We start from the raw sequence: 72,089 nt of genomic DNA, 5'->3' as shown, positions 1-72,089 counted from the left end.
AACAAAGGACAAATCAGCCTTCTAGAACTGGAAAACTTTTAGGAACACAATAACCACTTGTCTAGGTAGCCTCAGTTTCCTTATAAGCCCCTATTCCATAGCCTCTTTGTCCTATAACATTCTTTGCCTTGTAATGGTACTGAATGGTACTGAATTCAGTCTTGGCTTCACATGCATGTTAAACCAAAGAGGAATGCATCACAGTCTCTCATTTTAAATTTTCTCTTCAGAGAAAATGTGATGGTTGCTGAACAACAACAACAAAAAAATAGAAGGACTTTGGACTAGGTAGCCATCTCTCCAGAGAGCAAGAGCTGAGTTGCAAGTTGTGCCTGTATGTAACATGTATGCCTGGTCCTTCTTTGTACTATGGAAAAGCTAGGTTTTTACAAAGAGGTATGGAAGAGACAGACCACTGACTGTGTCTTTATAACTATCCTTAGAAATCTTATATTGAGATAAGAAAGGAAGGCAAGATAGCAAGGAAAGCTATGTTAATTACTAAATAATATGCAATAACATCTTCTGGGGTACAGACATGAATTTAATCGTTGATTTAGGGAAATAAATTCAAACAGAGATGGACAAGTAACAGGGAGAGTATTTTGGGCAGAAGAAATGGTATGAGAATAGTCATACAGATGCTAATACATAAAGAGTCTTAAAGGAATGTATTGGTTCATTTAATTTAAAATATTAAAAAACAGTGTTGAGATCTTGTTCTGTTCTGGGCAATGCAATATATGGATATTACATTTGTTCAAAATATTTACTGAGTATCTACTGGGTTCCAGGCACTATTTTGGAGCTATAAACACTTAAGCAAAGCAAAGTTTTTTCCCCCAGGGAGCTTACATTTTAGTAGATAAAGAGAGAACATGATTTTTTTTTTTCAGGTGATGTTGAGAAGTATTCAGTGATTAATTAAATAAATAATTAACAAAAACATCAAATTTATTCTTCAACCCAGCTTTCTCCATGAAGCTAGAACCTTGATTATATCTGAAAATCTGGGTTTATAACTTCACATTTTCAAAGACTAGAGATGATAATCTCTTCCGAAAATTCCAGCAAGAAAAAAATCTAAAAAAAAACTTAATAACTTTGCTAGGTTCATACCTATTCCTTCTCTCTTTCTCTCTCTCTTTTTTTTTCCCCCTGAGATTTTCTTTATTTATTTGACAGAGAGAAAGGCAGTGACAGAGGGAACACAAGCAGGGGAGTGGGAGAGGGAGAAACAGGCTTCCCGCTGAGCAGGGAGCCCTATGTGGGGCTTGATCCCAGGACGCTGGGATCATGCCCTAAGCCGAAGGCAGATGCCTAATGACTGAGCTACCCAGGTGCCCCTTTCTCTCTTTCTTTTAAACTAAACACTGTAGTCAGGAAAGTAGGGTATTATGATTGTTTACTTCTTTGTAGTGTCTACAGTCACGTGTATGTTTGTCAACTACATATTGTGGCCTGGGAGTTTTTCTGAGCTCATCCTATTTTACTAGGCCCTCCTAACCACTGCTCAGTCCTGGGACCCCAACTCCTCTCCAGCCACATTTTCTTCCTTTATCACTCACTTTGAAGGTTTTAAATAATGTCTTGATGCTGCTGACTCCAAATTTTTTATCTATCCTTTTTTGTGAGCCTTGTATCTCCTTTAACCCTACTGGCTATTTTATGGGCTTCCTAAACTTGAGTCCAGAATTGTACCACTGAGACATCTTCCACACCTGTTACATGATTTTGTCTTCCCATTATAAATAAGCGGTCATACTTTCAATCCTAATAGCTAGACAAAATGAAGGATATATCCTTGATTTCTACTTCACAAGATCTTTCTTCAAGCCACAACTGATCCATTAGCAAGTCTTGTTCACTGTAACTTCAAAATACATCTTGAACTCATCCATTTCCATCCATCTCTAATAGCCCATCCTATTCAAAGCCATAGTCACCCCTCAAATGGAATATTGCTGAATATTCTGTTTCTACTCTTATTCTCCTATACTCCATCGTCTCACTGTAGTCAGAGCAATCATCAGGTTATATCATTTCTCTGCTTTCAACTTGTCATGATGTTCTTGTGACACTTAGAATGAAATCCAAATCCTTTATTCTGGTTTACAAAGCCTGACAGCATTTCTGTTAGGTATACAATGTTGATCAGAAAGGAACATCACTGTATTGGAGAAGGAAAACACATCAACATGAGTTGTTAGAAATAAAGTAAATTAAATAAATAGGTAGATTCATGGAAAACTGTACTCTTCTGCAAAAGACTGTAAAGGAGCTGAAAAATAAGAAGGAATTACATTCTTCTCATCACAGAACGGAGACTGACCAAGTAAATCTGGGTTATTTGCAAATATCGAACTGCTCATGCTCCACTTCACGTTGCCTTGGTGATGGAGCACCTGTGTAATATTTATGCAATAGGTAGATAAGCCACATGTACATTCAAGGTGGATCAAAGCATGGTTTATATAGCTATACTTTAGAGGAAGGTGTGTAGAAGAGTTTACAGAGGTTCTGCCCCAGAAAACAAAACAAAGCAAAACATGAAAGGAAAAATAATGTAATTTATAAGTTAACTGGGACTTTAACAGCACTCCCACTGACCTTAGTCACAATATTATAAATAAAGTAAAATTTTTGAGCATGTCTGTTGCAATTTCACTCCTTTCTGATCTGTTGCTGAATTTAACCTTGGAAGGAGTAAGTAGGGAATCAAGTTTGTTTATGAAATTGTATGCCTTTCAGATTTCATTTCATACCTTTTGAGGGTATCTATATCAATCATTTATTGTTCAAATTAGGGCACTACTGAATGTAAAAAGCGATATACTAAAATTACATGAAGATGACAGGTACAAACTGGGACTTTCTAGGGGAAACCAGAATACCTGTCCGATCCCTTATTCTTTCTCTTTGGTTATCTCATTCAAGCCACACTTAATTTCTTCTGATTCCTCAAACCTATCACATTCCTTCTTATCTTGGGTCATTGCAACAGCATTCCTTTTACTTGGAATACTCTTCCTCCAGATTATTATACAGAAAGAAGTTTTTTGATATTTATGTCTCAGCTTAAAGTCCCCTTTTAAGATGGTCTCCACTGCCAGCCTATCCTAAAGTATATCAAGTCATTCTTCAATACACCGATTTTTCCATTATATGCTTATCATATTTTGATTTTTTCATATTTATTTTATTTTTTGATAAATACATCTCCAAACTATGAACTAAATTCCTTAAGAGCAGTGTCCCAGCTATGAGACCAGTAGGCACTTAGTATTTGTGGAATAAGTGAATAAATAAATGAAATCAAGTAGTGATTTCATGTTGGATCATATTTAAAATGGTAGTTTGTAATTAGTTCATGATTTTTAGATTTAGTACACACACTTGTCATTTCATGACACAAATCTCCATTCCCTTCTTGTTTCTGGATATTGCTGGGATTTTTGTTTGTTTGTTTGTTATTGTTATTTCTGTTTTGCCTGAAATAGTCTTGTGTATTTTTTGTTCAAGAAAGGAACTGTTAAATTTCTTAGTCCTTGTACTTTTAAAAAATTTCCTTTCCAGATGAAATAAAGTTTAGTTGGGTATAAAAAAGAATCACTTGGGGTTGCTCCATTGTCTTCTGGAGTTTAAATTTATGGAGACAAAGGCTTTATTTCTTCAGTGAACCCAGTTTTTCTTCTACAGTGTGTAATTCTCTTCACTGTCACTCCCATTCCTTGGCCTGAATGATTACAGGTGAAATTTTTTATTGTTGATCTTCAAAATATTCTTTAGGCTATTCCTAGGTATTTGTCTTAGTCAGTTTGAGCTCCATTAACATCATACCATATAAGACTGGGTGACTTGTAAACAAAACAATTTTATTTCTCGTAGTTTTGGAAGCTGGGAAGCCTAAGATCAAGGTGCTGGCAAATTCAGTGTCTGGTGAGGGCTTGCTTTCTGGTTCACAGACGGCTACCTTCTTGCTGAGTCCTCACATGGCAGAAGGGAAAGGGAGCTCTCTGGTATCTCTTTTTTAAGGGCGTTAATCCCATTCATGAGGGCTCCATCCTCATAACCTAATCACCTTCAAAAGGCCCCATCTCCAGATACCATCACAGTGGGGAACAGGATTTCAGTATATGCATTGGGGGAAAGAGGCACAGACAGTTAGTCTACAGCAGTGTGGCTTATTTTACATTAATGCCTCAAATGGATACCTATAATTTAGAGATATTCTTTTTCAACTCAGAAAAGTTTCATTCTACTAGAATTTATCACTTAAAAATTAAAAACATCATTTAAAATTTTTGTGACTATCTCATATTTTCTTCTTTTGAAACACAAATTTTTCATCTGTTGAAGTTCTGCTCTGTAACTTCATTGCTACCTGTCTGTTAGAGCCATTTTTGTATTTGCTTATTTAGTATTTTCCCTCCTTATTTTGTGGGAGCCTCATAGATTTGTTATCTACATAATTTTTTTCTTCTGCATGGTTGATTCTGGACCTTACATTTTCTAATGCTCATTTTAATCCTGTGAGTGAATTTTTAGCTTCTTTATATTTCCTTTTTATATCTCTTCTGTTTTATTGCCTTCTGTGTTTAAAGTAGCTCCTTTACTTTCAACCACATCATATTATCCAATTCTTAATTTTTTATTAAAATGTTTATTTATAACACACAGCAGATACATTTAAAAATACATGTTTTCTGCACTAAATATTTTTGAAAACATGCCCTTCCCCTATATCTCAGTGCTACCATAACTTCTTTTACTACAATATTCTAATCAAACCTGGAATATCAACCTAATAGACTAAAATGATAGTAATGGAACCAGAGTAAAGATATAAGACACTGAAGGTAAGGTAGAGAAAGAAGAAAGACTAATGACCTGGAAATCTCTGAACCTATAGATTAACTTTTATGAGTTCAGAGGCAGTGTGAAATTAAGTTGCTTTATTTGTTAAGGTACGAATGAAAATAGTGAAGTTAAAAAAGTGAAAATGGAACAGAAGTCCCACAAGTTTTGGAATAGTGGAGGATCATTAGAGGTGAAAGTTTGTGGATTCTTCCAAGATTTGTCCAAAATCAAGTTTCCAGAATCAGAGCAGAGCTCTTTGCTCCTGATGGCCTCCACTTTACCAGGAAAGCAAAATGTGAGATTAAATACAAAAGAGGGTGGAAGTGGGATTGCTGGGGATCTAGAGTTTTCTACGGGCTGTTGTTTCCAGGAAGTTCAGGTAAGGTAGTGTTTTAATTTCATTTCAAGGACACATTCATTAACTGATAATTAATGCACTTAGCCCTAAATATTTTTTTTTTATTCAGCTCAAAGTACTTCGCAATGGAGATCATACCTTAATATCTATGGAAAAGATTTAAAATAATTTTATATATCTCCCCAATAGCTATGTTTAAGTTAAATATCTACTATTTAAGTTGTTATAACCCTTAGCAGGTTGCACATAATTCATAATTATTTCATAACTTAGGATGCACAAACCCTTTTGCTGGTTTCATTAAATAATTGATACAAACAGCATTCATCCAACAAAAAACATGAGAGTTAGTATCAGAGAATTCCTGTGTGAAGGGCCTTAGAGATACAGAAATTCCTGCCCTGCAGGAAATCACAGCCTATTACAGAAAGTAGTACAAGCATTACTGGACAGGACAGTGTGTGACTCTTAAGCTGCAAGTAGTATATCTCAAAAAACAATTACATTCATTCCCCATATCCCATACAACAATTTGTTCAGTGCCCAGAATACTGGTATTGTATAAACAGTGGAAGAATTTTGTTTATTTTTGTCTAAGGAACTCATGTCAGTTCTTTGAAGATACAGAATTAATTTTATATTAATATCTTTACTTTTCCCCAACTAGCAAAGTGTTAGATACACAGGAATTGCTTATTAAGTATCTTCTTATGGACTGCATGATCTCATAGCATATCCTCTAAGAAAATATGTCAAGTAAATACACTAAACTAACATGAGCAAAAAAATCTTAAGAAAATTATTAGATACCTTCCCTTTGTTATTTTTAAAAGTTAAGCTTAACATGAACATTTTAATCATTAAAGTATAGTGAAAAAAGCAGAAAAGAGATGAAACAATAATCTTTGATATGTGAGATCTAAACATCATATTTCAATAATAAAGAATGATGCTTCTTCCATTGCTAATTACGAAGATGGTTATTGGGATGGTGTTGATGGTGGTAAAAATGAAGCAGGTGATGGCAACAATTATTATTGTGATGTTAATGTGGTGTCAGTGCTAAAATTAATTATGACAATTGTGTAGCAATGTAAACAATGATGAGGTGCTGCTGATGGATGATACTGGAAATAGGGCAAGGATGATTTTGATGATAATGCTACTGGGCAGGTGATCAAATAATGAGAAATGACAGGAAGTCCCTGAATAACAACAATGAAAATGATGAAGATGATGAGTATAATGGCTGCGAAGCTCTATGACTTGGAGAGACAAAGTGGCTGGACAGCAAAGGCCTTTGTTTTAGCCAGTAGGTACTAATAAGTAATGGATAGAGAAATATCATCAATGTCTTGAGATTAAATAAATCCTTCGGATTTTTACATAGTCCTTGAATCTAAAAATTAATAAAATATTGAATTACTTACTAAATATGCAGTTTGTGAGCTGAAAAATTAACTGCAATGAAAATAAAAATAAGCCATTTCTTGCCTGTTAGTCATTTTGAGCAATGATCCTCTACACAAAGAATTTCAGAAATTTAGAAAAACCTATAGGTAATTTAACTAATCCTCCAATTCTTTAGCTTGATGAATTGAGAAACTGAAAAGAAGTGACATAGTTAGGTCTACTTATGTCTAAAAGTAAACTATTTAACAGATATTCATAATCTTAAATCATAATTTTGGGCAACTAAAAGAACTTACAAAAAAGAACTTAGGAATTTACTTTAAGAGTCAATTTAATAAATTAAAAAAAAAGAAGATAACTTCTTGAGTACCTCACTATTGCTTGGAATTGTTCAAGGGCTATACTTTAAAAAACTGCATCTTTACAACAATACTAATATATAATCAATCTTTTTTTTTTTAAAGATTTTATTTATTTATTCGACAGAGATAGAGACAGCCAGCAAGAGAGGGAACACAAGCAGGGGGAGTGGGAGAGGAAGAAGCAGACTCATAGCGGAGGAGCCTGATGTGGGGCTCGACCCCATCACGCCAGGATCACGCCCTGAGCCGAAGGCAGACGCTTAACCGCTGTGCCACCCAGGCGCCCCTATAATCAATCTTCTACATTAAACTTGCTTCCATGAGAAATTATTGGTATCATTCAGTGACTGAATGCCTATGCTACACCCTGCATTTGGAGAAAAAGACAAGACATGTACTGTATATCATAATGAAAGGACTTTGACTAGGAATCAAATAAAATGGGGTTTGGCTCTTTCAACCATGAGGCTGTTCATAAAAATTACTCCGTTTTATTATTTATGTAATGCATATAAAAATACTTGAACTGCCAAACCATGAGGGCATAGAAGTTTCAAGATTACATATGAGCAAGTTCCTTATGTATTTTAAAATACTCCAAATTTCAGGAACTACTGATAGAAGGTTATTTCTTTCCCCCAAACTTTAACCTTATGAGGAAAAATTATGTTTAAATCTACTCTTTGCCTGTTTTTACTACTTTATTCTCACAGCCATGGGAAAGTTGAAGTGACTTATTTGTTTCATAAATTTGGGAGGAAAAAATTGGTGAGGTCAGATCAACTCTATTCTTCATCTTGGGAGGAAATGTTCACAAAGACATGAGTCTACACATCTTCATGCTGTGAATTCTACCTGGGCAGTTTGGACATGCCTACCCAGTACAGTGCTAACTGGAACTGGGTACAGAAACACCTGATTCTTGGGTTAGGTATTGACAAACCTACTTGCTATCAGATTAAAGACATACACTCAAACATACACTTAGGTACACTTAGGTATTGACAAACCTACTTGCTATCAGATTAAAGACATACACTCAGCCTCTAGCAATTAGAAATGTGATACCTTGATATTCATGTTTAATTTTTGCTGTTATCTTGACTTTGGGGTATTAAAAAATCTCAAAATTCACCAGGAGTTATACTGTAATTAATATTATATAATGAATTAAGTTTAACTCCAACAATTCTGCCTTTTATCTAAAATACATTACATAATTGCACAGTATAGGTATCATGATGTAAATTACTCTACTCAGCTAAAACCAAATGTCCAATGAATAAATCAAGCTTTCCCCTCCCAAAGAAGGAATTATCCAATAGACTTGGATGTGATTCGTTCTGTAAGAGATGAATAGTGACATCTGTGTCATGTATTTGCCATCACAGACATAGATAACAGGTATATGAAGTTAGGGTATTAAAAAGGAAATTGCCCTATAATATGCATTCCTAGACTCTATTTATGCAAATCAACACGTCATGCAAAACACCATATGGCCCAAGTTATAAACAGGCTCCATATGGAGATATTTGAGCTTAACAGGAAGGTCGTTATTCTTCTGAAAAGACCCTTCTTTCCCACCAGTCCAGGAAAAGATTTGCAAATTCACAGTGGTTGCCTGACCTTCCTATATGTGACCCAATGACTACGATGATCTTCAAAGTGGGCTAGAATCCTGTGAGAATAATTTACTGGGGACACAAATTCAATACAATACAACAAAATTAATTGTGTTTCTTCCATGTTTCTTTTTTTGGGGTGGGTAGGGAGAGCAGGGGGTGGTTGGCAGAGGGAGAGGGAGAGAGAGAATCTTTTTTTTTTTTAAAAGATTTTATTTATTTATTCGACAGAGATAGAGACAGCCAGCGAGAGAGGGAACACAAGCAGGGGGAGTGGGAGAGAAATAAGCAGGTCACAGCAGAAGAGTCTGATGTGGGGCTCAATCCCACAACACTGGGATCACGCCCTGAGCCGAAGGCAGACGCTTAACCGCTGTGCCACCCAGGCGCCCCTGGGAGAGAGAGAATCTTAAGCAGACTCCATGCCTAGCATGGAGCCTGGCATTGGGATCAATCTCATGACCCTGTGTTTATGACCTGGGCCGAAATCAAGAGTCAGATCCTTGGGGCGCCTGGGTGGCGCAGTCGTTAAGCATCTGCCTTTGGTTCAGGGCATGATCCCGGCGTTATGGGATCGAGCCCCACATCAGGCTCCTCTGCTATGAGCCTGCTTCTTCCTCTCCCACTCCCCCTGCTTGTGTTCCCTCTCTCGGTGGCTGTCTCTATCTCTGTCAAATAAATAAATAAAATCTTTAAAAAAAAAAAGAGTCAGATCCTTGACCAAATGAGCCACCCAGGGGCCCCACCTTCCGTGTTTCAGAAATAGCTCTGGAGAAATGGAAATAAGACATGGAATTAACACTAAAGAACCCACCAGTCTAAGAAATGAGACCAAAAGGGCAGCAAATGATTATACTTTAGTATAATAAATGCAATAATAAGTATGCAGAAGTTACAATAGGGGCATAAAAGAGAATGATTTACTCTAAAGGGGTTCATATGACAAGAGAAGAGAAAAGCATTAGAAACGAAAGTAGTAAGTGCAAATGTTTGCAGCAGGAAAGAACAGAATGATGAACCACTCATATTTTGGTGTTGCTAAAATATAAAATTAAAGACAATGGATTTGGAAAAAAAATCAGGCTCCTGGTTATGAAAGGTTTTGTCTGTAATACTAAATGACTTATAATGAGGCAGAGCCCCTGGATAGGTTTTAAGAGTAGAATTGGTAATTTCCATTTTAGAAAAATCATAGCTAGGGAAGAATAGAGAATGGCATAAACAGGGTATAGACTGTACCTGGGAATGTCATTTACATGGTTGTTAAAATAGTCCAGGTGAGGATAGTCATGGCTCTTCATGGAGGAGATTAAACTGGAAGCCAGCTTTTGAGGCAAAACAAGAACTGGGGGAAATAAAGTAATGAATATGGGTAATGAATCTCTCCCAAATGGCCTCTCCATATGCCCTAATTTCTACATACATGCATAACTCGTCGTTTTTCCCCATTTGTAATTTTTAAATGTGGATGATAAAGGAAAAGGACAAGTCACTTTATGATCCTTTGTGACAGAGCTAAGTCTGGGCTTGGAAACCAAACTGAATTAGAAGAAAAAGTAGCCAGTGGAGTTTCTATGGAGTTTCACCTCAAGGACTCAATGAATAAGTCAAACAACTGCAGTTCAAAAGTCAGTTTAGTATCATCTGATCCATGACTTTTGATCGTCTGACCTGTGATTTGTTCATCCTGACCTGGGACCTTTAAACAAGGAGCTTACCATAACATCAGGTTCCAGAAAGTGCCTAAAAATAATATCTCCATGCAGACCTTAGTTTCTGAAAGACCTCATACAAAAAAAAAAAAGACAATAATAATAATAATAATAATAATAATAATAATAATAAATTAAAAAAACCCTCATGCTACTTTCTGTTCTGAATCAGATTTCCAGGTAGGTGACCCTACTCCATTTTTTTTTTTTTTTGCCTTACCTTTAGAATCTGTTGCTATCAGCCAAAACATTTGCTATCTTCTACTATTTGGGCAGTCATCCTCACATTACCCTGAGCTGGCCTCCTGCTAATTAGGGTTCACTTCCAGATGGTTCTCTCACCTAGTCATGACAATCCTAAGTGTTATTGTTACAATGTTACATAATATTATATGAGATTATTATAATAATTGTTATAACGATATATAATATTTTATTGATATAATGTTTTGGGTTAGGTGGCTCTGGTACAGATTTAAAAAGTTCAAGGTTTACATACAGACTCATCAGAGGTCAAATACACACTGATTTCTTTTTAGCTGTGTGATTTTGTGTGGCCAGTGCCACTCAGTCTATTTTTCACATGTGAAATGAGAACGGAAATACTTATCTTAGGGAAATGTTGTGTGTGTTGGGGGGGAGGGCTAAGGAGCTGAGCATACTACCTGGCACATTTTATTTATTATGTCAATACATACAGTTATTTTACTTTAACTTTTCTCCAGTAGGTTTAAAAAAATAACACTGGAAGCACTATGTTGAATGATATGAAAATAAAGCATTTAAATTATTACAGTGTCTTATGCTATGCTGGATATTACTTTGTATATGAATAATCTGCTCTAAGATATTTCCAAAAATAAGACACTGCATTCCATGAACACTGTCTTATTTATCTGTATTTTTCAAGGCTTTACAAACATTTCATATATTTAGAAATGCAATTGTTGACTGAAAATATGTAACATTAGCTATAGGAATATACCTTTCACTTCATTCTTTATTATCATTTTTAAAAAGGATACTTTTTAAGGAGGTCACATCATATTCCAATGGTGGGATAGGATTTTGAAAATATTCATTTTTCCCCTCCAATTGCAAAGATAACTGGGAAAATACTAAGCACATCTATTTGTTCACAGAGAAATGCTTGACTTTGCTATGAAATTTGCAACTAGCAATAAGGAATTTCAACTGAAAGAGCCCCTGGGAAGCTAGAGGAAAGGTAAACATGACAGGGAAATCCAAGCAAAAGGCTTTCCAGTTAGTTGCAAGCTTTTTAAAACCATTTAAGGAACATGATATATTTCCCTCTTAGAATTGGGATGTTTTGGAAATGTTAGTGGTCTCTTTCTCTCTCTCTCTCACTTTTTTGCTCATCACAAACTCTCCTCTTTGATATCAAATCTGTTTTAACTTCCTGTTATGGGAAATTGGGAATTGAGAACCAATGTATGGAAAATTCTGGCTATCAAAAAGAGAAGCTACAAATGGCCCCAGAGCCCTCCCAGCCCATAATGCTCAGGATGAGCATAAACAGGAAAGCTGCTTGGATGACAGCGACTGACTCACTCTGTGCGCCTGGGACTTGTTTTGCAGTTCACCTGGCAGGTGCAATTATGTCGGCAAAGAACGGAATGAAGAAATGACCTTTGAAGGCAGCTCTGGGGTGTGGGAGTTATGTGTGGAAACCTTATTAGACATCGGAAGCAGAGCTTCTGAAATAATAGTCCAAGGGTAAAATAGCACCTCTGGATAATTGTAGCATAATACAATAGTTTTGGCAGGAAAATTTGAAAAGAGATACTGGATAAAATGTGAATTGAAACTCCACATTTGTACAGGAAGCTCATTGAACTTCCTGAGACTTTCACTATTTGAAAATCCAAAAAAATTTGGTTGAATTTTAATTAGCTGCATTTATACTAATTTGTATATTATTTGTATTATATCAGGTAACTCAAATATTAGGTTGACTTAAACAATATGTGTTACACGTGTGCTACACAAAATACACTTGGTTGGCAATATGGTAGTATAAAGGTAGATTAGTTATAAATTTTACTTCACCTACTTCCAAAATATATTTTGCAATAAATACAAGCATGCAGTTTCCTTAATAAAATAGAAATATATTATCCAAATTATACTGAAAGAAAGGAAATCATTTATACCAATATCCTAGCAAATGGAACTATTGCTTTTGAACATTAAATTTTACCTGATCTTTCTGGCACATCTAAGTAAAGAGTGAAACAGAAATGATAATATTTTCCTGACAAGATGAAAAAAAAATACAAGTTTTTCAGTAGATACCAGCTTTTCTCTGATAGTTAGTTCTTAAAGATTTTACTAAGTGTGGTGCCTTATATGAGAACAACAACGAATCATTTACCCTCAAAGCAGATATGAGATAGTACCTGAACTGCATCGTAGCTAAGGCTCTATTTTAACCAATACATCAGTTTTAAATTCTTGTTCTACATCTTACTGCTAAGTGACCTGTGGTAAATTCCAAACCTCAGTTTTCCCCTCTATAAATTGGGGTACTACTACTATCTAAAATTTGTAGAGTGCTTACAATGTGCTAGGTTCTCTTCTAAGTGCTTTCCATATATTAATTCCCTTAATCATCACACACACAAAAAAAGCTTATGTGGTTAGAATTATTATTATACTATTTTAAAATGAGGAAACTGAGGTACTGCCTAATTAATTAACACATCTAACAAGAGATGGAGAAAGAATTTTAGTAACTATTTCTTGGAGTTATTGTGAAATTTAAATCGGAAATGTTTAATACGTGAAAACATTCAATAAATGTTAACTGTAATCTTCATTATTATTGAAAAGTAAAAATTAATCCATTTAAATTATAATGTGATACAATACAATAATAAAAATGAACTATACATTCTGGTTTCAAATATACAGAAGCCAGTTGAGAAAGAGATTACACTGCTCATAACAGTACACAAGAAAGTGGCAGAACTTGAGCTGCTTTGTGAATTGTGTTGATTATTAAAAGACAAGGCAAGGTGGTCACTGTAGGGAAAGAAAAAAGAATGATCAAGGCTCAGGGGTGAAAAATCACTGTAGGTTTTCCAGAAAAGAACTGCAGAGAAATAAGGATAAGAATATATCACATGTATCACACAGATAGCAAACATCCAACGCAGGCGGCATAAATACAAAACACACACAGCACACATCTACCAGATAAACAACACATAGATCTCAACATATCCACTGCACACACATCACACACTCTACACATGCATCACAAACACACTAAAATATATGACACACGTAACACATGCATATACACACAAAATACACATATAAGACACACACACCACACTTACACATATGCACACACATACAAAGAATATATTCAGGGAAAGATAGATGACCTTGAACTTTAAGCTAAAAGATTTAGATGATTTTGAAGCAATAAGGAGCGACTGAAGTTTGAGCAGGACTTGACATAACACAGGGATACCCTAAGAAGATTAATTATAGGATATAATAAATATGAGTAGGAATTTGATGGGTGGGTATGTGGATAGAAGGAGGGTAATATAGACAGACTGAAGAGTATGAATTCTCCAAATCTTAGTCTGGAGCCTTCTGATGGGTGTTTTGTTTTGCTTTTTTTTTTTTTTTTTTTTAACTCATGGTACTCATTTACGTTTTCACTAGACATAAGTAGGGTTCCATAGAATACAGGTGGCATGCTAAATTGGACAACTGAGGAAAAGTTAATAAAAGGTCTATTTATTAAAGTGTGGGCAAGGTTAAGGAAATAAATAAGGCATTGTGCGGTACTCTAGGCCTAGCTATAACAGGAAACATATGCCATGTCTTGGCCTCTATAACTAAGAAGAATGAATAGTTACCAGAACCTGGTGCAAATAGCTGTAGTTGAGGAAAGGACTGCACACCAGACCTATGGCCTTCAACAGGGCAACACCTTTAGCCTAAGGTCACCTGTGAGGAAGAGAGGTGAGGGAGCAAATGTCCCAGCTTCACTCCTCTTCCTCTTACCAATTTACTAGTGCCTTCTATTTGCTGAGCCAAATCAGAAGTCAGACAACAGGGAGACTGTGGAGGGAGTCCGTAAAGATGAGTCTCTTGGGACACAGATCAGGGTCAAAAAAGGTGAGGAATAGATCTGTAGGGGAAAACAGAAAGTATCTACCACAAAAAATAAACCTCAAATTCAAGCTGATGTCCAACTTTGGGGATGGCAATGGCCACGAAAATTATAGCTGTTTTAAAGCTTGGAAGAGGCCCTAAAAATTATCTAGTTTACCTTTTTCCTATTTTTACTCCTATCTAAGAAATAAGAAAATTAATATTTAGGTTCTCCCCCAAAAGTTACATAGTCCATGTAAGTCAAAACGCAATTCAAAAAACAGAAAAAACTCAAGATATTTCCTTCAGAAAGATCTTGCAGAAAGAACTGGGTAATCACAAAACTGGAAATGCTGGAGAAGAAATTCAGGAACAGTTATTAGACTACTGAATTCAAATATACACAGACAAGGCTGATATCCAGAATCACCACCACTATCAATTCTCAACACTCATGAAAACAAATTTGCAATCCCAGCGGCTCGAAGTGCCTCTCACAGTTCAAATCTCTTTGATTTTGCTTCTGGAATTCTAACTGAAGAAAGAATTGGCAGAATGTGATTCCCATCCAAGACTGTAACTACAAGAGAAACTTAGAAAGGTAGCTTTTGCTTTTCTAGACTTGGAAACATAAGACACAGAAGGAGAATGGATGCTGAGTTCCAGTCCACCCAAAAATCACAGCTTATATCAAATAGAGCTAAACTACCTATTACATCTCCACAAATGGACCCAAATTCCAGAGAAAACTGAACTAAACTAGCACAACCAATATTCAATGATATTTCACAGGGTTTCTACTTCAGGAGTACTTTAATTTATGGGTAAAATGATAACTATTCTATAAAATCCCAACATACAACTGTTGCAGAGAAAGCTATCAGGAGATACTACATTATACATCATAGAACTCTAGTTTCTATACCAGAAAACCCAAAGCAAAGAAAAATGAATCACTAAGTGCTGTGAGAATACAGGTCCAATCTATGGTTGGGCATCTCAAGCTGAAATTTTAACACAGTGCTAAGCACTTAATTTATGCTACATAATTTAATTCTTACAAAAATCCTATAAAGTAAATGTGTGTGCTATTCTCATTTTATCTGTTAGAAAAAGGAAGCTCAGAGAAATAATTTATCTAAACTCACACAGCTAACAAGGGACAGAGCTATAAATCAAGCCTAGTTTTGTGTGATGCCACACATAGCATTGTCTTTTTTTTTTTTTCTTATGGCTGAGAAACTTTGTTTTCCTGTCACTTTACTGCTGTCCAAAGGCACCGAGCAATCAGAATGCCTGTAATAAGTGTTGCATCAAAAATGTTCCAAGAATTTGACCAGTTTTGACATTTAAGCACTTCTGTTTTCAAGCTGATTTCTCATATAGACCCTACCCCAGTTTCCAGTCCCCCTGCCAAGGTACCTTCATTTTTAATAAGATGGGATTCCCTTTTCTTTAATAAGTTAATAATTTGATATTGATTTCAACACTTGAATGAGATGATTGTGAGTCCCACCCACATACTTCAATTTTAATTCTATTGTGAAGGATTGTGGAATTGGAAATTGAAAGAAATGATGTTGACAAATGTATACATAAGAGCCCCAAGCAGTCAGGCAGTCCCCCTTTGCACAGTGGCAGGTTAGTGGGGGTGTTGGTAGAAAAGGTAAAAAGGAATTCAATCAAATTTTTTTTTCACATTGCACAATTCAATCTCCAAAGCCACGCCAAGTAAGCCACCCACACTATTTAATATTTTCCATCTGTTCAACTCTACAACATTGAAAACAATGACAAGTGATGTATAAAGAACTGTTTAATATATTAATGTGAGTTACAACTAACTTAACAGTGGAGAGGAATTTTAAGTAATATTACCAATACTTCAAAGTGACTGCATTAATTGTATCACTACTACTACTAAGAACAATTGCTTTCCCCTGGCCTCTTATACTATTCTCCTTTATTACCTTTCTGTGCAACCTTGATATACTGATATTTTCATTTTTACAGTTTTATTGTTTATATATCTGTTATTGTAAATCCGCTCAAAAATTTTAAAAGAATGTTACAAAAATTATGATGATTTATATTTTAAATGAGGATGATTTGTAAAGAAAATTTAGAATAATAAATGTTGAGCTGTGAAATATTAACTCTACAAACTGTAAATAGAAGTGCTAAGTTCTAATGTCTTTTTGTTTTAAAGATTTTATTTATTTATTTGACAGAGAGAGAGACAGCCAGCGGGAGAGGGAACACAAACAGGGGGAGTGGGAGAGGATGAAGCAGGCTCCCAGTGGAGGAGCCTGATGCGGGGCTCAATCCCAGGACGGGGCTTGATCCCGGGACTGTGGTGGGATCACGCTTTGAGCCTAAGGCAGACGCTTAACGACTGAGCCACCCAGGTGCCCTGGTTCTAATGTCTCTTAAAATGACAAGAATGTTAATAGAATATTTTTTACTTATAGAAGCTAAACATACCACTTACTACATTTGCTTTTTATAATAAACTTTTAATTTTAGAACGGTTTTAGATTTGCACACCAATTGCAAAATAGTAGTTTCCATATGATGACCTGCATCCAATTTCCTTTATTATTAATATCTTACTTTAGTATAGTACTTTTGCTACAAATAATAAAACAATATTGATGCATTTGTATTTCTTTGCCTATTTTAATTCCAGTATAGTTGACATAAGTGTTATATTAGTTTCAGGAGTACAATAGAGTGATTCAACAATTCCTTACGTTATTCAGTGCTCATCATAAGTGTAATTTTTAATCTCCATGACCTATTTCACCCATCCCCCACCCAGCTCCTCTCTAGTAACCATCAGTTTGTTCTCTATAGTTAAGAGTCCATTTCTTGGTTTACCTTTTTAGTTTTGTTGATTGCTTCCTTCACTGTACAGTTTTTATTTTGGTGTAGTCCCAATAGTTTATTTTTGCTTTTATTTCCCTCACCTCAGGAGACATATCTAGAAAAGTGTTGCTATAGCCTTGATGCACCTGTATTAACTTAAAATCTTTATTCAGATTTCCTGAGTTTTTACCTAATGTCTTATTTCTATTTCAGGATCCCATCCAGGACACCACATTACAGATAGATGTCATGTCTTTTTAGAGAGCTCTTGGCCATGAATTAGTACAGTTAATTTTTAGCCATAGAGAAATGATTGTTTTATTTTGAGATCACATGGGAATAAATTAAGTATTTCATATATATATGAAACTCAGCTCTTTTGCCTCCAACTTTTCTGTGCTTTCTTTTGCTGATTCAATCCAAATAAAGCTGGCCTCTACCTGTGTGACTTCCTTTGATTTATGGTTGAGGTTTTAGGGCATTGGTTCTCAACTCTACCTGTACATTAGTATTATGTGGGTAGCTTTGAAAACCATTAATGCCTAGGTTCCACCCCAGGCCAATTAAACGAGAATCCCTGAATGAGCAACACAGGAATGGCATCAGGGTATTTTACAGCTCCCTAGGTGATGCTAGTGTACAGCCAGGATTGAGAACTACAGCTTTAGGGGTTGAGCATTCTCTCCTCAAGTTATATAACTACTCTGAGAATAAATATGAGTTAAGTTGGCAGCTACTGGTTAGATCTTTTACAGCATTGGCTCTAAGCTGTGGTAGAACTGGAAATCAATTTCTCTGGCCTCCATTAAGGGAGACAATGTGCATATTGGATGGCATTGATGTAAGAGGTGGGAGATGTGGTTTTGTTCCATCTGGATGATTTGAATGTGTGTTCCGTAAACTCTCACAGTTATAGTTAAACATTACGGTATTGGGCTAGATAATGCCTAAGATTATATGTTAATTATAAGTAGAAACATCCTAGTTTCATCATATTTACTGCTATCCTCATCATATTTACTGAAATTTTTATTCCTGAAGGTGATAATGGTGGGGGGCGGGGCTCTAACACTCAAAATATATAGAAAAAGAAGGAGAATAATATAAGTACTCCTATTTTTTTAGGTTAAAGAAAAGTTCCATTTATACCAACTGCAATGACAATCAGATCTGTTTAATGAATATTTAAATTTCTAAGAATGAAAATCTACATGTAATTTAATCCCAAAAAGTTTAGTTTGTAATCACTTCTTATTAGTGTGCCCTCTTAGTTGATGGAGACTGAGAGTTAGTGACAATTACTCTAACTGCTGGTATTGTGTGTGTGTGTGTGTGTGTGTGTGTGTGTGTGTGTGTGTGTGTTTGAAAAATTAAATAGAGTAGAAAGAAGGATTACTTAAGTTCTCAGTGGTTCATTATGAGGAGGAGAGTTTTCAAATATTTATGTTACATATTACAGCTTTTTAAAACATTAGGTTATAAATATATATGTTAACATATAACATAAAACATATATGTTAACATATAACATAAAACATATGTTACTGCAGAATAAAAAATGGTTAAACTAGAGGAAATCTAGATCTTCAGTGTGTTACAAATATAAGTAAGCCATGAGAAAATCAACCTGTTATTTAGAATCTGGATGCATTTTCTAAACACTATAAGATCACACCATCCAGAGTTAAATGAATTTTCCCCCTTTACTTTAGACATTGGATCAGGAGAATCCAACCACAACATCAAAGACTGTGTATATATACTCATATAGACACTCAATCACACACACTTATGAAGCTACTGGGATAAAAATGTTTTAGAATTTCCTTTAATAAAAATAATAACCTTATAAGATAATTACAGTTAATAATTATTTTATAGTTGAGGAAACTAAGCCCAGAGAAGTGATATAAGCTTATCTGAGTAGTCAGAAGTAGTCTGACAACTGATCTTAACAGATTTTAATATTAATATCTGTTTTATTCCAATGGTCAGATTGTCACTATATATACCATTTCACTAACTTTTGAGGGAAACAATGCTAGTTATTTGCCTTCTAATTTGAGAACCAACACATTAGTTAGATATTTTGTAGTTAGGAATAAGGATAACCCTTCTATGGCACATAAGAAGAAAAAAGATTATTTTCCTTTGATAATGGGACCGTAAGCTATAACTGAATTGTCTTTTCAGTAATTTATTTTGGGAATAAGTTCTTTCATGGAAGTAAATATGTGCATGCACTGCATTTTCTCATTGACCTAGGAAGTATGAACTTCAGACTTTTAGCTCCTTGAAAGAAAACTTCTAAGTTAAATAAAATTTAAAATAATGATATAAGAGGGATGAATGGAGAAAGATGTGGTATATATACATACAATGAAATATTACTCAGCCATCAAAAAGAATGAAATCTTGTCATTTACAATGACATAGATGGAACTAGAGTGTATGATGCTAAGCAAATAAGTCAGTCAGAGAAAGACAAATACCATACTACTTCACTCACATGTGGAATTTAAGAAACAAAACAGATGAACATAGGGGAAGGGAAAGAAAAATAAAACCAGATATAAATAGAGAGGCACATCATAGGAGACCCTTAAGTATAACTAAGGAACAAATTGAGTGTTGCTGGAGGAGAAGTGGGTTGGGGGATGGGGTAACTGGATGATGGGCATTAAGGAGGGCACTTCATGTAATGAGCACTGGGCGTTAACACGCACCTAATGAATCACTAAACTCTACCCTGAAACTAATAATACACTGTATGTTAACGAAACTGAATTTAAATTAAAAAAAAGGAGATGTATCTCAATTTTAAAAAATAAAATAAAATAATGATATAAGGAAATAAATTCAGGAGTAATTAAATGTGCACAGGATTGAATTGTCCCTACCAAGGTTAAAGTGATAGAAATGTCTATTTCATGTTTTCCCTTCATCTGACTGCTTTCTGGCATACTGTTGCCACTCAACATTTTCCCTGTGAACCTATACTCCCTCCAGACCAATGGATCAATTCCCAGTTTCTCTCTCAAGTAACACTAGTGAGCATAACTAATATGCTTAGGATATTATGTAGAGTTTTATTTTAACTGTTGTAAACAATGAAAAGCAGTCAATAGTTCTATCATGTCAATAAGCTGGTGCACTAAATACTAATTTCCTACCACCTTCTCCTTTTTTCTATTCAGAAGCTAGAAAGTACAATACTTCTGTAATCTCCCTTATATTAAAGTACGTGTGACAGTGTAGGTAAGAGTTAAGTCTGGTGAGAAGGCTTCTAGGAAAGCCATCCGTTTTCTAATAAAAAGTGGGGATATGTGGTAACTATTGTCTTTTTTTTACTTTTTCTTCTAGCCAGAATATAGACATGATGCTTCAAGTTGTAAAGCCATCTTAGAAAACCAGGTAATGTGCTAAGGAGGGCCTTTTATGAGAAAACTGAAAATTTACAACATCTCTATATGCTTATTTTCAAACTTCCTAATATGTGAGAAAATATACCTCTATTTAACATATTATGTTTTTGTTTTTCTACTTGCAGTTTGACATATTCCTACCTGCTAGGGTGGTTAACGATAGTTATACATAATGCTAAAAGTGACAGTGTGCCTAAAATGGCTCTAATGACACTTCAAGACAAAATGGCAGACTTCCTTCCCTTCCACATCTCATCGAACCGCAATTAAAACACTCAAAAGGGAATAAATACGTAAAAGTTCCAAGAATAGGAAGGGGGCTGCAAAATAACATAGGGCAACTTAAATAATTTCTGCAACAGAGAAAGAAATTTGTAACTCATTGCAAAATAAACCAGAGTGGAAGAATGTACATCTCCAACATCAAACAAGTAGCAAGAATCAGAGGTGAAAGTTGATCTTTCAGCAGAACCTCATGAAGACTCCAAGCTTGAAGAAGACAAGCATAGACATTAGGAATTGACTCTGAAATGGTATTCAATGTAATGAATGAATACCATATACAGGATAGTTGAGTCAGATTGGCAACTAGAGCCACTCTACGCATATAGAAAAACAGTAAAAGAACAGCCTCTTCATATATTTGAAATTTGTTCTAGCAAGGAGTCTGGAATGGAGACCAGGGATGAACATTAGAAAACAAACAAAAACTTTCCTAAACTATATAGCTGAGGGTTGAGAAACACTTGTCTACTGGGAAAGTGATACATTATTATACATAATCTTATAGTATAACACAATGTGGATGGTGATAATTACCAGATACTACAGAACCCTCTAAGCAAATTCAGAGTAAAGGGAAGATTCTCCAAAGAAAGGACATCTGAGCAGTCTCTAACTATACTGCTCTCTCCTATTAATCATGTGTTCATGTTATCTTCTCCTAAATTGAAAAGGGATGGGAAGTCAGGATAAAGATGCTCCTGAGGAAATAGCATATTTGAAGTTATGCAAAGCAGAGTGTGGTGCAGATAGACAACTACCACGCATAGGGTTGTGGCTGGGACACATGGTATATAAATGAAATGACAGAAGTTACTAGAGCAGTTAATAGGCATTAGATTATAAGAGATAACTGAGGATCTATGGAAGGATTTTATTCATGATATGATTGGATCTGAATTTTAGAGATATCATGATGAGTACAACATGAAAGATGCAGAATTCTGAGGGGCCCTTTTCAAATGCTTGTTAAGAGAAATAAAATGGCCTGAAGTACAATAATTTGAGTGGAAGGCGGAGATAAGTTCCAAACAATTTAAGAGAATTAGCCAGGCTTGATAACACAGTTAAATGAGGACAGGGTGAAATGGTCACAAGGAAGAGGCAAACCTATTACAGATTATGAGAAGGAAAATATTTCAGTGAAATAAATTTTGAGTTCAGTTTTAAAAACATTGAATTTGAGATGCTTATAGAAAATTCTTTTAAACTAATGCTCTCCATTGTCCTCTTTCTCTGGTAGAAAGGACAATGGGTTGTCATCTTTGTCATCTTTAGTCTCTACTTGATATCAAGAAGAGAAATTATCCTATGTCAATAAAATTCAAGAAAACTAATAGATGCCTTAGGAATTCGCCAAATCGCTTCCTTTTTTCTTAATCTTAAATCATTATTGACACATGATTCCACCTGCTAACTGTAAAGTAGTGAGATTCACTTTCATAAATCACAAATCATAAATCACTTTCATAAATCATAAATCACAAATCAATGTCCTCTCTCCTCTAAGCTGACCTCAAGCATAGGTCAGCAAAATTGTGTGTTTTGAGAGTTAAGTAGTTGAATCTTCTTTAGTCGTTCAACTATTTCTTTATTATCATACTTCCTTTTTTTTTCTTTTCTTTTCCTTTCTTTCTTCCTTTCTTCCATTTTAATTCCACTTAGCTAACATACAGTGTTGTATTAGTTTCAGGTATACAATAGAGTGATTCAACTCCTCTATACATCACCGGGTGTTCATCAGAAGTGTACTCTTTAATCCTCATCACCTATTTCACCCACCCCCTCACCTCCTTCCCCTTTGGTATCCATCAGTTTGTTCCCTATAGTTAAGAGTCTGTTTTTTGGTTTTCCTCTCTTTTTATCTTTGCTCATTTTTTTCTTAAATTCTACATATGAGTGAAATCATACAGTGTTTATCTTTCTCTGAGTGATTTATTTCATCTAGCATTATACTCTCTAGCTCCATTGATGTCATTGAAATGACAAAATTTCATTCTTTTCTATGGCTGAGTAACATACCAGCGTGTGTGTGTGTGTGTGTGTGTGTGTGTGTGTGTGTGTATAGATATAGATATATATGCCATATCTTCTTTATCCATTCATCTATTGATAGACACTTGGTGTGCTTCCATTATTTGGCTATTGTAAATAATGCAGCTGTAAACATAGGGGCGTGTGTATCAACAGGATATATCACATTAATAAGAAAAAGGATAAAAACCATATGATCATCTCAATAGATGCAGAAAAAGTATTTGATAAAGTATACCATCCATTCATGATAAAAGTCCCCAACAAAGTAGTTTTAGAGGGACCATATCTCAAAGGTCATATGTGAGAAACCCACAGCCAACATCATGCTCAACAGGGAAAAACTGAGAGTTTTTCCCCTAAGGTCAGGAACAAGACAAGGATGTTCGGTCTCACCACTTTTATTCAATATAGTACTGGAAGTCCTAGCCAGAGCACTCAAACAATGAAAAGAAATAAAAGGCATCCAAATCAGTGAGGAAGAATAAAACTTTCACTATTTGCAGGTGATACGATACTACATATAGAAAACCGTAAAGCCTCCATGAAAAAATTCCTAGAACTGGTAAATGAATTCAGTAAAGTTGCAGGATACAAAATCAATGTGGAGAAATCTGTTGCATTTCTATATACTAATAATGAAAGAACAGAAAGAAAAAAAAAGTCAATCCCATTTACAACTGTACCAAATATAAGAATAAACCTAACCAAAAAGGTAAAAGACCTATATTCTGAGAACTATAAAATACTTATAAAAGAAACTGAAAAGGACACAAACAAACGGAAAGACACTTCATGCTCATGGATTGAAAGAACAAATATTGTTAAAATGTCTATACTACCCAAAGCAATCTACAGATTTAATACAATCCCTATCAAAATACCTATTCTTTCTTAAGAATTCGAAGCCAACTGTTGAAATCTAAATACCTCCTGGGTAATGCAACTCATTAAGCCACCATTAACCATTAATGTTTTGGGCACAAAAGAGTTTGCTACCAGATTCTGAGGTTTGGGGACTAGGGAAAGAAACATCAGTTAGTCTGAATTGAGACAAAATTATATTTATCTGTTAGAAAGGCATTTCAGCCAAAGATAATAGAATATCCTACCAATGATGTCCTAACCAATGGGGGGAGGGGTTATTAATCCTACATAACAAGAAATGTGGAGGTAGGCAGCTGCTGTCATTGATTCAGCTGTTCAACAATTTCCTCAAGAACACAGGCCCATTACTACATTTTCTCTGCCATTCTTTGTGGGCTGGCTTTTCATCCTTGAGTTATTGCTCCATAGTCAGAAGGGAGCTGCCCCAGCTCTAGGAAACATGACCACAGTCAAAAGCAAGAAGTGAGGCAGGGGGAGGGACAGGAGATGTGATTATGCTTTCTTTAGGGAAGAAAACATTTCCCAGAAACACTTTTTTTCCCTCTTACATTTTCATTGTGCAAAACTTGAGGTTGGGGGGAAAAAGTTGATATTGGGCCTCTCTTCCCAAATATCAACAATTTTGGCCTAATATTTGAATAAAATCTGGGTCTGCTAACAGGTAAATGAGGTAGGTGAAATTCCTCTTGGGTAAAAACAAGAAGTTTCACTTAACATATCTGGGTGTTCTAGAAACAATGTAAGAAAAAAATTCCACTTTCATAGGCTTTTACTTCATTTTCTTTCATGCAAGGAAAAGGATGGGTTTGGGTGGTAGGACCAGAGAATGTAGTGATTTTTTTTTTTCTATCTTGTGGGTGTAGGATTTGAAGATGTAGAGGGATAGCTTTCTGATTTTCTTATCAGTATCAGTTTCTAAGATGTATATACTTTTTAAAATAAAGATTTTATTTATTTATTTGACAGAGAGATCGCAAGCAGGGAGAGCAGCACAGGGAGAAGCAAGCTCTGGACTGAGCAGGGAGCCAGACATGGGGCTCAATCCCAGGACTCTGAGATCATAACTTGAGCCAAAGGCAGACACTTAACTGACGGAGCCACCCAGGTGCCCCTATTCTTTTTTTTTTTTTTTTTTTTGAAGCTCCATATTCTAATATGTGTTTGTTTGTTTGTGTGTATATGTGTGTGTGTATATATATGTATATATGTATACATATATATACATATATATACACATAGTGGTGCAAAATTCTACACTTTTCTTTGAAGCAGTGGAAGATTAACTGGCTGATCAAAACATTGTTCTTCAGGGGCAGATGGAGAGGATTATGATCTGGAAAAGTAAGAGGATTTACTTTAAAAGGGCAGGGACTAAAGGTAGCTGAAGAATCCAAAGAGGAAGCATACCTCGGAGCTTACAAACATAGTCCTGCTCTTATTGGGGTTGGGGGTATTTGGGTTGGGGGAGCAACAAAGTTCTCCTTCTACCTAATCCTAGAAAAAAGAGGTGGCAGAGGACATAATATATGGGTGTTGCTTGAACAATGGCCTCTTGTGTTGTAATCAGGGTGAGAAACCAGGAAAGTCAGTACAGAGGGCAAGCTACTATTCAGAGTCCGAAAGAAACATGGCAGCTTATAGCTGTATTCTAAACCCTAAAGCTTGTCTCAAGGCATCTCATGGTGGTGGACACTGCTACTCTGGCTCCTCACCCACATTATTTTATTTTCTCTGAGTCATTGGTCAACTATAGCTCTGCTTAGAGGAAAATATATAGCCTTATATGCATGTGTTTAATAAAGAAAAGTTGAAAATCAGTGATCTAGGCAGTTATCTCAAGAACTCAGAAGAACAGTTGCAAATCAAACCAAAAGAAATTAAAGAAAGGAAATAACTTGGATAAAAGCATCAATTAATAAAATAAAATAATACACAATAAAGAAAACACAGAATGCCTATAGCTGGTTCTTTGGAAATATTTTAAAACTCACAAACTATTCTTTATGTGGACAAGGAAGCTGTTTGTATATTACAGGCAGCACACAAGGGATTCACAAGATTGAAAATAGTTTTTTTTTTTTTTTTTAACGTCAGGGTCATGGGAACATTAATAATTCTTTGTAATATCTCAATTTAGCACAGGAAACAAAACATGGTCATACTACCTAATAGCTGAGTCTTGCTTCTGGCATCTTAGTTTCCTTCTCTTTCTGATCTGTCTTATGTTTTCATTGTCAAATCATTTTAGAACATAATGAAGCCTTAGTTTAATGGGGCTGTTGCCTTCTGGAAGCCTGCTCCTTACCTTACATGGACAGAGTAGGGCAGAAATATTAGGCGTAAATGAACATGTTACTTCATTGGAAAACAATGGAATCTGGGCAGAATATATACTTACTTTATTAAGACTCAATTCTCCCTCATGGCTGTGGTATTTGGATTGTTAATATTCTAATATAAACAAAGGGAAGTGTTTAGGCTCCCAAATGAAGTTGGAGTGATAATGTCCTTAACAAAAGGGTGAAAGTTTAGAGAAAGGAAGAAGAAAATGGGTTTTGATGGAGGCTCCTGAGGTAGCCTCATAGACTGACACTAGAAGGAAACTGGAATGCACTTTGCTTACAGGGAGCAAGGCCAGTTAATGTCATATTCATTATTGTCTTGAAAAATGCCCTTGACTCATAGAGCTTTATTAAATTCTTGATGTAGTTGAAGATTAGACATTCTTTTGAAGAATTCCTTGTGAGTACATTTTGCACATAATGAATGAATTTTCAGAGATGGTCATTCTTGCCCCTTTAGGTTGAGCTAGCAGTCTCCAGATTTCTAACTTGCTCAGGCCTGTTAGAAGTAAGATGGTGGCAAGATAAAGACTGACCCAAAACTCCAATTATAAGGGGAGACTACCAGCAACATGACTTGAGCTAGAACAAGAAAAGGCTGTAAGGAACTTGATGCAGGATCTTGCCTTAATCATCTTTGTATCATATTGTAGAAGCCACACGATTTGTTTTTCTTTAGACTGAATTGAATTAAATTGGATTGAACTGAATGAGGCTCCGGATCATGAGAGGCAGCCTGAAAATAAAGTCAGACCTTTGAAAATACACCAAGTGTGAAATGAGCCAGAAGGGGAAAAAGTGAAATTTAGAGGGGTAGTGACACAAACTGGCCCATGGCCAAAATGCCCCTCTCCAAAAACATAAAAATCAATGAAGAAGAATAGATGAGATGAAAAAGAAGCACCATATGCAGAAATCACATAAACAGAGATGAATAACACATCAACTACCCTGTTCTCTAAACACAGTGACCCTGTACATAGTTAGGGCTCAATAAATACCAGCTGTTTGTTTTTCCTTCTTTTTAAAATCATTAGTAAAAATAATTAGTTTAAGTAAATAGTAATTGAGCCATACTATGGGCCAGACTGTCCTTACATCTTACATGCCACATCTCAATTAAATCTCCCCCAAAAACTTAGGTCTACACTTAGAATTTCTGTCTGACAAAAGGTTGAGGAGTCTGAGAGAGATTGGAAATACTTTTCCAAAGCGGCACATGTGGGTGACATGTTCTGAATGAAGAAATAAATGAAAAATCAATAAATCCATGAACATATAAGTTCATGATTCAGTGCGTGTGAGTGTGTGTGTCTGTGTATACATGAATTTCTTCTTTCAGCTCTCATTAGCTCTCTACTTGGCTCACTCTTCATTAGTTAACTATATTCATTAGCACAAAAGTCCTTACTAGTCTAATATTCTGAAAAATATGTCAACTAACATGAACATCTCAGGGTTGTTTTAAGATGATTGAAGGAGTTATTTTAAGTAATTACTTAGAAAAGTAGACAGGAATCAGACTATATAAAAGTTACCTGTTTTTATTATTTCCCCAACTTTATTGCTCCACAGAGTGAGGGTGTCCCATCTTCCCCCAAGACACTCAGAAATATGTGCCATTGATGAGGAAGAGGGGAATGGGAGAAGAGAAACAAAAGTATGAAACCAGTAAGATAGGTTAAATTTTCCTTTTTTCAGTGACAGACTTGACATCTGACCCATGTTTCAGTTGAGAAAGCCTTGACACTCTGGATTGGATTTTCCAGGGAATTAAATGTCCAATTCTCTCTCCAAAAGTCAAGTCCTAAAGTGTGAGAGGGCAGACTTAAGGACCTATGGTGACATAGGTTCATTCCTCTTGGCAGTAATATAAGACAACAGCAATTTATGGGGAGAAAAGAAATTTATTCAGGCCCATGACTTTACATTACATTGTGTTTTCTCTCTTGGGGAGGAAGTTTGGAATGCAGAGCAGCTCTGTGATCCAAAGCAGCTTGCTTGCCCCATAATGTGATACAAAGTGGTAATAGTCAGGAGTCTTGAGAAATGACTCAGAAGGAGATATTGCTCTTTTAGTTCCGAGTAGCGGAAGCTTTGCCGGCATCCACTGCTTGCGAAGATGTTTCTGTCCCAGATAGAGGTTAGATACATGAATGTGGGGGAGGACACACAACACGGAAAGACACTGGTACTAATCTGATCAATTAATTCAATAAAGGGTGCCATCTGACTATGGAGCTGTCCGGCAGGAAATGTGTAAAAGCCCTACAGTGAAAACATGATTTCAGTTAATCGCCTGCTTTTATCATGCAGATCCCTCGAGGGAGCCAAGCTGGCATATGAAAGCACCTGTCATTGGCTCCTCAGCTGCCTAATGTCCTTCATGGGAGAAATCTGGACCTCAGATTTACCTCATATATGAAATACCAGTAACTGCTCTATCCTCTTATTAATCCAGGGTATGGCCAGGAGCCAGGGTTTTCTGATATTCCCCCTTTTGTGTCAGTTACTCCTTGGTTCCTCAACGTATATATCTGTCCATCTCTTCCTTTAATAATGACCATGGTTAAAAGCCAGAAAAACACTGATGTGACCTTGGATATGGACCGCATTACTGTTCATTACTTGCTTGAAAAGGGAAAAAAAATGCAAACAAGAATTATTCTTCATAAACTTGGTTTAATTCTTGCGAGCAAGTTTGTGAGTCATTTTATGAATGGCTCCCGCTTCAAATTAGGGCTCCTGTTTCCGCTTCCAATGAGCCTCTAGTATTACATCTAATATTGTTTCCTCTCAGCAATTGAAATGTACCTCCCTGCTGGGTTAGTAAGAATAGAATTTCTTTCCTGAATTCTTTCTTCTTTCTGAATTGCTTCATTTACTTCCCCCAAAACTAAAATAAAGTAATTTGTACCTAAAACTAGATAAAATTAACCTCCTGGCTTGTTCTCCTTTTAGCTTGAGACCTGACTGCTTGGCACAGACGGCTGCTTTCACTCATGGCCCCATTTCTTCGCCTCTCCTCACTTTCTTCAGACGGGAAGAAAATGGCTTCCATGGGTAGCAAATGGCCTCAGGCAAGAGAAATTGCTCAAGGAGTTTTAGAAGTTACAAAGGTGAAAGCTGATAAAAATGAAGATTCTGGTATCAGAGCGTATGCCATCCATGTGACCAGTATCACCATATTCTTTCGCTCCTGGGCATGTGTTTACTGTTCTCAGGCCTATCTGGTCAGACTGGAAACTATATGTCAGGCTTTGGAGTGCTCCAACAACTATCTCACCTTGTTTCTGTGTTCTTGAGCATATAAGCCATATCTAAAAGGCTTGCCTCATCTTTCTTTCTTAAGTGGTTACACCATGAAGACAAAAAATATTTATTGTCTTCCTTCCTGTGTACACCTCAGACATTACTAATTAAGACAATAGTCTTTCTTGCTGATACAGAATCCTTCTCAACATAATGTTTGGGAATGCTAGTACCAAGTGATTAGCACTGTCATACATGAAAACAACCCCCTGGCCCCACTGCACCCACCTCCCCCAAAAAACCTTATATTTAACCTCCTTTAGTCTTGAAGAACCAAGTCCTTAAACGTTGTTTAGGCAATAGATAAGCATCAGAGAGCACAGAAATTTGTAGGATGAACCATACCATGCAGGAGGAGGAACCTTTTATCTAAACTTCTGTTAAGCACTGGGGTGGCAGCAAGGAAAGGGAGGAACAAACACAAGTCTCAGAGGTAACAATTGATAATTACTATCATGTATTAAATTTTATAAAGTCACGAAAAGTTGCCATGTCAACACAAGTTTAAATATTGTCATTAATTCAACAATCATCACATGTACTGGCCAGGAAGAAGAAAGAATTTAAGAAGGAGAATAATAATCAGGAAAGCAAAACCTTCCTAGACAAACCCAGCATCCTTCCCCTCATATATCTCTGGCCTGAACTATGTCACATGACCACCCTAACTGCTGGGGAACCTGGGAAATACTGTCTCTTCAAGCTAACACATAGGTGCTCCTAACACAATGGGAATTTCTGTTACCAAGAAAAAAGAGATAACATTTTGGGTCAGTAACTAGCCATATCTGACTCAGTCTCTTTTAGTTCACACTTCCATTTTAATAACTATATTTTTCTTATAATTTATATAGACAAAATTACATACTTGCTGTCTATGCCAATAGATTATGAGCTCTGAGCTTGCTGAGTATATGTCTGATTTTTACTAACCATTTTATTTCCAGGAAACATCTCAGTGTCTGTAACATAACAGCCACTCAAAATATATTTGTTAAAAAATGAATAAACTTCCACCAAACTTTCCTAGGCAAGCTGTATCTCCTACCTGGTTTATGACATTTCTGCCCAACAGCTCAATTCGTCTTCTTGTTTTCACTCTACTGGCTGAGTGATCCCTCTAAAATAATCTATAACAAAGTTAAAGGACTCAATAGTTTACCATTACCTTAAAGATACAGCTCAGATTCCTGAACATGATTTATAAAGGCCTTAATGACTTGATACTCATGCATCTTTCTTGCCTCATCATTTATCTTTCCCTGCTTCTCACTCTATTTCTATAGTAACTATTTTTCAGTTCCTGAAAGGAGCCATATTCTCTTTTTTTTAATTTGAGGTATAATTTACATACAATAAAATTCACCTTTGTTTTTATACACAGTTTTACGTGCTTTGACAAAATGAATAGAGTTGTGTGACTACACTATGATCAATAGAACATTTCAAGCACCCTCCAAAATTCCCCCATATCCAATCAAACTCTGTCCCTGCCTTTGTACCCTGGTAACCAATGGACAGTTTTCCATCTCCACGGTTTCTTTTTTTTCCAGAAAAACACATAAATAAAATCATGCAGCATGGAGCCTTTTGAGTCTGGATACTTTTACTTTACATAATGCTTTTAACATTGGAACATGGATTAATAATGTATTCCTGTTTATTCCTGAGTAGTCATCCATTGTAGATGTACCATAGTTTATCCATTCACCAATTAAAGAACATTAGCTTTGTTTCCAGTTTGGAGTAATTAGGAATAAAACCACAATAAATATTCACATAAAGGCTTTTGTATGACTGTAAATTACCATTTCACCTTGGCACAGGATTACTAGATTGTATATTAAGTGTTATGCTTAACTCTATGAGAAACTGCTTCCTATACTGTTTTCCAAAGTGGCTATACCATTTTGTTTTCCTACAATATTATCTTTTAATGCTGGCCCTTTGGCTTATCTTGCTATTCCTCCACTAACCTCCTTCACTCTACTTACTAATACTTATACTCTAGGTTTCAGCTTGGTGATTGTTTTCTTTGGGAAAGTCTTCCTTGCTTTCAGGTCCGGATTGATGCCTCTCTTATATTCTGTTATATTATTGTATATCTCATCAATTAATATTGCATAATCTAAAAGATAAAGGCTATTTCAGTCTTAATTTGAACTGAGCTTGCAAGATTACAAATGCCAATTATCCCAACATACAAAGGGATGTGCCATACTATCTTAGTAGAATTTCTAAAGGGTCTATTTTTTCTATTTTTCAACTGTGGCTTAGTACTCAATGAAGAATATATAAAAGAACTGAGGCTAGACATCTAGGACAGAAAATTCTCTTGGATAAACAATATGGAGTGAGGCTACATACTCTGTTCTTCATGGAGCAAAAAGAGAAAGTTCCATTTCCCATCAAGATAAGTGAGAGAGGATTCCATAAGAGCACTTGGATAGCTTGATCTTTGTCCCCTTTCCAGAAAGGCCTAAAATTGTGAGAGTTTTACTAGATGACTTCTGTGACGGTGGGGAAAAAAAGAGGTGACACTATTAGGAAAGTCATGGATACCTAGGGCAAAGGATATGTATTTCTCATGGACCAATTGGGGGCTATATAATAGATAGCCTTCCTGTGCCCATCTGAAAAAGAATTGACCTAAGTGAACTGCCTGAAAAGGTAATGAGATCTCCAACAGAGTCTGTGTCAAATGGAGTCTCTCTAGTTGAGTTGCTGATCATAGTAAGAGAAATAAAGATCCCCAATAATGACGATGGTCACCCACAGATGTACTCTAAGGGAGATCAGATAGAGATCATGGCTGCAGCAGCAGTGCAGGATGATTCCTCCCATTTGTTTCATTTTCCTCAGATAAACACCATCAAACTAGAAGAAACAGAGATATCTAGTGAATGAGAGGGGAGGGGTGTAAAAGCTAGGAGGGGGAATTAGAGGAGAGGAAATAAAAAATAATAAATAATTTATTCAGCCCTTATATTTTGACATTCAGCTTGTGGTCAATTATTTACTACTATAATTGATGATACAAACAAACATTTTGACATATAGATCTTTGTCTATATTTCCTATCATTTTCTTAGACAACATTCCTAGATGTGGAATAACTGGAACTCAAAGTCCTAACAGTTTTGAGACTCTTAAAACTTAATTTTTAATTTATAGTCCAGGATGGTTTATAGTTTACAATCATAAGGGTATATACCTTGATAAATCCTCACCACCAAAATTAGTGTTAAGAAAAAATCTGTTAAATTGATTAAGGCAAAGAGAAATATCATTGTTTTAAGTTCAATCTTCATGGGATTATATTTTGTTGTATATTTTCCACTTTTATTTTCTCTGGATGACTTGCTGGTTAATATTTGTTGGTTAATATCTGTTAACATTATTTCTATTCAGAAGACTATATCTTTATCTAGATGAGATGAATTAAGGGAAGGAAAGTACTTTTTGATCCTTCTAGGCTTCTTCAGGTTCTGCGTATTTATTTTTGAGAAAAACTGCATTTTCAAACATAAACAACTGTGTTATCCTATCAATCTTTCTTAAATGCATATTCTCCCTTCTTACTCATCCAGAAAATCAATCCAACCAATTAATGTGTCAGAGAATGGGGGGAAAAAAAAGATGATGCTTCAGTATAGCAGCCCTTCCTGTCACTTGGAAATGCATCTTAAATGTTTCAAGGAACATTAGCATGAGTGTATGCATGGACATCCCCAAAGAAAGAGAGAGGGAAGAGGAAGGAAGGAGAATATGTAGGTGTTCACATGGGTGTGCTGGGGGTAGGGGAGGTAGGACAATTGTTACTTAAATGCTTCTCCCATTCTAATTCAATTATGACATTCAGGGAGCAGAAAGGAGGGAAAGCAAAGCTGAACTTTTCGTTTCAGATACAACCTGTTTTCTGAGATGTCTGATGAAAGTGTACAATAAGAAACTACAATTCCCGTGAAATTTGATTGAACAAATAGGAAATAAAATGACTTTTCTTGGGGGGGGGGACCTTGACCATGACTGAGAAATAAGAAAGGGCATACTTCTCAGCAATCTTTTTCTTTATATGGTCTTGGTCGAATATGTCATTGCAACAAAGCTGGTCTCAGCCCAGAGAAAACAATGAGTCAAAAAGAAAATAAAAATAGTAATAAACACATTTATCCAGTACTTACTGCCTCCCATACACAAGTAAACAATTGTTCCACATATTCTTTTAACCCTGTCAAGCTCATGAGGTTAGTATAATAATTGTGTTAAGTTTATAAAAGAGGAAACTGACTTAGAGATGGTGAATTACTTATCCAATATTACACAATAAATGGCACAGGTGACATTTACATTGAGAACACTTAAAATTCTAGGGTCCCTGGTTCTAAACACTAGGCACATCATTTCAGCCTTAGTCCCACCAGGCTAGGGTAGGCTCATATTGCCCTGGTCCTTTCCAAACATACCTAACCATCCCCCCAAACCCACCTCTGTCAAACTCTTCCATATTTTGTTATTAATGTGAAGGTCCAGGGCAAAATGAAAATATGGGGCCTCAGCTCGGGTTGGAGATGCCAAACTTTCCTTTGCATGGGGATGGCATCTCCACCAGAGAAGACGAGTGGGTCTGGAGATTTTGGAGATACAACTACTCTATCAGGAGATAGTAGATACCTTAAAAAAATACGAAATAGGATAAGAAATAGGTCCTGGACAAGTCACCTGCTAACTAAACTGTGGGACTCCAGGTAGGGTTGGTCTTTTCTTATAAATCTGGCCTTAGCACATCTCAAAATTTTGAGCAAGCAAAAATAAGAGATTCAACAAAGAGCCTGGCACACACTACTGCAGTTTATAAATGTTTGCGATTATTATTAATGATATTTGGGATACATTCAAATTTGGAAATTTAAGTAAACTATTAGGAAAATGTTTGTTTGTCTCCTATTGTATTACCATAGAGACACACCTAAAACTCCTGATAAATTTAACCATTATACTAAAAAATGTCTTGAGCATTAACGAAGTACCAGACACTCCCTGAATATGTTATGTTCATTATCTTATTCTATTCCCATAATAACTTCTTGAAGAAGTATTGTCAAGCCATTTAATAAAGGAAGAAACTTAAGGTGAAGAAAGTTAAATAAATGCCCAAAATATAATAGCTGATGAGAGACAAAGTCTATGTTCTTAACCTGAGTCACATTGTCTAGATTAGTGATTCTCAACCCTAGCCACACATTTAAAAATGTAAATAAACAAAAAACTGATGCTGATAACCCAACCCAGATTATTTTAATCAGAATACTGAGGAGTGAGAACCAGAGGCTGAATATATACAAATGCGCTTCAGGTGATCTCAAGTTAGCCAAGGTTAAGAATCAATTGGTCTAAATAGTATAATGCCCCTACAAAGCTCTTACTTTTAATATAGCATGTGTTAACTCATATTAGCAGACCATTTTGAATTCAATGGAAACTCCAATTTATTTATTTTTAACCCAAGAGTATTTTTAAGGCAAACACCAAAGCATATCCACTGTAAGAAAGCAAAGTTATTCTATTTTGCACAGGAAGAAAGAGTTGTTATTGCCATGACCTTGAATAATCTTTTATAGATGGGTGTGGGAGGATAATTTATTTTTTCAAACTCAGAGAAGTAAAAGCGTCTGTGTATTGACCTGAAAGAATGTGTGGAAAACATAGGATGAGGAGAAGAATTACTACACAATTTGGATCAGGAAATGTCAGGGTGGGCGGATGTGGGATGATAGAAAAGGAGTGTGTCATGAATACTTCATAAGAGGGCCCCCGCCTCCTTCACATTTGTAAGTGTCATTTATAATGGGATGAATAATAGTGTTAAGATGTGTGCTCTGTGATATGTCCCTTTATCCAAATAAATACAAGGCAACCCAGATAAAACTATTATCCAAGGCCAGCACATGCAACCCAGAGATGTGATGTTGATGATTTAAGCCTCAGTCCCAACAGGAGGGTAATTTTCCAGTTAACTGCCTCAATTCCCCCACCTAATTCATAAAAAGAGGGTTTATAACAAAGTCATGAGTGTCCCAAATGTTCTACCCATTAATTTTATTCTCCAGTATACCCGACTAGAATCATAAAATCAAGAGACTCATGTTGTGTGTAAAAGAGAGATAGGTGACAGCTACAGAGAGATGCTTCCATCAGTTTAAAACAGGTAAAAAACCTGACTAAATCATGTCAAAGGCCACCAAGCCAAATACGACTCTTCTATAAAACTGCCACCATTTTATAATTTGCACATCTCCAAGTTAAGGGAAAAAAAACCGAAACGATGAAATGATGAGTGTGTTACGGAATTAAGGGCAAGCACCCATAGATTTTGACAATAGATATTATGACAATTTGACTACTTTGTTTCTGGAAAATATATCCACTACATTGAACAAAAGTATCAATTACATTGGAATTGTTTTCTAGCAGCATTAAAAATGGGTCATAATTCATGACAACGTGGAAGGCATTGTTAAAAGGAGCATAGGTTTTTGAGTTGTAATTGGCTGAATTCAGTTTGATTTTTTTCCACAACTAACAACAACATATTTTTGGGCAAGTGGCTTAGTGCAGTTGAAGCTAATTTTATCTATAAAGTGGGAATAATAATCAGCATTTAAAATTATTCTGAGGCTAATAGACACTATCTGTCAAACAGGAAGTATAATTTACCTAGGATGATGATTTTTATTCTATTATATTCCTATTATAAGAAGTTAATCCACTCTCTTAATGACTTGCTAAGGGCCTGTGCTTTCATATCCTGGGACTCATGCATTGTCCATTTTCTCTCAGAAGAATAAAAAATCACTAGCACAGAGGGTAGCTCTGAAATTAAACCTACCTAACCAGGAAAGGACATGGGGAAATTGGCCAAACTATGAAGTCAAGAAGAAGTTCCCATTGGCAGGGAAAGTCTAGTGCTAATATGGTAATAACTGGCACAATCCATCTAAGTTTCCAGTGACAGTCTTAAAGCAGTTAGATGGGTCAGCAGGCAGGAAAAGTAATGGTCAGGAACTCACCAGAGCTACTGGCTTACTGTCTTGTAGTTAAGGTAAGAGTTCCAAATCCACGTTCTAGGTGGATAAACGAAACAGGTTCATAAGGATAAAAATCAAGGGAGGAGCTCATTTATAAGAACTCAGGTATGACTTAGAATTCAAGCAGCAAGACAACATCCCAACTTTCATTTTCAGTTAGAAGACTTACTGTAGATACAGCAAAGATAACTTGATGCAGAATTGCTGTTACTATTACTATGCAGGTATGATATTAACTCTTCCTAACAAATCCAGAAGAAAAGAATTGGCATCTTTCCATGACAGAAGAAATTAACTCAGTAAGGGCAAGTAAATTCCCAAGGTCAGATAAGCAGATAAATGAGTTCGGAATCCAATATTCAAATCCAGATTTATCTGGCTTTAAAAGAATGGACTGAACCAAATAATAGCATGCTATCCCTAAAAGAAGAAAATAAAATAAAATAAAATAAAAGCAAAAAACAACATCAAAAACTCCTATTTCAACTCACAGTTGTTCTGGCAAAAGGAGAGAAAAAAGTTCGAACATGCATCTGATGACTAAATGGCTCTTGCAATGGAAAACGAGATCCTAAGAGCTTGACAGGGTATGACAGCTTGGTCTATAACCTAAAAGACTTTAAAATCATGTAGCTGGAACTTTTTGATCAGATGGATAGAAGTTTTCATGATTTCCTGTCTCTCACCATTGTTAGGAACCTCTAAAATCTTATGGAGTAATGGAGTTCAGATTTGTATACTGAGAAATAATATATATGCAGTTTAATCATCCTGGTCACTATGTTTATCACCACAATATTTAAGACAGGAATTGTCCTTCACTCAATGTTAGGGAAGATCTGAATACTGGTAAATCCACCAGATTACTTCCCTTTCAGTACAAGTTGTTTGCTGTTAACCTTGATGCCAAGGGTTTATTTACTTAATCTTCCTGGGATTTCTGAACTGTAGAGAATCACTAGAAACACTTTTCTTCCTACCTCACTGTAATTAATATTCCATAGCGCCTCTGGCTCTTTGTGAGTCTTCTGAGGCATGTGCAAATGTCCAGAGGGAAAAAGCTAGGGACTCTTCTTTTTGTTCCACCCAGGAAATGTCAGGGACATTTCCTAATTTCCTTGTAGAGGAAGAAGAGCAAGCAAGAAGAGTTTAAGCATTCTTCATTCCTGTGAAGTTTGGGGGAAGGAGTTTGAAGAGAGAGGGAAATAATCTTCCTTACCTCCTCTCCATAATGCTCCTGTTTAAAAATTCTTACTGGGATTTTAGAAGAGGTAATGGTGTAAGAAAACAAAATCTCTCACCTACTAAGCAGAAACTCTCTTGAGTAAACGCTAAGGATAAATTCTCTAAATATTTTTTTAATCATATTTTATGCCGTGAGAATATTCACTTACTTTATTTACCATTCTCTTGTCCATCTTCATTTGTTCAGATCTATAATTCCCATTCTACCTGAGATGTTCTTCAAGGGGTCATAATAAAATGCAATTATTGTTATTTAATTGGGTACCACTATGAAGAATTTTCCCTCAGTAGCTCCTCCACCACCTCTTCCTACCCTTCTAGTGGCCAGGAGACTTAAACATGTCTGTCAAAATATTTTTTTTTTGTAGGGAAGGGCCAGAGGGAGAGAGAGAGAGAGAGAGACTCTTAAGCAGGCTCCATGCCCAGTGCTGAGCCCCACACGTAGCTCGATCTCATGACCCTGAGATCATGACCTAAGCTATAATTAAGAGTCAGATGCTTAACCAATTAAGCCACCCAGGTACCCCAAAACACTCAACTTTCAATCTCAGAAAAATATCTGCGTGATGGAAAATCTAGTTCAACGGAAAAACTAAAGAGCAATAAAGAATCCACTTACTATGGTATATTAAGGGAGATAAGATGGCACTTCCCACCAAACAAATAATTTTACAGAGTAATTAAGTCATAGTTTATTTCCTTTAGGAAAATATATTTTCCCCATTTAAAAACATATTGAAGATATTTATTCTCAGTGGTATCCAGCATTAGCAGGTAGAGAAATTACAGGAGATGAATTTCCCACTTCAGATGCTGTAGAGTGGTAAATTGGTAAAGGGCTCTTGAATTTACTGAAATCATCACATTCACAAATGTACTGAATGCTATTTATGTGTCTTTGTAGCTTACAAATTTAATGAGGCTGAGATCTGAAGAATAAAAAAATAGTTCCACTACAAAAATGAAAAAAATGTTGGAATGAATTCTAGGTTCATTGCACGCTTAAGATCCCAAGACCCAAACAAAATTTTTCTTCCATAAGATCACATGGAGTAAAAATGAGTAAATGTTCATTAGGATCTTTGTTTAAAAGACATCAAAGGGATGCTGACAATCTCACCATTTCACTCCTCTCATTATCATCTGCTGTAGACATAATATCTTCTACTTTCAGGAAACCTGGAGCATCTTATAAATTGTTGGTACTCCTCATGGAATGTGGATTGTGTAGCTATTGGCCCTGAATATATAAACTATGAATTAAGTGTCACTTGAATGGAAAATTATTTGAAGAAAGTACACTATGATTCACTTCTAATGAATGCTTTCATACGTCTCTGCAAATGTATTCACCCAAAGAAGTTCTCATAGAAGCAGTCCAAGAAACTTCTTTCCTGTGATATTTTATCTAGCAAATGTTAAAGTCAAATAATTCACTAAAGCTATGAAATTTCCTTTTATTTCTAAGGAGCACAACATAGAAATTTCCTGTGCCCGACTACAATCCTATACCAGATAGCCTACTGAAATTAAAATATGTTCCAACCCACAAAAGCAGATATTCTGCAAAAGACAATGAGAACACTTGATAGAGATATAAAAGCATAAACAAAATGCTTTGTTATTCAACCTACCTCAAGCTACTAGTATGTATCTAATCTCCGTTAAGAAAGTGAGTGCCTGGTAAGTGTCAATTGCCATATAAATTAGTCATGGATGATTCCTGCGTCCAGGTGTTCTGCTGTGTATGGGGGTCTGTGTCTTTTATTGTTGCTTTCTTGCTTTCAATACAGATTGTGAAGGAGGAGGTTAATTACAAGGAGTAATAGTTGGAATACACTCATACCAAGTGTAGATTCTCTATCATCAAATTATTTAAGATCAAAAAAAAAAAAAAAAAGAGAGAGAGAGTACCACCCAAGAGCTACTAAAGTAACCTTTTAGACTTTGATTATTATTCCAAGGTTATAGAATTTTCCGATTAAAGAAAAACTATGAATCTTATATGTAATAAAGACTGACAACAATTAAACAAAAGTAATATGTACATTTTAGGTTCCTAGTATCTGGGACTCAGCTCAGTGTTGTGGGCTGATGGTTATGTAACATTATCAAGGACAGATTTCTGTACTGCACCACATTGTAGAGGAATTTCCCTGTGAATAAGGACTTATCCAAAGACAAAGAGCCAGTAGTAAATATTGACCAAAGTGTGTTGTGATCAGCCTTGTGTTAAAGAACAAGAATTTGTGACAATTTTTTGTCATTTGGAAAACGTAATGGCATTCAGAGCATTTGGTTATAATTGCAGTTTTTCAAATAAAAGATGATAAGGGACTAGACTTAACACAGTGGCGCTTGGGAGAGACAGGGGAAAATGGATCTAAAAAATCTCTAGATATAACAAACATTCTGTATTTTGCTTAAATGGGAAGAGGGGAATTGAGGAGGCAGGCATTCAGAATGATATCAAACGCCCTAGTTTGGAAGGCAGAATCAATGATTTTAAGATAACATGGTAGAGAATAATTAGAAAAAGAGACGTTTTATTTTAAAGGAGCCCTATTATAGATGCTTATAATCAAAGGTGGCTGAATCAAACTCTGGCTTGTATAAAATCAAGTCTGGAATATAGTAAGGTGCCCTATTTTCTTCCCCTAGTCTTTCCTTTCTCCCTCAGGAATTTCATAGGACAGATTCAAAGGATGAATCTAATACCCTTGAAGGTGGTGAACTTATGACTACATTTGTGCCACAAATGCCTAAGGGTCTCTATTCTTATTTCAGTTCGATTAGGGCCCTATGTTCAGTTCCATCTTGCCCTGCTCTTCCTCTGGATTTTAAAAAGCAGGGAATACTCTCTGATCATATTTCCTCAACCAATATTGCCAGGCAAGTATGTCTTTACAGTAAAGGCCAGAGAAGGATTAGAATGTTTTATTACTGTGAGTCCTAAAACCTCAGCCACTTAGTTTTATACCATTATTGTCATAGTCTGAAAATTTTAAATGCTTTAATTCCAGATGGTTGAGTGGAAAGAGTACTGAATTAATACTGAACTATTTTTGTCCTCAGCAATTTTACTAATAAACTGTGCTATTAAAATTTTGTTTTAGTATTTTCTTTCACCTTTTATACTTGGACTATTAGGCACATAACTTTATCTTATTTAATTCTCACATGGTATTGGTATCCTGTACTTTTTTAATCTGTGCTTTCTCTGCTTAATTTTCTAGTTGCAGAATGCTGTTTATGTTTTTTACTAGATAAAATCTAAGATACCCTCTACCTCTAATATCATGAATATAGAACATACACAGCTTGTAGAAGGAAAAAAATCATGGGAAAGACAAAAATTATATATACATTTTTATAGACAAAAGTCTCTATGTTTGTAGCTTGTAAGATGAAAAAATGTGAAAGTTACTTACCAGTCTTGGGAAGAGAATTACAATGGGGCTTCGCTTCTGGAAGACTTTACTGTTGGAGGTGAGATTTTAGAAAACCGAAAAGAGGAAAGAAGGTAGACTTACAGTAGAAGATTATTCCAAGAATAACAAATGGCATGATTGAGAATATAAGTGAGAAAGGCCTCGTAGGGGATAGGGTAGGAGGTGAGAACACAGAGAGACAGAGAGCAGTAGCTTCTTTGTTCCTCCACACCTTCTGCATGACAATTAATCTAACCATGCAGAAGAGAGGGGAATGGGAAGGAAGAGTGGCCAATTATTAGATAATCTAGGGAAGCCCGTGAATTTGATCCTTGGAATCTGGGCAAAGAAGCACAAAGTTTATGGTCTTCACTAAGGCCAAGGGAATAGGTAGGTTCTAAAGGCAGAAGTTGAACCTGTGATTTGGTTGGGAAGCCAGAAGGAAGGTGCAGTTATAGAAGACATATGAAGTCCAAGCATTAAAGCTCACTCACGGATTTATATACAGAAAATGTGAAGTAGTCTTCTCTTCCTTGAAGGACTGGGTTGCCATAGGATACTGGAGAAAGGAGCTCAGCTGTAGAAAGAAAGACTCTTTTTTACAATGGGATGAAATTGGACTAAAAGTAAGTAGATTATAAGTGGCAGCTTTGGACCAGATACATTCTATGGCCATGTCTGCTAAACCTGCGAGTTTGTTAGAAATGCAAAATCTCAATCTGTACTCCAGACCTACTGATCTGAATCTGTTCTGAGAAACACTGTCCTTAACACTCTTATTTATAGTTTCCTCATCTGTAAAACAGGGGCAGTGGCTTCCTTATAAGGTTTTTGTAAGGATTAAATAAAATAACATTCCTGAAGTGTTTAGTAGGATACCTGGCATAGTTTGTACAAATAACTGTAAGTTAATGTATTAATATTAGTAATAGTTTATGCGGCAGAATCACTTTTTTAAAATTAAAATAAAAGAAACATTGAAAAGACTAGCTAAATCCCTCTTCAGAGTTGAGCATTCTAATTTCTAATCCATAAACAGAATTTGACCTTGCAGGCTATCGACTGCCTGCAATTTGACCTACTTTTAGTAGAAAATGATCAGGTGAGTGGATTTATTTCGAATGGTCTCTAAATTGGCTGAATTGTGCTAAAAGATTATTACATGAGGTTCTGAATCATTTTCAGTATCAGTGACTAAGAAAGGGAATTGTGAGCAGAGAAATCAATTGTCAGATTAACACAGTTCTAATATGCAATGCAAATATTATGCTACTGAAATAAAAGTGCAGAACTGCCCTTAATTACTCAAACCATTTCTCCCTAGGACATGAAAGGGTTTGTTTTGTCACTTAGCTTTAATTTACTCCAACTATTCTTTTTTTTTTTTAAGATTTTATTTATTTTTTGAGAGAAAGAGAGAGCACGAGTGAGGGGAGAAGCAGAGGGAGAGGGAGATGCAGACTCCCCACTGAGCAGGGAGCCCTACGACTCGGGGCTTGATCCCAGGACCCTGAGACCATGACCTGAGCTGAAGGCAGACGCTTAACCATCTGAGCCACCCAGGCACCCTATTCCAGCTATTCTTGATCAAGATTGCAAATGGGTTCAAAAGACCTTTAGACCTGACAATGTTTTAATTAACCCCAAAATCTTTGCTCTTCCAGCTACAATTTATAGAATTGCTGCACTCTCTATTCCCAGTCCACATTCATGTCTACTTTTTCTTAATTATCTAGAGGCAAAACAGTTATTTAAACATCACAATCTCTACACTAGACCAAAGAGAGCATGGCTCTGATGCCCTCACAGAGGAAAATAGGGCTAACATAATGATCGTAAGTGATGGTGATTACTATAGGAGTAATAATCTCCAATATTTATGAATGTTTAATTCCATCTTCTGTCTTGAAATACCTTTTTTTTTTTTTTTGGTATATTCCTATTTTTGTCTTTGGTGGGAAGCCTCTCCTCTGTGTTACAGAAACATATATGCAGTTGTCTACTCAACATTGCTAACTTGGATGTCTATGAGTCATCTCAAACCTCACCTAGTCAAAGAACTGGTTTTTGTAAAATATTGTCTCTCCTATAGTCAATCCACCCTCATAAATGGCACCTACATTCTAAGTACCTTTAGAGTGTCTTTTTCTATTTTGTTTTCACATCCCATACCATCCGTGAGCAAACTTTGCCATATCTGTCGGTCTGATATTAGCAACCTGCTCTTTCCCACTATGTAATTCTACTTTGCAGGAGGGATTACTACTGATGTCTTTCATGCTGCTGAGATATTAAAATAGTTTTCTAATTTTGACATATATAGAACTCACTGAAGAATGAAAGTGTTTACTAGACACAATTCATAAAACGGAAAATGAAATATAGAATATATAAATAGTCAGCAATTAATGATAGGACAAATAGATGAAATTCATAATGATTTAGGCATCAAAAATTCCTTTTAGGTCCCAAATGATGTGTATATGTGTGTGCGTTTCGAGTGTGTACATGCGTGATAGTAGAAAGAAAGCACACGAAAACATGGGAATGCAACAACAGCTTCTAAGGACAAACATTTATTACATACTTAATGCATGTCCAGTACCATGCATTAATAAAATGGAAATACAAAGATGAATAAGATCAAATCTACACCCTCAGGAACTTCTTAATCTAGGAAGAAAGTCAGGGAAATAGTTTCGATAATCACTGACTCAAATGACTGCATTTACTGTAATGATTCAGAGTACTGTTTACCTGGTGGGAGGAACCAAATGGATAAGGAAATAAATAAAATCTATATGGCAACTTAGTAAACCTAATTTCTATAAGCATTGCCAAACATCACAGGGCTTATGGTTTACCAAATACCATAGCTGTTCATATTAAGAAAATGAAGAACAGAGACTTATAAATGGCCAAGGTATTGCTTTGTTTTGTTTTTTTTGATACCCACATATTTAATATAGCTATGCTGTGCTACAAAATGCCATCTCATGGTGAAAGGGTTTCCAGAACTGATGTTAAAGTCTCTATTAGGTTTATTTCCCAACAGTGTCTGTGTATTTGGGCGATCCATCCTTTAAAGACATGAACATTGCATTGGGTTATTCCAGTAAATCAAGTAAGCTACTGAGTGATATAGTGCTGGGAGCACTAACGTCCTTGTGAGCTTTAATTCAAGAATGACACAGAAAAGATGGAGCACCAGAACACGAGCCAAGCTTTAGAAGCTTTTCTCATACACTCGGTTGTGTTTTAAAATAAATTTATTATCACTGACAAGAAAATGCTTCTACTAAAATGCAGTCATCATAGAAGCTAAACACAGTCATAATCCAAAACCACTGTTTACATTAAATAATTATTTATTCATCAAATATTTTTGAAGACCTACTATGGGTTAGATACTCTGACAGAAAGAAGGGATACAAAGTTGAAAAGATTTGGTCCCAGTCATCCAAAAGTGAATAGATAAGTGGCAAACACACTCTTGAACAATCAGTTAACACACAAAATACTTCCTTGCATGGGTATAGATACAAAGTGCCATAGGTGGGAGTCTGCCTTATAGATGCCATGAAGTTGAACTTGAAAAGTGGACAACAGTTAAGCTAACAGACAAGTGATAAATCTAAATCTAAATGAAAAGCAGACTTTGTAAAGGTCTAGCGTATTGGAAAATTTGCTGACAGAGCAATTTCTCTATTTCTTTACATCTGGAATTCCTTTTAAACTGATGCTTAATTATGACATTTAGCAGAACTTTTAGCCATAGAACAATCAGAATGATTTGGCATGGTAAACAGAATGGAATGGATTCTTAGTCTCTGACTAGGGAGACATGGCTACAGTTTCAGTAGGAATATCCAATTTGCTATCACAGGTATTATAAGAGGCAATCACTCTTAAAATACGATTTTCATTATTTTTGTGGATTGCTGAATCTAAAGGACAAAAAAAGAGCAATTCTGACTCAAGTAAAATCTCTTAATAGCTTATGTGAACTCTATTAATTGATTTTTCATTTATTTATTAAGACCACAGATATCTACTGAGAGCTTACCAGATACCAACCACTGTGCTAAATTCTGGAAAAAGACTCTAGAAATAAATAACATACAGCCTCAGCCCTCAAGATTCAAAGTCTAGTAGTATTTTCAGATACATTTAAACAGATACTTATATAAGAGTGTGATCAATGAAAAAAGAGAAGCAAATGGGTAATAGAAGCATGGACAAAGGTGATCTAACAAGAATAGATAAATATGGGGAGGGAGCTTGGCTAGTAAAATGCGACCAAGCTTTTGAATGAGGGGAGTTGTTCTAGGTACACGATAGCATAAACAAACATCTAGAAGGGATAAAATGTCATGGATTGTTAGGGAAATTCCATGTAAAATTTGTTGTGCTGGACTACCAAGAAGGCCTGCTACAACCCATGATGTAGTTAATGACTAAATTTATTTATTTTTTCAGTATTCTGTATTCTTTTTGCCTTCTCTTCTTAGCCAACCTCTTCTTAGCCAAGTAGCCTGACTGCACTGTAGGTTGTTTTATGTGGCTCTGGGCTCTTTAACATGCAACAAAGAAGCAAAGCTTTTTGACACAGTTGAACAGCTGCTGTTAAGAACAAGATTAACAAATGAGTCAAAATGTGCTGCTGAGGGTTAGTTAATGCATTATATCAGTGTTAATTAAGGTATTATTAAAAGGCTGACTGTTGCCTCTCATATTCCTAGCATTTACACACACACTTCATTAATCTTTGCCCTCCCTGTGGGATAAGTCACTGCACCTGTTCAAGAGCAGAAGTATTGCCTGCCAGAGAGCAGGTGCACAACTCATGACAAGCAATGATGACATGTGGCAGATCAAAGAAAAAACACCCGGTGTTCGATAGGGATTTTACTTTTCCTTTATGTTGATGATGCACAAAGATTTTTCTTATTGCTTATTTGAGTAGAATCGTAAGATATATCCATTAAACTTCTTTTACCCTCGATGCCCTCATCAATATCAAATATACATTTTGTGTCAAAGGCATATTCTCCAAGATTTAGAATTTAAAATATGTGACAAGAGAACAATTATTGGAAGAATGTCTCTCTTTTACACCATGGAAAACATGCTGAGCAGAGAACAAAATGAAAAAGAGAAGTACAATATTGATATGGAAGGCAAAGTCCAGTATCATGTGCAAAAGATTATTTGGAGGCATGGGAAATAGAATCTCTAGGTAGTTGGAGGTAGAATTTTAGAGCTTTGAGGGGCTAAGTAAATAAAAAATAGCACCAATAACTGTAGCTATTATTTATGGAAAACCTATTCCAGGCAGTACATTATGAATTTTTTTTCACTTAATCTCTATTGACATTTAAGGTCAAAATTATCCCCCATTTATAGTGGAAGAGACCCAGACTCCAATGACTAAGGGACTGCCCACTGTTCCACAGCTAGTAAGAGGCAGAGCTGGATAAGTGTACATGGATCTACCTCCAGGGGCTATGTTCTTAGCTACTATCCTGAATATATTTGGTAGCAACCAGCTACCAGCAGAATTCTAAATATGACTTTCAGTCAAGACAAATGACTGGGCTTTCAGGAATTGTAAACACCAATCATATAGATATTATGCTTCTGTGATGTCTGCTTTGTTTGGAAGTTTTTGCTAGAATGGATTTCAAGGTATATTGGAAGGCTAAAGGATGATGGCTTGTCAATCATGAAGAGTTTATAGGGAAAATATTGGAGTTCCCCAAACTGCAGAATCTGGTCTTCAACTTTGTAGTCCTAGATCCACAATTTTAATTATATCTGTTCAAAAGGGATCAGTCTTTTGAGATCAGAGGGATTCATGAAATAAAATCTATAAGAGACAATTATGCCCATTTAATAATGTCTCATGTTAAATAAAACCGTAAATCATCAGAATGGTTCTTTTCAACTGAGCAGCTTTCTCTTATCCTGTAGGATACTATGCAGGAAGACAAATTATAATCAGAAAGCTGCTTAGTGATCACGGAATCAGAGCAGAAAGGATTGAATGAGCATGCCCATCTCCTCTTTAGGGATATATTTTCCAATTAGATTAAAATGCAAATAATCAGGGTACAAGACCTCTATCAGTGAGAAATATTCTGACAAAAATCTTGTTTTCAGTCTCCTTTGTACTCTGGGCTCTATATTGGTCATTCCACCCTTTTGGAAAATTGTAGCTTTCAGAAACACACTCAAATTCCAATTATATATTTCTGAAGTTACGTTCTAGTCATCGCAATTGTACTTCAATGGGTGCATGTTTTCAAAGTGCTGTCAAGCATGTTTCTTCTGCAAATATCACACTCCATTTCTAGATAACTTTTTAAAAAATTATCTCTTGGAAGTGATCCTAATATTGTTTACCACTCATTTACTTCCAACGTGTTGGAAAAATGGCCACTATGTGTGCCACCATCCTATGAGGTGATAGAGTGTATGGTGAGGGCTTCAGTAGGTTTTTGATCAGTTTTCATGAATCCTCTATTGCTATGCTAGCATTATTTTCTGCACTGGAGCCAGAGTGATCTTTCCAAAATAGTATTCCATACACATAACTTTTTTGCTATGTTTTCTGAAATATATGGTTTCCCCTTATGCTTATTATAGTCTCAAAATCCTTAATATGAGTTAAAGGCTCTGTAGTATTTGGCCCCAACCAGTCTTGTCTCTCACCAACATCCCTTTGTTCTTTGTGGTCCAGCTACACTTCCTGTCTCTCAATCACTGAAATGTACCAATTTATTTCTTATCAGAGAATCTCTTTACATGCAGTTTACCTAAGATGCTCTTTTCCCTTTTTGCCCATTTGATTCCCACTTATGCTTTATATTTAGATCAAATTACATTCCTAAGAGAAAAACTTCTCTAACCTGCCGATGTGGGTCAGGTTCCCCTATTACAAACTCTTATAATACCAGGAACTTCTGCTTCATATACCTGCTCTAAATTATAATTTATATTTATTCATATAGGTATTTAATCCATATTTGTTTCTCCCACTACACACTCCAAACTACACTCCAAACTATTTGAAAAGTAGTCATCACTAGTGACTAGCACAGTGATTAATGCACAGCAAGTGCTCCCAGACATTTATTGAGTAAATTAATGCAAGCCATAGCAGTTTTCTATAACTTACTGTGATTTTTTCCTTCAAAATTGAACTATTAAAATTATATTATTATAAAATGACTTCATACTCATTATAAAAACTTTACCAATATAGAGAAATACAGTAGAGAATAAAAATCATAATTTAAAAAATCCTGCTTCTCTCCCAAGAAATGAAAAACCATTTCCAAATATCCTTTCAGTCTCTATTTTCCCTATAGTGTGTTTGTACATATGTGGTTTTTACATGAACAAGATCATATTATTTGGACAGTCTCTTTTTTCCATCGAACATGTTTTGGAGACTTTTCAACGTTGGTACATAAAAATCAATCATATTTTTGAAACCCATCTAGCATTCCATCAAATGGATGTGTTAAAATTTGTTTTACTAGTTTCTAATTGATAAACTTTTAGATTAATTCCAATTGTAAACAATGCTTATTCTTATACTCCCATTATATATACTTTTTAAAGTAATGTGTTTACATAGATTCCTAATAATGACACTGCTGGACAAAGGAATATCTGTGTTAAATGTTGACATAATTTTTTTTCAAATTTCTTTCATAAAGATTTTATAATTTAAACATCCACTAATAATAAAAGAATATCTTCATATTGAAGTTGAACACTTTCACAAATCAAAAATTTTCATTAATTTGTGAAATTGGCTTCCATATTCCTCTAAACTTAGTACTCTTAGTCATGAGATAACTCACATATAGAAAACATAATAATTATATATGTAAAGGTATGTCCTTTGGATTCCTGGGTCGGTTCCTTAGAACATAAGTGTTTTGGAGTCTCTGAGGTTGCAACTGACAAAAGAAACTGACAAGCCCTGATTTTGAAAACAGGAAACTTAAGATTGGAGCATATTAGTCCATAGAATGTTAGGTTTCATCATAAAATGAGCTAAGAGTGAAGGATGCTCTAAAATTGTGAAAATAAGTTGACTGAATGACTGAGTGTCCATAAAAACAATGAAAACTTTCTGTTCAGATGGTTGGTTTTAGGTCCAGACTTCTAGGAAAATCTACACAATTATACCCCTTTTTACACCTATTGCCTCTCATTATGAATATTTTAACAATCAAAACTTAAGTAATTACAGGAAGTTTCAGAAATATTTGCATGCTCCAAACATATTCATATCCTTTTCTCCTTCATTTAGGAGCCTTCTGTAAATTGCCATGGATACACAAAGTATGGTAATAGATAGATATTGAAGTCACATGCTGGAAGAAGGCCAATAAAGAATTATTTGAAGGAAAGAATAAAGAAAAATTTTTAAATGCATTTTTCCATGATTTTGTTATGTGAAATGGTACTTTGTTGGGAAGTTAAAGTGTTAAAGACAGTAGGGTTAACCAGCAGCTTTAGCTAATAAAAATTTAGGAATCCAAGACAGGCTGTCTTGCCATCTAACTAATTTTTCTGACCATAACCAACTTGGGATACAGGAAGACAGGATGAACACCAATGTGAAATAACGCAAAGAAAATAATTTCCCTAGTCTGTCTTAAAATTCCAACGCCAAGGTTAACAGCATTATACTTCCTTACTAAAAGGAAGTTATTCCTCAGTTCAAACTAAGCTCCTCGTACCTCAGACCTATTTTCACTTGATCAATCCTGAATGGAAAGAAAGCATAGCTGGTCACATCTCTACTCAATCGCCATGACAACCCCCCAGACTTTGTAAACCTCTGGCTGTTTCTACATGACATCAAGAAAACATTTCAAAAGTATTTCAAACACTTGTGGGAAATGGTGATGTTATCAGGCCTGAGTTCTTCAATAATAGTGCTACTGAAATTGTGGCCCAGATAATTATTTGTGAGAGGATCTGTTCTGTGCATTGTATGACGTTTAGCAGTATTCCTGATACCAGTACTACCCTTCTGCTGTGACAGCCAAACATGTCTCCAGTCACTGTCAAATGTCCTCTGGAAGGCAAAAATCAACCACCCTCTATTGAGAACCATGGTATGACTAGCTCGAAGAGGCTTACTCAGTTAACAAGTAATAGGTACATATGCCAGAAAGGGTCTTCAATTTTTCATTCAGATATACCAGATCTGAGATTCTAGTTGCCAATAGAGAGGAAACATCTTCATACCTATCATCAGGCTATTCCAAGACTGGAAATTACATAGTTTTCTCTGGTATGTTCATTGGGATATCACAGAAGTAGGCATCTTCCAACACATCTTCACATATAGACCATGTTTCATTTGCATGACTTATGCCAGAGGAGTTCATGAGAAATAATCCCAAGAGTTTTGAGCATAGTTCATATTTAGAATTTTACATGTGTCCCCAGAGACATGCAAGTACAGACTTAAATCTGCACAACAGAAGTGGGATATTTAAAACTCAATTCTTCAGCCTCTTGATTAATTTTTTTGTTAGCACTAAAATTAAAAATCTCCATATCTCCACATTAGCAGAGAAAGCAAAGGAGACAAATATTTGTTGGACTCCAACTATTTCACATGCTTTAAATATATTACCTTATTTAATCTTCATAGTAGTGCTATTTAATTACTATTATTCAAAAAAATGAAGAAATTGAGACGTAGTACGTTTAAGTAAATTGACCAAGATGAGACTGTTAGCAATGGCTAAGGTACATATCTTAGGTCTGACTCCAAAGCCAACATTCTCTTTTTATGACATTATGGAGTCTATATTCTTCAAAAAGTTAAAAAAAAAAAAAAAGGCCAGAACCTTTCTTGAAGAATCCCATTTGTGAAGAAATATCCTACATGAGATAAAATCAAAATCACTTTTGCTTTTTAAAAAATAGTTCTTAAAATATAAAAAGAACATTTACAGGTCTGAATGATATGATAATGAACACACATTTTAAGAATTGAAATTTAGAACCATTTAAAATAGAAAATGAATTCTTAGCCAAAATATGTGCTCCTAGAAAATAAAAAAGGAACATAACCAAAAGGCATTGAAACTAAATCACTTCCTGAGCCATAATGAGCTTAGGTTTTTAATCAGACTAATGAGAAAAGATCTGTAATTCAGCATGGCTCATGAGTCATACCATAAAGTTTCTCCCTACAGTTTCATGGCAGCCCTTGATGTATCATTCATTAGGTACTGGAAAAGTAACATTTTCAAGAACACAATGAACCACAGACAGGCAAGAAAAACAATGCAGGAGCAGCTCCTGGTCCTCCCTTCCAAACTGCCCTTTATTTCTTCACTCAATGTGATCTCATTTCCTCATCTCCAAGCTGTGATTATTAACTCTGGTATATTAATCTGGTGAATTATTGGTGGGTTTGGAAATCATGTTCCTTAAGACCTATATAATAGAAGTGTGGGATGGTGCAGAACCTCCTGAGGGGTGAGTGGTGGGTGGGAAGGCAATCAATTAGCACTCAGAGTACCTAACTAGGTACTCTGTTTCCTCCCAGGAGATCAAGAACAGATTTTTAAAATTCATTGATATCTTTCTTTGTACAGTCTGTCCAGCATGATTTCAAATGCTCTAAATATGCATTATCTGAAGGTGGGGAAAGCATAGGTGTTGGTGGTCTGGATGTACAAATTTACCACACATGAGTAATTGCCTAGTAGCTCAAAGACTAAGAAGACGCAACTAGGTACTGAAGCCAAAAGGGATCCATAAAATCCAGAAGACCACGTGGAGAGAGAATCCGTAGGTTAAAGATACTTTGAAAATGTAAGAAACATATAACAAAGATATAACAGGAAAAGCACAGAGTCTGGAAATGGGAGCTATGAAGTATTATCTGGGTCTGACACTTTTAACTGGGTGACTTTAGGAGAAAGTCTAAATTGCCCTAAACCTCAGTTTCCTGGTCTGTAAAATGGGGATGATGAGAATTCTTTTTCATAGGTTTAGATAATACAAAGCAATAATGTATCTAAAGGTTAATTTTATATTTATGTTTTCTATTTATACCTGTTTTGTAATTAAATTATATTGAATAACAACCTTTTAAAAGTCCTCATTATTTAGTTATTCCTGGCTCTTCTACCAACTTCCCTGTATTCTTTAAAGCCAGGAGAGGAAATGTCATTTCATCCATACCTGTCTGATTTCTAGAGGAGTCCCAGTCCCTCATGTAGAATGTACGTCCCTAAGTCCTGGATGGATTTTCTTCTGGACAAAAGACAGCTGATCTATACCAGCATTTTAGCATCTGACCTGACTCCATAAACTTTCATTTCCTTTATTTACTTCCTTCCTGCCTTCTTTTATATGTGTGTGTGTGTATGTATGCATAACAGATGTATATATCGTACATGTGTGTGTATATATACGTAAAACATTTATTATTTTTCAGCCAAATTCTTTATTTCCTTGAAATGGCTGATGTTTCTGTGTTCTTTCAGACTCCTGCCTCCCAACCTTGGAAACAGCCCCAGGCTGTAAGCTTAAATGCAATTATAGATATGGACATTAGGGGGCAGCAGAGTGCAAAGGAGCATCACTGGATCCTGGAAAGAGCTCAGTAAGCAAGTCCAGGTAAAACAGGAGCCTGGTCCACTCTTGACCCCAAAGTCAGGAGTCCTGACTCCAAACCTATCTGACGTCCCAGGGGACAGTATGGGACAGGAAGGTCAGAAAAACTTGGGTTTTGAATGATTTTTTTAGCTGTGTGAATTTAGGAGATATTATCTCCAGGCCTTGGATTCTATTATGTGACAGGTTAAGATTATACATTCCAAATAAGATTGTATTTTTTTTTCTGGTTGGAAAAACTACAAATATGGTGTCTGAGTGATAGAAGGTATTCGATAAATATTATTTCCCTTCCATAATGTTTAAGTGTCATACTTGCATTGACATTTCTAAATTTCAATTCAGGGTAGCCTAACTTGACAATCTAAGGCCACATCTAAACACTCAGCTAGTTTATCAGCTACCCATAAGCCTGATATACCTTCGCTCACAATCTATAGACTTGAGCTTTGCCCACAGTAAACTCTCCCCGTGTTGTGACCTACCAAAAGAGAAGTCAGCTTTATAACACTCTTGGATCAGATATACAATGAATAGAAAGAAGATCAGTGTGATAAGTCTTTCATATGGCTCCCAGTGATTCCTACCTCTTGTTACTCAGGTCTGGTGCAATGCCTTTCCCTCAAGTAACTTGCTTCTAGCAAATAGACAGCACCATTGAGAGGATGTCACTTCTGAACTTGTGTTACAAAAGACTGTGACTTTGTCTTGCTAGCAGATTATCACTCCCTCTCTTGCTAGCCTTGATGAAACAAGAGACATTCCAGAGAGATTTTTGTGGCAAGGAACTGAGGGTAGGTTCTTGTCGACAACTAGCAAGGAATGAGGCTCTCAATCCAACAGGCTTTATGGAACAGAATCCTCCCAACAGCCATGTAAGCAAGCTTGGAAGCATATATTTCCCCAGCTGAGCCTTTAAATGACAACCGATAACTGGCTAACGTTTGGATTGCAGCTTTCTGAGAGACCTTGAAGCAGAGGACCCAGCAAAACCATACCCAGATTCCTACTTCTCAGAAATTATAGATAATAAACGTGTGTTGTTTTAAGCTGCTAAATTTTGAGGTAGCTTGTTGCACAGCAATAGATAACTAGGACAAGAAAGGAAAGAAGATAAGATGAGATGAGAGAATATGTAGGAGCCATATCATGTAGGGCCTGGCAAACGACGGCAAAGAAATTCATTTTTATTCTAAGTGCAATGGGAAACTACTGGGGACTTTTCAGCTTAGGAAAGACACAATCTCGATTACATTTTAGAAATATTACACTGGTGGCTCTGAAGTGATTAGACCTAATGGGACTGCTTTAATGATATTTTACATGTCTTCCTACCAAAATTAAAATGGTTTATTCTTTCTTCAGAGGAAACGGAAGTATTCTTTCTTTACCATCTCTTCAGTCATACTCATGAAAAACACAGCTTTTGTTCCTTTTGGAATCATCTACTTTGAGATAAAAAATTCCAGTTTGGGAAGTTTTCTTTTTTGTTAATTTTTTGAGGTAAATCTAGATTCACATGCAGTTATAAGAAATAATACAGTGTGAGTAATCCCCTGTGCACTTCATCTGGTTTCCCCCAATGCTAACATCTTAACTATAATACAATATCACAACCAGGAAAGAGGCATTGATTCAAACCACTGAATATATTCAGATTTTACTAGATTTGGAAGTGTTCATTTGGGTGTGTGTCTGTGTGAGTGTGTGTGTTTAGCTCTATGTAATTTTATCACATATAAATTTATGACTTAAAGTTGTCATATATAAATATATAATCATCACCACAGTTAAGATAAAGAATAGTTTCATCACTGCAAAGATCCATTGTGCTACCTTTTTATAGCCAAGCTCACTTGCCTTCTCCCTCCCCCACCTGTAATCTTTGGCAAACAATAGTTTATCCTCTTCTATAATTTTGTAATTTTATGAATGTTATAGAAAAAGAATCATATGGTATGCAATCATTTGCCATTGTTTTTTTTTATACTCAGTATAATTCCCTTGAAATCCATTAAAGTTACTGCTATATCAGCAATTGAATCTTTTTTTATTGCTGAGTAGAATCCGTGGTTTAGATGTACCAAGATTTGTTTAAGCATCCACATGCTGAAGGGCATCTGGGTTGTTTTCAGCCGTGGGCTATTATGAATAAAGCTGTTATGAATATTCCCAAGTAGGATTGTATGTGAATGTAAGGCTTCACTTCTCTGGAATAAACATGCCCTAAAATGCAATTGCTGGGCCATATGGTAGTTGCATGTTTTGTCTTAAATGAAATTCCCAAATGATTTTCCAGAGTGCCTACACCATTTTACATTCTCACCAGCAATGTATGATCCAGTCTTCCTGTATCCTCACCAGCATTTGGTATTAGTATTTTCTATTTTTCCCATGAAAGCTTATAGTGATATCTCATTTTTTAATTTACAGTTTTCTACTAGCTAATGATGCAAAACATCTTTTCATGTGTTTGCCATCTGTCTATCCTCCAGTGAAATGTCTGTCATGTGTTTTACCCATTATCTAATTTTTTTTTTTACTATTGAGTTTTGAGTGTTCTTTATATGTCCCCAGGCACAATTACTTTCAGATATGTGGTTTGTAAATACTAATACCACTCTGTAGCTTTGTCTTAAGAGGTTCTTTCTCAGAACAAACATTTTAAATTCTGATAAGATCTACTTTATCAATTTTTCCCTCTGATTATTTTTCTGTCAAGTCTAAGAACTCTACCTAGCTTAAGATCCTAAAGATTCTTTGCTATTTTTTCTAAATATTTTATTTAAATTCAATTTAATTAACATATAGTGCATTATTAGTTTCAGGGGTGGAATTTAGTGATTCATCAGCTGCATATAACACCTAGTGCTCATTCCATCAAGTGCCCTGCTTAATGTCCATCACCCAATTACCCCATTCTCCCATCTACCTCCCCTCCAGCAGCCCTCAGTTTGTTTCCTATAGTTAAGAGTCTCTTATGGTTTGTCTTCCTCTCTGTTTTCATCTTATTTTATTTTCCCTCCCCTTCCCCTGTGTTCATCTGTTTTGTTTCTTAAATTCCACATACAAGTGAAATCATACGATATTTGTTTTTCTAAATTTTTTAAAAATTTGTTTCTAAGTGCTTTTTAGTTTTATGCTTTACATTTAAGTCCACAATCTACTGTGAATTAATTTTTATGTAAGGTATAAGGTTTAGGTTGTGGTTAAGTTTTTGCCTATGGATGTCCAATTACTCTAGTCAGCAACATGTGTTTAAAAGTCTATCCCTCCTCAATTGAATTGCTTTAGCAACTGTAAAAAATCAATTGGTGGAGACCCATATGTAAAATTTTTAAAAATAATAAAAAAAAGATGGGGGACTGCTTAGTTGGCTAGGCATCCGGCTTTTGGTTTTGGCTCAAGTCATGATCTCCTAGTAGGGAGATGAGCCCTAAGTTGAAAGTTGTGAATTGTATAGCATTGGGTTTCCTGCTCAGAAGGAGGTCTGCTTCCCTTCTGCCCCTCCTACTGCTTGTGCACTCTCTCTCAAATAAATAAATCTTTTTTTAAAAAGGTTAAAAAAATTTTAAGTAATAAAAAAGAAATTTGACTCCTACTTCATACCACATGTACAAATTATTTCCAAATAGACCATAAACTGAAATATTAGAATTAAAGGTATAAAAATCTTGGAAGAAAGCATAAGAGTAAATCTTTATAATCTTTGATTAGCATTTAGATATGACACCAAAAGCCGAAGGAAACAAAGAAAAAAATAGATAAATTGGCCTTCATCAACATGTGCGTCAAAGGACACCATCAAGAAGTGAAAAGATAACTAATGGAATGGGAGACTATATTTAAAAATCATACATCGCACAGGAATTTGTATTTCAAATACACAAAGAACACTAACAACTCAACAAGAAGATAACCCGATTTAAAAAATGTGCAACTGATTTGAAAACACATTTCTTCAAAGAATACATACATATGACAAACACACAGAAATTGGTTGAACTCATGAATCATTGGAAAAATGCCCATCAAGACTACAGCAAGGTATTACTTTACACATACTAAAATATTTTAAATGAAAGGGACAGATAATAACAAGTGTTGATAAGGATTCAGGGAAATTGGAATCTTCATTCATGGGTGATGGAATTGTAAAATAACACAGCCACTTCGGAAAACAGCTTGGTAGTTCAAGACATTACGTATATATGACCTAGCAGTTCCACTCATGGGCATATATCCAAGAGAAACGAACACAAATGTTCACATAAAAATGCGTACGCAAATATTCACAACAGCATTATTCATAATAACCAAAAAAAAAAAAAAAAAAGGCAAGCTGGAGCATGAGAACCAGAATACCAAGAAGTAGAAACAAACCCAAAAACTGAATGAATGAATAAATATGGATATTCATTCATTGTTATGTTTTTAGCAACAAAAGGAGTGAAGTACTGGCAAATGCTATAAGATGGATAAACCTTGAAAACATAATCTTAAGTGAAAGAAGCCAGTCCCAAAATAGCACATACTGGTTGATTTCAATCTACATGAAATGTCTAGAATGGACATAGGAAGACAAAGAATTAATTAAGATTTTCAAGGATTGAGGAGAAAATAGGGAGTGATTTCCACTGGACACAAAGTGTCTTTTAGGGGTGACGAAAATGTTTGTTCTAAAAATGCATAGCGGTGATGGTTATATAACCATGTGAATATTCTAAAACACAGGATTTTTTTTTTCCATTTTAAAAGGTGAACTTCATAGTCTACAAATTATTATCTCAATAGATATGTTACATAAAAAAATCAATTGGACATATTTACATGGATCTGTTTCTGGTTCTTCTATTCAATTCCATTGATCTTTCTATTCTTCTGCCAGTACCATTCTCTTTTGACTACTATTGCTATAAGCTAGAATGAGTCCTCCCACTTTATTCTTCTAATTCAAAATTGTTCCAGCTACCCCAGGTCCCTATGGATTCCCATATTAATTTTAGAATATTCTTGTCTACATCCACAAAAATCCTGCATGTGATTTGGATAAAAATTACATTAAAACTATAAATATATAAATGGCTATATCATGTTGTATTTCCCAAATGCATCTGGCCCTGAACCCCATTTTTAGCTGAATAACTAGGATGATACAGAACATAACTGAGGAAATGCTCATTTAAATAAATTTGCCAATGACGGAACCAAAATTATAAATGGAATTTAAAGATGTCTGGCATCTATATCTAATTTCTGAGGACTGACACAAATCCAAATTTTATTACAAGTGACAGATAATTTATTTAAAATTATGATTTTTGGCTATGTTTACATTCTATATATTTGTAATATATTTGACCCTTTAAGAAATTTATCAGTTTATCATTTTGTGAGCTGACAAAATCAGGCAGTGGTGCTAGAGGCCACTGTCTGCTGGTTAGAGGACTACGGTAGAAACTGTGATTTATATGAGGAAGTCAGCACTCCTATGCTTGATCAGTAGAGTGTATGAGAGAAATATTCTAAATAACTAATGAACAGCAAGTGAAAAAAATAAAATGAGAAAGCTGGCAGAGGAATAATCAAAAGTTTATTGGACCAGGAGTCAAGAGACATTTATTTATTGGTCCTATTTATTGGTCTTATTCCCTGTTACTAACTAGATGTGCGAATTTAGGTCAGCTTCTTAATTTCCAGGAGTTGCAGCTTCCTCTGACATATGATGAAATAGTCAGCATTTAGTAGTCATTATGAGAATAATGGAGGAATTAGAAAGATTTAGGACTGAATCCTGACTCTGCTACTTCCTTACTCTGTGACCCTGGACAAGTTACATGATCTCCTTAAGCCAGCGTCCTCATAGAGTTCGTATGGGGATTAAATAAGATAATGCATATAAAGTACTTAGTGAACTAAAAAATGTAGCTATTATCACTTGGAGACTGAATTCATTAATGATCAAAAGTACATGTTCTGGAATTAGACTGCCTTGGATTTTTTTCCCATATTCATCATTTGTTACCCACTGAACTTCAGACAAATAACTTATATATTCTGGGCCTCAATTTTTTAATCTATAAAATGGAGATAATAAAGTTTCTATCTCTTAAAGGTTTGGTGAAGATTAAAATAATGCATTCAGGCAGAGATTTAAATTGGAACCAGGCATTTCTTATGTAGTAAAGAAATGTCTGAGATAATCATTATTAAAGATATTCAAATAAAAATAAGCACTTCCCATAGACTAGTAGTATTAGGCTTACAATCTAGTTACTGATTAGTTATCTTAGCTGTAAATCTTTATATACTTCGGGTATTCAACAGATGAAGAAATGGACATAGAAACACAGAGATGCCCAAATTAAGAGCCAGCAATTTTGAACAACCTACCATGTGCAAGATGTAGCAACAAATACCACACAGACTACAATGGACAAGCACTTTCTAGTAATAGAACTGGGACTGTTACCCTTGTTACCCCTTGACCTTCATTTTTCTGCCAGACTACATTTCTCATAGTTTATATCCCAGTTTTCCAATGTGTCACATTCAGGCTTTTCTGTATTGTTTGAGAAGTTAGGTTTATGTGGTACTCCAAAATTCACCTCAGACAGTTTGCACTTCTGCTGGGAGCAGTGGTCTTACGATTAAGTGCAGCAATGTTCACAAATGGCGACACTACCCGTGGCACATAGAATTTCCTGAGGCATATTATTATATCCTATTCAGGAAATGGGCTTTTTTCCTAATCCTTTTGCTTTGTGACATTGAGTTATTTATCTCAATATGAACTTGGGAGAAAAAGTCCCATGCAGATGCACTGCATATCTTTTCTCCAGACTGGTTCATTATTATTATTTTAATTGGGACTTTAAGATCTAGGGATGATCCTTGTTAGAAAAATAAAAACATACTTCCAAATATACTTCTGTTGTACTGTCCATCTAAAGTGGCCAGACAAAATACAGAATGCACAGTAAAATTTGAATTTCTAATAAATAGCAGTTTTCAAGTATAAGATATCACATGTATTACAGAGCACATACATATTAATTTTTATCTACAAATAAAATGTAACTGTGTCCTGTATTTTTATTTTCTAAATATGGCAATCCTAGGATCCAGTAGACTAAAATTATTTACTACCTTTTTCTTTCACTATCTCTAAACAGATAGAGAATGTATCTGTCTTATGCATAATTTTTCCTAGTGTCCATCACAGAACCTGACATATTATAGACACTTAATATGTGTATATGGATTAAAATGAAATACATGAAAAATTCTTTAATCAAAGACATTAAGTATTCAGGAAAGAAAATGTTTAATTAGAAATTTAGATGTTATTGGATAATCACGTAGCTTTAGGTTGGATACTACAAAAAAGTAAAAGAGAAAGAGCATGCCTGTCTAGTCACTCATATTTGGGAAAATCTCCTCTAGCAATCAGTGGTGTAACATATGTCAAAGCCACAGAACCTATAACATTCTTGTTAGTTTATGAAATAACTAATAACACTAATGGTTCACACACATCTTCATCATCCATTCAGATATTAACTCACCGAACTTTTTCTTTTCTTTTCTTTTCTTTTTTTTGCATGTTAGCAAAATTTATGATGCTGATTCTAAAAGAATTTTAGATCATGAGTGGCAGTCTCAATTTATGTGAAAATTTTCAGTGTTATTTTCTAGTATGCACTTTATGGTGTGCTTAAAGTAAGTATTTGACTATGTTGTTAGACTTTTAAATTCACAAACAATAATCAAAAAAAGAAGCAAAACTTTTATAGTAAAATATTAGCCCATGTTAAATGGGATGAAGGCAGAATTTGGGGTGGGCGATTACAAGAAGAGATAGGACCAGAGAACAAGTACAAAAGGTATGGGTATTGGTAATATTATATTGAGGACACTGGATCTATCTGAGACAAGGACTGAATCCTAGGCAAAAGGACTTACAAAAGAATATTAGAAGAAGTGATTTACAAGTATGAGAAGCAAATATTTATAACCCGTTGGGTAATCATCATAAAGTGTTTTACAGGAGGTGGTAAGTTATTTAGCTATTTTTGTCAGATAAGAATCTATTCCTCCTATATTTCAAAGGAATATTCTGATTTTACTTAAGTAAACTAACCCTCCTCCATAGCATATTATCTTTGTAGCTGTCATTCAAGGTGTTCTGTTCTCCATAGAAAAATGTGGGCACCTGAAAAACCTAAATAAGATTCCCTACTCAAATGTGAATCCTACTTACGTGACACAAAGGCTGAAAACTATTTTAAATTCACTCATCCCTACATAGTGCTCTGAAGAAAATATAAATTCCAACTACCCAGATCCAAGAGATGTTCCAGTATCTGGGATATCCTTCCAAAACATTCCTCTTTGTCTGAGTTAGCAAGAATGTTTTCTGCTTGAATCCATGAGTCCTAACTAATACAAAAGTTATTAGTCTAGTGGGGACAAACTGAGTGTAGAGTGGATGGGAATTATCTCTATCACAGCTGAGTGGCATTAGCACCGTGTAGTATTAGCACACTTGAAATTCCATGGGAGCTTTTAGTAAGAAGTAACACTAGTGCCCAGAAGCAGCCCCAGTAACAGAAGCATTTGGGAAGCCACTATCTCTCATTTTCAAGTAGCCTGTAAAGAGCTAGAACAGAGGAAGAAGTATGGTGAATGTCACACTGTAGTTAGATGATGTTACCTGTTTATTTGCACAACTGTCTGGGGGGATACTTTGAATGGAGAATGAGCTAGATGTCCCATAATAAGGGTCTGATAGTTATTAAGCTTCATTATTTAAGCTTCAAACCACTCTTATAGGGGTTCTTGGTGAAGCATATATGTTTTACCAAGTGTTTCTCTATTAGGTTCTGCCAATAAATGGTGCTAAAGGGATACTACAAAGATAAAAGGACTTATTTCTTCCTCTTCTGATTTCTACTCCCATCAGCATCCCTCTAGCAACTGTTCCTTCATGCCAGCAGGACCTGTTACTCCAAGTTTCCATTTTTCCCTCATAGTCCCAGAACAAGTTTCATAGAGTTCTTTCTGAAATGTAGCACCATCTGACCAGTACCTGCTTTTCATTCTGAGTTCCAGCTCTGCATGGCCCCACCACTGGGTTTCTGAAGCACTGATTCAAATTGGGTCATGCTCAGAGGTCTGGTTCTTAGTTGCACAGAGGCTCTTTTTGCTCCTGAGTACCACAAACAGTTAGCACCCACATTTCTGAGGTCTATAAGCAAGCTCTACAAATCCTCTCCTATATGCTTCAAGGTTCTAAACATCAATGTCATCCTTTTGTTTCTAATTTCCTAAGAATGCTAGCTGGTTCTGGATGTTAGTATCTCTGTGTCACTTCTGAGTTCTACTCTTGCCTTTCCAGTCTTTATTGTCCATTTAACCAATTCCCTAAATAGGACTCTCGCTGCTAAAATAACTGATGTGTATCTATTTTCTTGACTGAACCCTTATAGTACTTGATATATCTATATCTATAGATATAGATATATAAAATGGTTCTACCACATAGACACACAGAAGAGTCTGAGATTAATGTGGCTGTAGTCTGGACCGTGAACACAATCAGAAACAAGCTGCCAGTTGTTCTTGTTTCCACTGCCATGTAATAAATTATGCCAGAACTTAACTGTATAAAACAACAATTTTATTTTATGATTTTGTGGGTCATAAATTTGGGAAAGGCTCATCTGGTTAATTCTTGCATACAATGTGTCATGCATTTCCAGTCAGATGTCAACTGGGCTGCAGTAATCTGAAAGCTCAACTAGGCTTAAGGTCTTAGAACAGAGATTGGCAAATGTTCTCCCCAAAGGGAAAAACTGTACATATTTTAGGTTTTATGGACCTTATAGTTTCTACAACAACTACCCAATTCTGCCATTTTAGTACAAAAGTAGTCATAGACAATATGAATGGATGTCTTTATTTATTCTAATAAGATAGTTTAGATAATAGAGCCATAGTTTGCTAATTCCTACTCTAGATGGATCTTTCAGATGAATGGTAATTATTGCTGGCTATGACCTGGGGGTTAATCTGGAATGTTGACAGAAACACCTGTATGTGAACCCTCCATAATAATTGGCTTAGAGTAGTTAAGAATCTTATTTGGTAACAGGCTTCCCCCATTTCAAAAGAACAAGACGAATGAACCTTATTCCATTTGGACTATGGAAAGATAAAAATAGCTTTGCTCTCACTCAAAGATCATTGTTATCATCAACAACAGGAGAAATTAACAAAAGAATGGAAAAGAAATATTTGACAAAAAATGATGGCTAATAGCATTTAAAAAGTTAATAACAGAAACAAATCACAGTCAGAAAGCTCAGAAAATAGCAAGCAAGGTAAACAACAAAAAGACCCTTACACATATTGTAATAATACTGCAGAAAAACAGAGAAAATATATTGAAAATAGTCATAAAAAAAGAATATCTTACCTATAAAAGAACAAGGATAAGAATTAAAGTGAAATTTTCACCAGAAATCATGGAAATAAGAAGAGAATGAAGGAAAATACTTAAGTTTTGAAAGAAAAAACATCTAGAATTCTGCACCAGCAAAAATTACCCCTTAAAACTATAAAAGAAATAAAGACTTCCTCAGACAAATAAAAATAGTAGGAATTCATTACTAGCAGACTTACTCTGTAAGAAATGTTAAAAGAAGTTCTTTGGGAGAAGGAAAATGGTATAACTGCAAAGCATCTACATAAAGAGAGGAAGAACATCAACTAATAAATAACATAAGGTAAAATATTTGTAACTGACCTAAAAATGTTTAAAATAATAATAGGAATATTGGGGTGATTATAGCATGAGGATAAGTGAAATTAACAACAGGAATGTTCTAAGGAAAGGACTGGAAATACTATGGAAATACTATAATACTATAAGATATCTTGACTACATGTGAGTATAGTGTAGTAATAGTGTTATGGACAGTGCATGGACTGGGTATAAATGTATACTGAAAATTCTAGAGCAACCATTAAATTTTTTAAAGGAAGTATAAATGATATAGTAAAAGAGGAGATAAAACGTAATAATATAAAATGCTCAATTATAACCAGAGAAGATAGAAAGGGAGGTAACAACAACAACAACAACGAAGAACAAATACTCCATATAGAAAGAAATCACAAACATGGTTGGTAGTAATCCAACTATATTAATAATCACTTTAAATGTGAATGGTCTAAATACACCTATTAAAAGGCAGAGATTGGCAGATTAGATAAAACAGAAACAAAAAACAGGACCTAATTATGATTTTTAAATAAAAAAAATTTGTTTTATAAAGCCTGTGTCTAGGGCTGAATTTTAATAGATCACAGCAAGGGAGCTGCTCTGGTACATATGAAACCCTGATCCAGAAGCAGGTCATCTAACAAATGCATTTTAAATATAAAGTATCAGAGAGGTTAAATATAAAGAAACAGAAGATATACCACGTAAACATTAACCAAAAGATCTTAAGAAAGTCAAGGCAGCTATATTAATTTTCAACAAAGCAGATTTCAGAACAAGAAAAATTACACGGTTTAAAGAAGGGAATCACATTATGATAAAAGGGAAAATCTTCCAAGGAGGTAGCATGTCTTTAACATGTATGTTCCTAACAACAGAGTGTCATAATATGTGAGTCGAAAAGTGATAGAACTGAAAGGAGGAAAAGACAAATCCACCACTATAGTTTGAGTCTTCAGCACTCCTCTTTAAGTAAATGATAGATCAAGCTGGCAGAAAATCAGTAAGGGCATAGTTGACCTGAATAGCATTATCAATCAACTTGACCTAATTGACATTTATAATACTCCTTTCAACAACAGCAGAATACACATTCTTCTCAAGCTTATGTGGAATTTGAATGAATAGGGAATAAAGATCTCATTCTGAACGAAAAACATACTTTAAAAAATTTAAGATGATAAAATCATGCAAAGCATGTTTTCAGACCATAATGCAATTAAACTAGAAATTAGTAACAGAAAGTTAGCTGAAAAATACCCAAATATTTAGTGATTAAGTAACAAAGTTCTAAATGACACTTGAATCAAAGTGAAAGTCACTCTGAGGAAGAAAAATATTTAATTGTTTTAAACTTAAACAAAAATAAAAACATAACTTATCAAAAGCTGCGGGATGTTGTGAACGTAGTGCTTAAAGGGAAATTTATACCACTAAATGCATATTTTAGAAAAGAAGAAATATCTAAAATCAATAATCTAAACTTACATTTTAGGACTAGTGAAGGAAGAGCAATTTAAGCCTAAAGCAAGAAGAGAATAAATGATAAAAATTAGAGAATAAATCAATAAAAAATAGTGCAGAAACTATAAACAGGTTAAAAAATAAAGAAAATCAATAAAACCAAAAAAATAGGTTCTTTAAAAATATAAATATAATTGATAATCTTCTAGCCAGTTTGATAACAACAAAAAACAGACACAAATCACCAATAACAAAATGAAATGGGAACCATTAGAGGCCCCATGGACATAAAATTTTAATATAGGAATACAACAAACAACTCTATGCCCACAAGTTTGGTAACAAATGAAATGGGCCAATTCTTTAAACACACGAGCTACCAAAACTCACACAAGGAGAAACTGATATGAGCAGGCCTACATCTACTAAAAAAATTGAATAAAAAATGAATACATCTTCAAAGAAGAAAGCACATAACCCTGATGGTTTCCCTAGTAAATTCTACCAAATATTTACAAAGAAATATTTTTTTTCCAAAAAATAAAAGAAGGAACATTTCCTAACTCATAATATAAAGCCAGCATTACCTGATACCCAATCAGATAAAGATATTACAAAAAAGGAAAAGTACAGATCAAAATCTCATGCACATAAATGCAAAATTCTCAACAAAAGATCAGAAAATTGAATCCAACTATGTAGAAAAATGCTATGCCATGAGTAAATAGAATTTATTCCAGGTATGCAAGACTAGTTCAACATTCAAAAATCATCAATTCGATCCACTATAACAACAGGTTAAAAAAGAAAAAAAGCATATGATTACATCAATTGATGCTGAAAAGTATTTGACAGACTACAATAGTAATTCATGATAAAAATTCTTAAGCAAGCTAGAAATAGAGGGGAACATTCCCATTTTGTTAAAAAAAAAATCTAGTCCCCCCAAAAAAATCCCCTACAGTAAACATCATATTAAATGGTGAGAAATTAGTTATTTTAGGGAGTGGAGGAAATTTAAATAGATGAAGCACTGGGGCTTTTTTAAAGTGTTCAACTATTTTGTATGATATGTAGTGATGGATACACAAAAACTTTTATCAAAACTCATAGTACTTTACAGCACAAAGACTGAACTTGAATATATGGAAAATTTTAATACCCATTTACAAGGTTATAAAATCTAATGCTAGAATGCAGAATGTGACACAACAATGTAAATGTATTAAAAATATATGAAGTCACCTTACTGAAAGAGGTGGAGAGAATGATGCTGATCTGAGTTATTTTGGAAATACGTGCAATCTGTAAGATTAAAGGCAAAGGAAATATACATAAGAATAACACTTTGATAATTTTCTCCCATACACGTACAGGCTAACAATTATAATAATGCTGTAAATGTATACTCAGTTGAACAATTATGATTATGTACGGCAAATGCTGGGAGCCAGATTTCTTACTGTTGGACTGGTAGTTAGAGACAAGTAAAGGAAGAGTCTACGTGATTCATGTGGTAATGGATTAGAGTTGGAGACATAAGGATGAATTCATGTTCAGTTTAATATAGATACAAGTGGTTGCACAAATAATTTTTTTTGTACAAATAAATACTAATAGACAAGTATATGTACATTTGTTACCATACATACATATATTTCTTTGGTCTGTCAACTGAGAGAGCCTATAAGGAGCAATATCCTGGTAGTAACTAGCACACCTAGCACTAAGATCTTGGTTTCTAATACCATGTTCCCATGCAAGGACCCAGAACTCATTGGAGAAATGGCTGATCTGAAAGTAGGGTAGGGTATACAAGATAAGCCAGAAGTTACAGAATGTTGAAACACACACACACACACACACACACACACACACACACACACACACAAATGATGATCGTATATTAAAGAAATACAGAAGACAACTGAAAGAGTCCCCAACAGCCATAGCTAGAACACTTTAAGGAAATAGATATTAAATAAGTACTAGATTTTTAACCCAAAGTATAAAATTTCCATATACTTACACAAATATCCAATATTGATACTCATATATGATTGAATAAACAAACAGGAAAGAATGAACCAATCTCCCATTCTTCTAAAATTGCATAACTCTGGTGAAATCATGAAAAAACATCAGATAAATCCCACCTGGGGGACATTCTAAAAACACACGAAAAGTATCCCTCAAAAATGTCAAAGTGATGAACAACAAAGTAAATATGAGAAACTATTGCAATAAAGGCCAAGTGTAAGCTTGAGTTAGTTCAGAAAAGTGGGGGATAACTCCAGACACAGAGGAGTTTATGTACACTTACCAGCTCTTTTCCTTAAACCTCTATCTGGTGCTCACAGGAAAGACTGGGTGTAGGACAGGAGACCTGAAAAAATCCCCTTTGGTGATACAAATCTGAAGAAGGTGATCTGATCAGCAACTGCTAATTGAAAGGTACCTATCATACCTTCTTCCCTGGACCTTTACCGCATACAAAGAAAAAGCTTTATGTTCCACTGGGGCAGGGCATGCATCCAAGACCAAACAAAGATTGTTGTTGTATTTAACCAATAGGATAAATATATCTTATTAGAGAACACTGGAGAGCTTCCAGAAACAAACAAACAAACAAACAAACAAACAAAGATGAACTTCATTCTTAAAACTCTCAACTAAATTAGTTATAAACACAGAACCAGAGAGTTTCTATGGTGGTCCTAACAGACCATCTTTTTTTTTTTTTTTTTTTTTCCTTGTAGACTTCAGGCTGACCTCTGGGAAAATCAGACATAAAATTTAATTGCATAGGTTGTAAAATAAAAAGGAAAGTTAACTTCACAGCCACATCAGTTTCTCATATAAAAATAGAGCATTGTTTAGGAAGGAGTGGGACCCTGAGGCTTAGAATTGGAATATCTGGTTAGACACTTATGAAACTGGAAAATCTTGAACCCTTAAGTTACTCAGAAATTTCTTTGCATATGGAAGAGACCTGCCATCTGGTACCCGAAAAGAGTTCTTTACCCTTTTTTGAAGACACTTTGGTGACCTTGCCTACAATAGTGGACTTGGTAGGGGTGCCAAGTCCTCTCAACATCTATTCTAACCATCTCTATTGTCATCAGACCCATATTATGGGTCAAGTCTCAGTATGTATCAGTGGGATGTATCTTAGTACGGGCCAGTACAAGTCTGACACAGGAGGAAATATCTCAGACACCAAACAATTGCAACACTTCCCTATTTTATGTCAGCAGAAACTAGAGAATATGTGTCAATTAATGCTAAGGATAGGAAATAGAGGAAAAAGAACTTTGCATTTGAATGTATTAATGGGATTCACCTATCACAGTTTGTAAAGTTCATGGGTTAGCTCATTCAGTCAGAAGTATCTTGGAGGAGAGGAAGATGGTGGTGGAATAGGAGGATCCTAGGCTCATCTCCTCCCACCAACACAACTTGTAACTATCAAATCATCCTGTATACTCCAGAACAAACCTGAAGACCGACAGAACAAACTCCACAACTAAAGGAGTAGTAGAGATCACATCAAGGAAGGTTGAAAGTGTGGAGACTTGGTATAAGAGAGAAACAGATTGTAGGTGCTGTGGAGGGGAGGGAGCCAGCCAGCACAGAAACAATGATCTGAAGAGTGCCTGGGGCACCCAGTGGTGAGATTATTTACCCTTCTTGGAATGTATCCCCAAGAGGTAGCATTCACTGAGATACATCTCCAGGAACAAATGAGGTGGCCTGTGCCATTTCCCTTCCCTTCCACCTGCATGAAGCAGTGCAGTGCCAACACTGGCTGCCTAACTTGCATATACCAGGCCCCACATTCCTGCACTTTGGTCAAATTGCTCTTGTGAGTCAAGTTTGTGTCAGTCTCAGAATGGTGGGCCCCTTCCACAGAAGACCAGATCAAACCCCTGCCTACACCATGTCTCCTGACCAGAGAGTTCTGCAGGGCCTCAGTTCTGATGAAAGTGATGTCAGGTCTCATTTCACAAGCAGACCAGAGCAAACCTAGTTAAAACTCGCCACATTCAGGCCAGTGACCAAACACTGCCCAGCAGGTGAGGAGAGCTGCTGCAGACAATTTGCCTGAAGGATAGAGCAGCAAAAACACAACAGCAGAGCACACACAGAACCTACCAGAGACACACCCAGAAGCACGAGTCTCTGGGCACTACATGACTTCTTCTTCAAAAAACCATTATTTTCAGAAGCAGGAGAAATAACTGGCTTTTCTAACACATATAAGAAGGCAGACACTTAGACAAAATCTGAAGACAGAGGAATTTATTGCAAATGAAAGAACAAGATAAGGCCATGGCCAGAGATCCAAGTGAAACAGATAGAAATAACATGCCTGATGGAGAATTTAAAGCAACAATCATAAGGATACTCACTGGGCTTGAGAAAAGAAAACATCAATGGCCACTTACCATGGAGATAAAGGAGTTAAAAAGGAATCAATCAGAGATAAAGAATGCAATAAATGAGTTTGAAAACAAGCTTGATGCAATGAAGAGCAGGCTTGAAGCAGCAAAGGAATGAATTAGCATCCTAGAAGACAAAATAATGGAAACTAACAAAGCTGAACAAAAGAGAGAAAGAAGAATTATGCAACATGAGAATAGACTTAGGGAAATCAATGACTCCATCAAACATAATAACATTTGTATAGGAGTCCTAGAAAAAGAACAGACAGAAAAGGGAACAGAAAATTCATTTGAAGACATAATAGCTGAAAACTTCCCTAATCTGCGGAAGGAAACCAATATCTAGATGCAAGAGACACAGAGAACACCTATCAAAAGCCATAAAAGCAGGTCGACACCAAGGCATATTTTGTAATTAAATTTGCAAAATATAGTGATAAAGAAAAATTTTAAAAGCAGTTAGAGAAAAGAAGTCCTTAACTTACAAGGGAAAACACATAAGGGTAGCTGGAGATTTCTCAACAGAAACTTGGCAAGCCAGAAGGGAGTGTCATGGTATATTCAAAGTGATGAATGGGAAAAATCTGTAGCTAAGAATAGTCTATCCAGCAAGGATAGAATAGAAAGAGAGATAAATAGGGGTGCCTGGGTGGCTCAGTCGTTAAGCGTCTGCCTTCGGCTCAGGGCATGATCCCAGGGTCCTGGGATCTAGCCCACATCAGGTTCTTCTGTTGGGAGCCTGCTTCTTCCTCTTCCACTCCCCCTGCTTGTGTTCCCTCTCTCACTGGCTGTCTCCCTCTCTCTGTCAAATGAATAAATAAAATCTTTTAGAGAGAGAGAGAGAGAGAGAGAGAGAGAGAAAAGGAACCAAATAAATAAAATCACAAACAACCAACACCACAGAAATACAAACAATGTTAATATTATGAAAAACTCTATGTCAACAAATTGGACAGTCTAGAAGAAATGGGTAAATTCTTAAAGACATAAACGATGAAAACTGAAAGAGAAACCAATAGAAACTTGAACAGACTGATAACCAAAAAAGAAAGGCAATCAGTAATAATAATAATAAAAAAAAACACCCAACAAACAAAAGTCGAGGAACAGATGATTTCACAAATTCTACCAAATATTTAAAGAATAATAAATAACTATTCTTTTCAAACTATTCAAAAAAATGAAAATAAAAGAAAACTTCCAAATTCATTCTATGAGGTCAGCATTACCCTGATACCAAAACCAGATAAACACTCCACTAAAAAAGAGAAACACAAGCCAATATTCCTGATGAACAAAGATGTAAAAATTCTCCATAAAATACTAGCAAAGCAAATCCAACAATACATTGAAAAATCATTCACTATGATCAAGTGGGATTTATTCCTGGGTTGCAAGGGTGATTCAGTGCTTGCAAATCAGTCAACATCATACATCAATAAGAGAAAGGATAAGAACCATATGATCATTTCAATAGATGCAGAAAAAACACTTGACAAAGTACAACATCAATTTATGATAAAAATCCTCAATATAACAAAGGCCATATATGAAAAGTTTGTAGCTAATACCCTCCTCAATGAGGAAAAGCAGAGCTTTTCTTCTATAGTTAGGAATAAGACAGGGATGTGCACTTTCCCCAATTTTTTTCAGCATAGTACTGGAAATCCTAGCCACAGCAATCAGAAACCAAAAAGAAATAAAAGACATCCAAATTGGTAAGGAAGAAGTAAAACCTGCTCTATTTGCACATGACATGTACTATACATAGAAAAGCTGAAAGAATCTACCTAAAAACTGCTAGAACTGATACATGAGTTCAATAAAGTTGCAGAATACAAAATCAATGTGCAGAAATTTTGCATTTATATACACCAATAATTAAGTAGCAGAAAGAGAAATTAAAGAATGAATCTCATTTACAATTGCTCCAAAAACAATAAGATATCTAGGAATAAACCTAACCAAGGAGGTGAAATACGTGTCCTCCAAAAATTATAAAACACTGATGAAAGAAATTGAAGATGACACAAAGAAATGGAAAGACATTCCATTCGATGCTCATGGATCAGAAGAACAAATATTGCTAAGATGTCTATACTACCCAAAGCAATCTACACATTTAATGTAATCCCTATCAAAATACCAAAAACACATTTTTCACAGAGCTAGAACATTCCTAAAATTTGTATGGAACCACAAAATACCCTGAATAACCAAAGTAAATTTGGAAAAAAAAAGTTGGAGGTATCACAATTCTGAACTTCAAGTTATATTACAAAGCTTCAGTGATCTAGACAGTTTGGTATTGGCACAAAAACAGACACATTGATCAATGG

The sequence above is a fragment of the Ursus maritimus genome, unplaced genomic scaffold, assembly GCF_017311325.1.
Source record: "Ursus maritimus isolate PB19 unplaced genomic scaffold, ASM1731132v1 scaffold_23, whole genome shotgun sequence".
NCBI lineage: Eukaryota > Metazoa > Chordata > Mammalia > Carnivora > Ursidae > Ursus > Ursus maritimus.
The sequence above is the reverse complement of the archived record's forward strand: the minus strand, read 5'-3'. Positions refer to the sequence as shown.